General features: G+C 33.8%; 3 protein-coding genes across 13 annotated transcripts; 2 read left to right on the top strand and 1 right to left on the bottom strand.

Moving 5' to 3' along the window:
• Positions 1 to 15,239: 15,239 nt before the first annotated feature.
• On the top strand, positions 15,240 to 16,088 carry LOC145956303 (uncharacterized). Its single transcript, XM_083071884.1, has one exon. It carries the CDS (start codon positions 15,240 to 15,242, stop codon positions 16,086 to 16,088), a length of 849 nt encoding a protein of 282 aa, XP_082928010.1.
• Positions 16,089 to 17,015: 927 nt separating this feature from the next.
• Positions 17,016 to 52,423, top strand: LOC109792211 (uncharacterized). Of its 8 annotated transcripts, none has more exons than XM_029270099.2 (5): positions 17,016 to 17,141; positions 17,438 to 17,658; positions 47,411 to 47,454; positions 49,799 to 51,146; positions 51,706 to 52,423. In XM_029270099.2, exons 2-5 carry the CDS (start codon positions 17,496 to 17,498, stop codon positions 52,350 to 52,352), a joined length of 2,202 nt encoding a protein of 733 aa, XP_029125932.1. In that variant the 5' UTR covers positions 17,016 to 17,141; positions 17,438 to 17,495; the 3' UTR covers positions 52,353 to 52,423. The 8 variants fall into 8 exon arrangements, with proteins under 8 accessions (XP_029125932.1, XP_029125931.1, XP_082927060.1 ...); XM_029270098.2 differs by having other exon boundaries at positions 17,029 to 17,318; XM_083070934.1 differs by lacking the exon at positions 17,016 to 17,141 and having other exon boundaries at positions 17,616 to 17,658; positions 49,791 to 51,146.
• Positions 52,424 to 56,346: 3,923 nt separating this feature from the next.
• LOC109792212 (transcription factor MYB3R-3) lies at positions 56,347 to 62,742 on the bottom strand. Of its 4 annotated transcripts, none has more exons than XM_020351603.3 (9): positions 62,590 to 62,742; positions 61,954 to 62,111; positions 61,797 to 61,848; positions 61,467 to 61,524; positions 60,838 to 60,932; positions 60,648 to 60,751; positions 60,093 to 60,221; positions 57,063 to 58,165; positions 56,347 to 56,575 (listed from the first exon to the last, which is right to left on the bottom strand). In XM_020351603.3, the coding sequence occupies exons 2-8, from the start codon at positions 62,103 to 62,105 to the stop codon at positions 57,115 to 57,117; spliced, it is 1,641 nt and encodes a 546-aa protein (XP_020207192.1). In that variant the 5' UTR covers positions 62,106 to 62,111; positions 62,590 to 62,742; the 3' UTR covers positions 56,347 to 56,575; positions 57,063 to 57,114. The 4 variants fall into 4 exon arrangements, with proteins under 4 accessions (XP_020207192.1, XP_020207193.1, XP_082927058.1 ...); XM_020351604.3 differs by having other exon boundaries at positions 61,954 to 62,108; positions 62,590 to 62,710; XM_083070932.1 differs by lacking the exon at positions 62,590 to 62,742 and adding an exon at positions 62,496 to 62,582.
• Positions 62,743 to 72,089: the final 9,347 nt, after the last annotated feature.

Raw genomic sequence — 72,089 nt, 5'->3', positions numbered from 1 at the left:
ACTTTCCTACAAGACAAACTTAGATTATATGAGTTTCCTAGACTCCTCTTAACACCTTTTTCTCATATGTATCTAACAAATTATGCAATACAAAGTTGTTTAGGTAATTTTTTAGTTAAGTTTTCTTTATTTTCCAATACATACCTAGGTCATTACATTGGGCACTTCCAACAAGATATTTTAGTTTTTAGGACTAATACATTAGTGTGCTATAGTTTTAGTCTTTTTACCTTTTTAGGTTTTAGTTATACACCTAGACTTCACCGTGGGGAGGATCCTATCCTTAACATTAGAAAGTCTAGTCCTTTTAATTTAGACAATCTTTTTAGCATTTTTAGTAGAACTCCTCTTAGGATACACTTTCCATTTCTATCATATACTATTACCTCTAATGCTTATTTTTATGTTTTTGTTGGTCATGATGCCCACCATGAGGAACCTCTTGATTTGAGGTCAAATCATTTTCAAGAGGGAGGGAATGATGGAATAACACTAAGGGCGAGAAGACCAAGAGGTGATATATTAAAGGAGGCAAGAGGAATGGGTTAGTGAGGCCACTTTTGGACCTTAGCTCCTAAGTTCTTTTTAATCATAGAATTTATTTTACTTGTATTTCCAATTTTACCCTTGTATTTTGGGGTGTTTAGGACTTAGAATTTATTTTCCCTTGTATTTCTCTTTTTACCCTTGTATTATGGGGTGCTCTAGATGATTAGGGTTTTTAATTTTGGGCTAGGGTGTTAACTAGAAGGGTGACGAATTTTTTTTGTGTTCATTGGATCTATTTTTGTTGTTAGAAAGGCTTAGGCCCAAGTGGAGGGCAAAGGTTGCATGGTCTTATCATGCACCTAGATATAGCCAATCTAAACCCAAAGATTCCATCCTTGGCCACCAAGTTGCATCTAGGGTTCATTTGCATTTCATTTGGAATGCATTTTCCTAGTCCAAATGCAACCCTAGATGCCTCCCCTCCTATAAATACCCAACACCCCACACCTTGTAAATACTTTGGATTATATGAATTTGAGTGAGCCTTTTGTGCCTCAAATCTTCTTCCTTAGTCACTAGGTTAGTTTCGGCTAGCCACCTTCATTCTCCACCCTTGGAGAGTGAAACCCTAGATTGGCCTCCATCTACACTTGGAGTGAGCCAACCTTGTGAGCACCAATCACCATATGCTTCCGCCTTCCATAAACACTTCCGCCCAACACCTCCTTTTCACGCCCATCTCCCTTTTGTCCCACAAAAGCCTTCCTTTGTCTACCCCTTGGTGAACCTAGATCAAGGGCAAGAAGTCTCCTTTCAACCACTATCATCATCCATGGAAGGAACTACTCCATCAAGTAGCATCTAGGGTTCATTTGGCATTTCATTTGGAGTGCATTTGCCTTGTGAATTTCGGCCATGCATTGCTCCAAATGCAACCCTAGATGCCTCCCCTCCTATAAATACCCAACACCCCACCACTTGTAAATACTTTGGATTATATGATATTGAGTGAGCCTTTTGTGCCTCAAAATCCATCCTTAGTCACTAGTTAGTTTCGGCTAACCTCCTCCTATCTCCACCCTTGGAGAATAGGAAACCTAGAGTGGCCTTCACCTACACTTGGAGTGAGCCAACTTGTGAGCACCAAACACCTTAACCCTAAACACTTCCGCCAACCATCTATTCCTCACGCCTATCTTCCTTTTTCCTAACATAAGTCACCTTTTTCTCTACCCTTTGGTGAGCCTAGATCAAGGGCAAGGTCTTCCCCTTCATACTCTACATCAACCATGGAAGGAGGACTGCTTCAGAGCTTAGTGGGTCCAATGGGCTTGGTGGGCCTAGGGTGCTTCTCACTTGGGCTTTGATTGATTTAACACCATGTTTAATTGTATTTTCTTAGTATAGGAATTTACTTTGTTGTTGGTCTTGTATTTTGACCATAGATTAGGGTTTAGGTGTCTTGGGCTTAATTTTGGGCTTCTTGAGCTTTGGGCTTTTGATACCCAATATTGGGCTCATTCTTTTTCTTATATTTTTTCCTATTCATTGTATTCATTAGACCAATGTATTTCGGTCATTAGATTAGGATTATATGCAGAATACATTAATAGGAAAATTAGGCTTCATTTATGCATCATTTAGAAGTAATTTGAGTTGAATTTGAGTCACATGGATGGCATGGAGTGGTTCCGGCCATGTGAGCTTCAAATGCAACCCAAATCACTTCTAAATGACTCCTAAATGAGGGTAGCATCTGAATTAGTCACGTTGGAAGCCAAAGTTTGAATTTCAAATTCAAATTTGAAATTCAAACTAGGCGCCAATTTGGTTGGTTTGAAATTGCCGCCCAAAGTTAACCTAGTTTCTTCCTATAAGTGTATCTTTTCCCACCTATTGTAAACACTTTTGAATATATGATAATCTGAATTTACTTCATCCAATTCTTAAGTCACCGAATTCCCCAAGAGAGAGCTATAGAGAGTGCCTTCATAGTTTCTTAGGAAAACCCTAGTTTCCTTCACTTTGAAGTGTGCAATCCCTTGAGGCTTGAGCTTGGATACTTCCTTCAAGGTTTTGACCTTGTCTTCAGCTGGAGAACTTCGTCCAAGGAGTTCAACATCTTAGTTCCATCTCCATTGAAGAGGATCCGTGCCTAGGAGGAGCTTAGGAGGAGCTCGTTCTTCACTTCTCCTACTCTTTCTATCAACTTATCTCCTTGAAGAACCTTGCTCTTCATACCAAAAATGATGGCAAAGGAAGGAGGAGTGAATGTAGTTCTTCTCCTAAGCTTCACCAATGCATGGATCTTCTTCAATGGAGACTTGATGACCGAATGTTTGAACTCTAGAATGGAGAGGATTCTCGGATGGATTTAGGCTAAGCCTAGGATGGAAGCATCCAAGCTTAAAGATCAAGGGAAAGCTCACTTCAAAGAGGAGGAAAACCTAGTTAGGGTTCCTAAAAGTGAAAGCTCTCTCTCACGGTGACTCTTGAAGAAATTTGGCAGAAAATGTGCTCTCAAATCTCATATATCAAAAGTGTCTACAATGAGTGAAGGAGGGGGTTTAAATTGAATCTGGAATGGGTCACACTTGGCGCCAATGTGAAGGCTTCACATGTGGCGCCAAGTTTTGAATTCAAAACTTAACTCACATGCTTAAGTCCGGTCACACTTGGTGCTAGGTGCATTTAGGTTGGATTTAGTATGCATTTAGGGTTGAATTTTGAGTCACACATGTTCAGCCAAGGTGGCGCCAACAATGTGACTCAAAATGCAACTTAAATGCATCCTAAATTAAACCTAGTTTACCCTAATTCAATTAAACTAATAAACCTCCTTAAATCCCAATCTAATGACCTAAATACATTGGTCAAGAAAATACAATGAATAGGAAAAATTACAAGAAAGAGAATGAGCCCAATATTGGGTATCAAAAAGCCCAAAGCCCAAGAAGCCCAAATACAAGCCCAAAATTCATAAACCCTAATCTATGGTCAAAATACAAGACCAAAACAAAGTAACTTCCTATTCTAAGAATGTGCTATAAAACATGGTGTCTAAATGGCATACTAATTACATGCAAATGAACATGCACATGCTAGCCTAGATTAACCCTAAATTCACATTGCCATGAAATGAAAATCCTAACCTAGGTGGCCGAAATACAAGGCCCAAAAATACAATACAAGCCCAAAGGCCCAAACCTATTCTACAACCTAATCTACTTGGGCTTGAGTCAAAGCCCAACTGAAGAGTACTATGGGCTTCTCTTGAGCGTGGGCCCATTCTTCATGTATCCTCTTGGCCATAGCCCTATTAGTTGGGCCTTTGGCCCATGGGCCTCCTCCAACAAGCTAGGTGGCGCCAACTTCACTAGTCACAATTAGAGCCAAAAATTCAAATTTCAAATGGAAATTTGAATTCAAATTCAAAGCTCCATGTGCTTAGTCCGTGAATTTGGTGCTGCCATGCATCTAAATGTCATTTAGGGGACATTTGAAGTGTATTTGGAGGTGCACATGTTCAGCCATGCTTGGCAAGAAACATGTGATCCAAATGCATCTCAAATGACTACTAAATGAAACCTAGATTTTAGCTTCTTGGTCTATTTTAGTATTCCTTCAATATTCCTATGCTAATGGCCTAACTACAATGGCCAACCAAATACAAACATTAGGAAATAATAAAAGAAACAAAATGAGCCCAATATAGGCTACCAAAAGCCCAAAGGCCCATGAAACCCAAAACTAGGCCCATTAAGCCTATGGCCCAAAAATGCTACTCTATGTGGTCCAAAATACAAGACCAAGATATATGAAACCTATACTAATATGATATATAAATAATATCTATCTCAAGTTATGGCCCCATGTGAAGAGAAAATTGGGCCTTCTAGGCCCATTAGGCCCATTGGGCCTTCACTAGCCCAAATCTTCATGTCTAGCTCATTCCTCTTGGTTCCTTCAAGATGTCACCTCTTGGCCTCCTTGGCTTAATTCCATGACTATAAATACAAGACTTAGATAATGTCAAACAAAATTTTTGGACTTGTACCATGATTCTAAACCCTAAACCCTAAATCCTATAAGACTTTGAGAAATGGCCTGCAATTGCGATGTACTTTTAAATCACCATAAATTTTGCTACATAACTGCAACATAATCGTAATAGATTCACAACACCATTTTATTCAACTTTTTTTGTCAAAAAAACACACATAAATTCAAGTTTTAATATTCTAATCTAATTTGTTTGGTATAGAGAATGTTAAGAGAGGGAGAAAGGTAACTAACGATGGTTGGTTGCACTACAAGAAAAAGTTAAATTTCCCATCGATAATTTCCCACGGACAAAAATTCGTCAGAAATTTCCCACGGATTTAGATCTGTGGGAAATTTCTGACGGATTTTTAAATGATGGAATTTCTGACGGAATTTCCGACGGATTTAAATCCGTCTGAAATTTTTGACGAAATTTCCTATAGATTTAAATCCGTCTGAATTTTCTGAACAGAATTTCCCACGGATTTAAATCCGTCTGAAATTCCTGAACAGAATTTCCCACGGATTTAAATTCGTCTGAAATTTCTGAACAGAGTTTCCCACGAATTTAAATCCGTCTGAAATTTCTGAACAGAGTTTCCCACGGATTTAAATCTGTCTGAAATTTTTGAATAGAATTTCCCATGGATTTAAATCCGTCTGAAATTTCTGAACAGAGTTTCCCACGGATTTAAATCCGTCTAAAATTTCTAAACAGAATTTCCCACGGATTTAAATCCGTCTGAAATTATTAAATAAAATTTAAGCCAATTATTTTTCAAATGCAACCAATCCTAATCGCATCGATACACACAATAATGCATTATATAATATTTTCATTATTATATGGGTGTTTTCAAAATATAAATAAGATAAATATAAATCAAAGTGTGTGAGGTATGACTTATATTATATTACCTATATATAATTATATGTTTAGGTTATTATAAATTATAAACTAATTAGCATAAATGTGTTTTTTTTTTACTTAAAATACCAACACATGACGTCCAAATTTAAGAATATCATATCTTTTCTCTAATTATTAAAAATCACTCATCTCTTTGAAAATAACGTTATTAATTAAATAAGGGGAAAAAAGTTAAATTATGTTTTGCAAATATCATATATATGTATCTATCATTTATTTCTAAATTACATCCAATACTATGCATGTCATTTTCATGAAAACTTTCATTGATCTTCAATTTTGAAAATAAGATTTTTTTCAATTCATTTTCAAAATTATTACTTAAATTTAATATATTTTTTAAATCACAGTGTGCATGATATTTAAAATAAATTTCAAAAAAGTTGAAATAATGAAATAAGAGATCAAATCTCATTTAATTAATGATATTTGTATTAATAAATTATTTTCACTTATTAATATATAAATAGTATTATCTTTATGTGCCACTTAAATAAATAAATAAGAAAATTAATACTCACTTAAAAATTTGAGAAGAGATATACGTATGATGTTATTGAGAGAAACTTCAAGTAGGGGTTAATGGAATTTTTTCTAGATTAAATCTTCTTTATTTAAAACTTAAAACATTAAAGTTAAAATAATTACACTAAATAATTATTTTTGTTCCTAATAACTGATTAATTTAAAAATCTCTCTTTAAGTTATAGTAATTTCTTAAATTTACATTTTATTGATTTCTGAATTTTATATTTAAGTAAATCAGTAAAATACAAAGTAACGAGTATAAATATGAGTATTTAAAACTTCAATGAATCAATATATAAAAAGTAGAGATAAAGACAGAGAAAATGAATGGAAGAAAAATAGTTAAATATAGGGGTGTTCAAATTGCTAAATTGAACTAAACTAGAAGAAAACTAAACTAAACTATAATAAATAGTTCATCAAACTAAATTGAACTAAAATAAATATTGACTAAACTAAACTAAATTATTATCTACTTTAGTGCACTATAGTTCTAGGAGTTTGAACTAAACTATAATATCAACTAAATAAAACTATTATTAACTATAAACTAAATTGAACTACATTAAAAAAAAATTAAAATCAACATTTTTAAATTGAGCTACCAAATCATTGATATTAATTATGAATTAACACTACTATAATTTTTTTTATTACATGCGATTTTTCCTACGAATTTTTCATAAAAAATTGCAAGAAACGTTGTTCCTACAAATTTTTTTGTGAAATTTTATCTATAGGTAATAACTTCGTGGATAATATGTTTTTGCGAATTTTAAAATTTGTAAGAAATTTTCCAGCAAAATTTCTTGCAAAAAAAATCGCAGGAAGGTTTCCTGCAAAAAAAAATCGCAAAAAAGTTTCTTGCAAAAAAAAATCGCAAGAAAGTTTCGTGCGATTTTTTTTTTGCAACAAAATTCTGCAAGAATATTTTTTACGAAAAAAATTAAAGAAATCACTAATGATCACAATGAATTTATCTGAAGCATTTGTTTTCACGCCCCAACATGTGATATATAATCTTTTAAATTCTAAGATTGTAGATTATAAGTGTAACACTTAACCATACAAATCAACTTATAAGATAAGTGTTGCCCCAACTTATATATTCTTTAATTATTTTATTTTCAATTGATGTGAGACTTGAAGTTTTTTTAAAATATTAAACTTATAAATTTAAATATTTTTTTTTTATTTTTCTTGCAGATTAAAATTGATAGGAAAATCTGCAGGAAAAGTTACCTGCAAAATTTTTCTACCATTTAGTAAACATTACTTGCAAATTTATTTTTGCAAGAAAATTTGCAAGAAACAAAATAAAATTCTTACAAAATTTTTTTTAATTTTGACCATGGAAAATTTTTTCTATGATCATTAAAATTGTAGCAAAATTTACAAAAATTTCTTGTAGATTATTTTTCATAAAAAGATTTATAGGAAATATCTGTAAATTATTTTTATTAAAATAATAATATTTTTTAGCATCAAAAATAAAATTATTTGGATAATAAAGAGATAAGTTTGTATATATATATATATATAATACATTTTTTTAATTTTTATAATATTTATATTAAAAATATTGAAAGAGTAATAATTACGAAAGGTATATAAATTTTTATAATGTAAACTCATAAAAAATTTAAAAAAAATTAATTTAATTATAAAATGAAAAATCCAAATTATATTTATAAAATAAAAAGTAAGATAAAATTAGAGAGATTAAAATTATAAAATTTTAATAATGTTATAAAACATTAAAAAAGAAAAGAATTAATAAATAATAGAAATAAAAATTTATTAAAATTACAATATAGAAATTCAAAAATTTAAGACAAAAAGACAAAAATATACTTAAAAAATAATTTAAATTAAAATATAGAAATTCAAATATTTTAAGTGAAAAGAAAAAAATATACTTAAAAAATTATTAAAATTAAACTATTTAAATATATAACCATATTATTACAAATAAAATTAGAATATATAAAAGAAAAATCAGTTAAGGGTATGATTATCTATTATTTTTTAGACAAAATCATTTACAAGATGACGTATAACTTTATATTAAATGTGAATGTTATAAATTCAACCGTTAAATTAAAAATATTTTACTCTTAAATCATATATACAAAATGTTATATTAATCGAAGATGATTTCTTATAAACCAAAATTAAATCTGTTGGAAAATTTGTATTTTCGATGAGAAATTTTTTGTAGGAAAAGCTATATTATTGATGAAATATTTCAGACAAATTTATATTTGTCGAAAAATGTAAGAACTAGTTTTAAATTTGATATGAAAATATTATGATATTATTAGATAAGATTTTAAGTTAGTATTTTATTAGTGGTTGATAATTAAAAAATAAAACAAGGATAAATACATTTTTTGAATTTTATATGTTTGATTTAAGATAACTTACAAAATAACTCTTGGTAAAGTTATTCCGCTCAATAACTCATGGTGTGTGTTGAATTTTATCGATCCAATTAATTGTTAAATTAAAAGTTATTAAATTTTACTAATAATTAATTAGTTTTGAAATAAATTATTTTCTAATTAACAATATAATTGAAACATTAATTATTTTAAATTATTTAACTAGAATCTTATTGACAATTTACTATATGATCTTAATATTTTTGTATAACTAATATCTGGTTTTAAATTTGATATGAGAATATTATATATAATTAGATAAGATTTTAAGTTAGTATTTTATTAATAGTTGATAATTAGAAGAAAAAAAACAAGGATAAATACATTTTTTGAATTTTATATGTTGATTTAAGGTAAATAAATATATTAAATTAATTAATAATTTATTTAAAATATTAAAATTTAATTTATAAGTATGTAATAAATAAATCTTTATAATTTTATAAATTATATTATCATTATAAATTATAAAATTAAATAATTTAAATTATAATTTTAAATAAAAATAAGTAGATATTACTTATAAAAGTAAGTAGATATAAATAAATAATAATTAAATATATTATTATTATTATTAATTATTATTATTTGTAATATAAAATTATTATATATTATTATTATAGTACAAATATGAGATTGTATATTTGAGGATGACTTAAATGAATTAATTTGTGTGACACTCTTACTACCCCAACATATATATAATATAATTTAATTAAGAAGAATAAACTTTCAAAGGGTTCGTAAAAGGGTTCACATAAAACTTCAAAACTGTTCTTTCTTCAATATAAGAAAATGACTGAAAAATAAAAATTGAAAGGTAAAATTTAAGAGTTTATAATTTTAAAATCATTTATTACAATACCAAATCCATATAAATATTCTGTCCTAGAAATCATCTGCCCCGATGTCACATTATCAGAGCATTCTCATAATTTAACTGTTGACATTCTAGATGCCACTCGTAGCCGGATCTCCTTCACCTAAAATATCCACAGTTTATACGGTGAGAAAAGAAAATATTTATATGCAAAGTACATACAAACACATCAAAATATAATCTCATCATAATTTATTATTTAATAATATATATATATATATATATATATATATATATATATCAATCATTCATCATCTTCACATCTCAATTCACATTTAACATATCTCATTTCACATACATATCTCAATCCATCATAATCCACACCAATTATACAATTTACAACATTTCCATATTCATAATTCATGTCAATCTTACAATTAACAATATCATTTCCACATCCATAATTCACACCAATCTTACAATTAACACTATGCCAAGACCTCGCCACATCTGACACAAGTGATACAGGTTAATTGCCTCCCACACCAAACCAGGGTCACGCCCTCCCTGTAGCATCACTTATCCAGGGGCCGTGTCATCCCTAGTCATTAAGGAGTACGCTCGTCCCTGAAGCATCACCTACCCAGGGTTCGTATCATCCCTGATCATCCGGGAGTACGCTCGTCCCTAAAACATCAACTACTAGGGTTCGTATCATCCTTAATCCTTAGTGTGAGGAACCACAATCAAATTACAATCCATACAGTCTCTTGCAATTAACCCTATGTCAGGGCTGCCATAATCGACATAAGTGGTGTGTGTTAACTGTCTTACTCATCCCACACCATGTTAGGGTCACGCCCTCCCTGTAGCACCACTTACCCAGGGGCCATGCCATCCCTAGTCACTGATGTGAGGCACCACAATCACAATCATAATCACATTCATACAACATCTCATTTCATAATTCAAATTCACATCAAGTACACAATTCCACCTCACATACACAACAGATAAGCCCAACAAAATAAGGGTTTACACACCCCTCAAGTAATTCACATCAAGATCATTCATTCTTATCAATCAATACAATAATAACATTCATAAATTAATATTATAAACAATGGAATTATCAATTTCATATAACTTTAACATAAACAATAAAACCCCCAATTCTTTCAAAACCTAACTCACAAGCACTTTTCTACAGTTTCGTTCTCCCTCTCAGATCATCATTCTTACAAATTAAATATATATTTCTAATCCTCAACACATACAGAATCTAATGGTATCATTAATTCCTCAAACAGAAATATTTCAATTTTTCCAAAACCTAGCCTACAGGCACTTTTCTATAATTTCGTTCTCTCTCCCCGAGTATCATTTTTACAAATAAATCATATATTCATAATCCTAAATGCATACAGAATCAAATAATGCCAATAATTTTTCAAACAGAAATAATTATAAAATTACTCATAATCCTAAGGGCTCTTATTCTACCCAATTCCCTCATGTAACTCCACATATAAATAATCTCCTTTTCTCCCGTACCTGGATAAACAGCAGTTGAAACTACAACAGGGATCTCTTGGTCCCCTCCTCTAAGTGCCCCATGGTCTTCAGAGAGAAGAAGAGGGGAAGAAAAAAGAACAGAAGAGAATAGGAAGAGAGAATGAGAGATGTGAGAAAATGAGAGGTAAGGCCTCCTATTTATAGGAATCTGCCTCAGCTAATCCGGAACGGCCCGTTCCAAAAGTGGAACGGCCGTTCTGGACCCTCCAGAACCAAGAAAAAATCTCAACTGGAACGGCCCGTTCCAAAACCGGAACGGCCCGTTCCAAAATCCAGCAGAACGACCCGTTCTACCTTCAGAACGGCCCGTTCTCCAAACCAAAACGGCCCGTTCTCCAACCGGAACGGCCCGTTTTCAACTACATTTTTTAGGCAAATTCTTTATTCCGGAACGGCCCGTTTCACTTTCGAAACGGCCCGTTCCAGGCAACGAATTGGGCCCACGGCCTAGTAAAAATTTGGGCTGTTACAATTTGTACAAGTTATACTGACAACATACATATACATTTCGGTAGCTTACTCATCAAAACTTCACAATTAAGCGTGCTTGAGCTGGAGTAGTACTGGGATGGGTGACCTTCTGGGAAGTTTCCCAGAAATTGCACAAGTAAGGATAAAACACGCTAAACAATGAAATATCGTGAAATAGAACCCTTGAGAGGCCAAATATGATAGTTGTTACGTTAATAAATTTATTAAAATTAAAAAAAATTATAATTTTCGACGAAAAATTCCTTCAGGGTAATTTTCCACAGATAAATCCGTGGGAATTTTCCACGGATATATCCGTGGGTAAATCCGTGGTAATTACCCACGGATAAATCCGTGGGAAAATCCGTCGGAAAGTTACCCACTATAACATCCTAAATTTTAAATTAATTAAATTTTAATTAATTACTATTTTTATGAAAATAATTTATATCATTTTATTTAGTAATTTTATAAAATTGCAGTAGATTCTAAATAATAATAATTATACTTACGAGAGAAACTTGAGTCTAGTAGTTATTTATATTTATATTCTAGAGAGCAGAAAATAAATTAGTATTTTAAATAATTATAGAAGTTGAAACTGTTTTATTTTTTTTTTAATTATTTATTTACCATTTTAATTAAATAGAGGGGGATGGGCGGGTGAGTATGGGCCTGGCCCAGTCGGAATTATTAGAGGGGTTTTGGGGGTAGTCAGTTACTTAATATTCATTTTAACGTCAGACGCTTGAAGGAAGAGGGGAGAGGAGAAAATTCTTGAAGGAAGGCGTAAAGTGTTCAGATTGCTCCGTCGTTCTTCTGTTGGCCTTCGTTCATTATCCTTAAGGTACGGGGGGATGGGTTTCTTCATATGTGAATATAGGGGTGTTCGGGTAGTGAGGGCAATCCCTAAGTCCCTCTAGGAACTCTATTTAAAATTCTGAACGATTATCTGTGCAATCGATGTTCTAAATTCTTAATTCATTTGGAAGAACTTATTTCTTGAATTGTCTTTGAATTCCATTGGGGCTTTCTTGTTAATTCTTTATCCTTAAATTTGATGACCTGAATTTTATGTGTTAAGAAGAGTTTAGATTTTTTTTTTGTAAAACCAATGGAAACCAATTTTTGAGGCTTGAGATGTGTATGGATTGATTTGGAACGTATGAAGAATATAAATGGAGTTAAACTGAACCAACGGGGTGTAGAAGTAGTGAAAATTGGTAAAAACCTTGTTGGAACTCGTAAAACGCAGGTTTAATCGCACAGAGGGGTGTCTGGGCAGAGATTTGGGCGCTCAGCGCCAGTTTTGGGCGTCGGGCGTCGGGACCCCGACATACGTTTGTAATTTTGCGATATCTTTCTGTGTAGTTATCCAAATCGAGTGCCGTTTGTTTTGTTAGAAACTAGACATCTGGGGCTACCATTTAGACACAAGAATCGTGTAAAAATATTAATATTTGATCAAGTTATGTGAGTTGCAATTTGAGCCTTCCAATCTGTGTGCGAACCACAACATCAATTTTTGTGAGCCCTGAATGGTAACCTAAACGACTTTATTAGGATTTGTGTTCTTCATGAAAGTTGTAGATATTGATGTTAGGATTCTAATGGAGTTGGGATCACTTAGAAAGGATATGTATATCTCGAGTTATGGTTAAATTATTAACTGAATGTCATAGATATTGTGATGTGTGTGAAGAATTATGTGAAATTTGTGATCTACGATGTTGATAACTTAATGATAGGTACCTAGAATGTGAGGATGATATTGCATGGATTGTTATTGACATGTGATGATGTTATATAATGGAGATGCATTAATTATGAGTTACGTGGGATGCATGAGTTGCATGAGACTTATGAGTTGCATGTGGTGCTTGAGAAGCCAGACGTGGCTATATTGCATTGGACCCTGGGCCCAGAGAGGGGTTGAGACATGATGGAAATGGTAAGGAGGAGTGATGAATGTTCTTCTCCTTAGCTCTCCTAATGCACGGATCAACTTCAATGGAGATAAACCGAATGTAGAACACCTCTAGAAGATGTAGAACCTGCGGATTAGGATTCCTAATCCATAGAAGGAAGCATCCAAGCTCAAGCCTCAAGGGATTGCACACTTCAAAGAGAAGGAAAATAGGTTTTCCTAGGGTATTTTGAAGGCACTCTCTAAGACTTTCTCTCTTGGAATTTCGGTGACTTTGAGGGAGAAACTTGGCTCAATGGCTCTCAAATTTCTGAATATTCAAAGTGAATACAAAATGGTGAAGGAAACACTTAAGTAAGCATGGTTTTGCACACTTTGGGCGCCTAAATCAAAAGATGACATGTGGCGCCCAAAATTTGAATTCAAATTTGAAATTTGAATTCAAATTTTGGCTCCCATGTGCTACTCCGAAAATTCAGGTACCTAAGGTGCATCTAAGTGTAATTTGGAGTGTCATTTAGGGTTAATTTGAGGTCACATGTTCAGCCACCAAAGGTGCAAAACATGTGACTCAAATGTAACTTAAATGGCTTCCAAATTAAACATAATTTAACCTAATTAGCCTACTTTAGTATTCCTTGTATTTTCCTAATTTAATGACCTAAATACAATGGTCAAGCAAATACAATGGAAAGGAAAAATTACAAGAATGAAAATGAGCCCAATATTGGGTACCAAAAGCCCAAAGGCCCATGAAGCCCAAAACTAGGCCCAACAAGCCTAAAACCTAAAATGCTACTCTATGTGGTCCAAAATACAAGACCAAAATATATGATACCTATACTAACATGATGTATACAAAGCATATGAAAATAGCTATAACAAAATATGGCCCATGAAAAGTTCAACTTGGGCCTTCCCAGGCCCATCAAGCCCATTGGGCCCTGACTGGCCCAAACCTTCATGTCTAGCCAACTCCTCTTGGCTCCTTCAATATGTCACCTCTTGCCTTCCTAGGCATGATTCCATCAAGACAGGGGGGACCATGACGGGAGGCATTCCATGCGTGGGCCGTTGGGTGTTTAACTGCACAGCTCACTGGCCACAGAGGGTTTAACGGTGGGTGGATTGCCTTTGCACGGGCCGCTGGGTGTTTAACCGTGCAACATACCGGCCCTGGGAGGGTGTGAGAACGGTATGCCCGCATTGGCAACAACTAAGGGAATTGACGAGGTACGCCCATTGTGCGGAGTGCCAAGTTGAGACTCTTAGGAGAAGAGATGTGTATGAGCATATAGTGAGCATGTGTATGAAAGCTTGTATGATTGAAAAAAAAATGATGTTTGGTAATTATATGAGATGTATTTGTTGTTTATATTTAATGATGATATTTTGGTGCACGGTGTGGGGTGGGAATTGGGTAGCTCTATGTTCATATATGATGTTATCTATCTCTCACCGTCCTGTTTTTATGTGGTTTTCTTTTAGGTGAAGATGAAGGCACTCATAATGTTGAGTTCTAAAGGGAAAGGGTTCTGCTCTGATAGGATGTGACATTGGGGCATGAATTTAGGATGCTTTAGTTATGAATTGTTATTTGTCGTTTGAGGAGACTTATTTTTAAGAGTTTTATATTCACCTTATATTTGTAAATTCTGGATTCCTTTCATTTTCTTTAGAGACCTTGATAATTTTCTTTTAAGAGTAAAACTTTATTATTATTATTATTATTTCTATTTATTTCAAGACTTGTGAACCTATGAGTTTTTATTAAAATATGTGGACCCTTCTTGATGTTATATTTATTGAATTATTCTTATTGTTGTTACTTATTTATTATGGGGTAGAAGGGTGTCATTAGTGGTATCAGAGCAGGTCGATTCAGTCGGCCTTGAGTTATGAGCTTGCTATGTTTCTGTGGGTTGTGCTGTGATGTTGTTTAACTGAGATGATTGTTTCAATTGGTTTGTTTTGTTTTGACTCTCTACTTTTCTGTGAATCAGAAAAGTGATGTCTGGGGGAGGTAGGAATGATCGTGCTATCGCTGAGGCCTTGATGGCTATGGCTCAGGCTGTAGGCAACCTGAACCAACATCAAGAAGTGGACTGGCTTGCTCGGTTCCAGAGGAACCATCCACCTACCTTCCGTGGTGGCTATGACCCGGATGGTGCTGCTGACTGGATGTTTGAGGTGGAGAAGATATTCCAAGCTATTGAATGTCCACAGGTACAGAGGGTATCTTTGGCTGCCTTCATGTTGTCTGGAGATGCTGGAATCTGGTGGCAGAGTACCTACCAGAGGATGATTGCTGAGGGTACTCCGATGACGTGGGATAATTTTAAGAGGTTGTTTTTGGAGAAGTATTTCCCACAAGATATTCGCAACAAAAAGCAGGTGGAGTTCCTTGAGCAGAAGCAAGGGGATGATACTGTGGCAGATTATGTGGCCAAGTTTGAGGCACTGGTACGATTCTGTCCCGCTTATGAGGGTGTTGCAAATGAGGAAGCGAAATGTGTGAAATTTATTAGTGGTCTTCGACCGGAAATCAAGCAAGCTTTCAACTACCAGGGCATTGCTAGATTCCACGAGCTGGTGAACAAGTGCAGAGTTTATGATGAAGATAATCGGGCTAGAGTTGCTCACTACAAAAGTGGAGGGCCTGTAAGGAATCAGAGCAGGCATGGGTCTTCTAGCAGGAGTAAGCCTTACTCTCGTCCTGCTGGAAATTCAAACAGTAACGGGGGTAGTGAGGGTTCAGTGCATAGGAGGAGTCAAGCTCCATCCACGAGCCAGACATCTAGAGCTGGGAGTACTGGTGTAGAAGGTAAACAGGCCATAAAGAATACTTGGGTTGAGTGATTTTTGGGATAAGATCATGTTTTCTGTAGTCTAAAGAGACAGAAAATACTTTGTTATAACAAAGTTTGTTATAGACTAACTTTTTCGTTTTAAAGGAATAAATGTAGATCTTGTTGAAGAGTGAATCAATATAAATATCTTTATGAGCAAAGCTTTCTCTTCCATATCCTTTTTACATATGCTTATTGCAAAAAAATCTTTTTACAGACACTATATCTAAAACTTTTTTTTTTGTGAAAAGTTTTTCAATATCTCATACACAATTCAACCTCCCCCACACTCTTTTCTTGTGTGTCTTTGTTTTACTTCAAGTGAAAGAACTACCTTAAAGGTTTCTCTCAACTTTTTCATGTATTTCATTGTGAAGGGATTGTACTCAATTGCAATGCGAATTTATTTTTTAAGGGGTTGTGCAAACCCTCCTCATTCGTTATATCTTCCAAACCTTCATTATTACAAGCCTTGATGTTTATATATTACATGCAAAGAAAAATCGATATTGAAATTAGCACAAGAAAATAAATGTATGGGACAATGTTGTTTCCTGTCTTTAATATGCAAACATTCGAGTCCTCATATTGTAGGCACTTTGATCCTTGAAAGTATAAAAATTCATAAAATGTTTTTGAAAACTTAAAATGTTAATCACTTTAGTCTAAAAAAAATATAAGACTTAAAATGATAATATTAATGTATCTTTATAGACTAAAATGATAATAAGTGATTATTTTTAATATTTAAATGAAATAACTAGAACTTTCAAGAAATTATTCAAAATTTTCTTACTTTTAGTGACTAAAATGTCAATGACATGTTTCAGGAATCGAATGGTGTTTTACCCCTTTTAAAACTATTGTTAGAATGTAGCTTTTTTATCAGCCACAAAGAATCCTATAGAAGTGGAAAAGAAATATCCTTTTTTTGCCACATCCTTTTTTGACGAAATTTGAGAATTAGCTTCTTTGTATCTTGATCTTTTCTGGGTGCTAAATAGAATTAGCTTCTTTGTATCTTGATCTTTTCTGGGTGCTAAATTATTCTGATTAGATAAATGTATTTACATCCATCCTTAATTTTTTTTATCTTCTTTTGTTAACAAAGAATATTTAAATTTTGAAGCCTTGAGTAATTTTCTTGACATATTTTATCATTTAACCATCTTTTGATTTTGAATAATCATCCTAGTTTTTTATGATTTGTGCAAAGGTTACAGATCATTTTTATATTGAGGTCAGAATCTAATTAGAAAAATTTGTGTTGATTGGCTGATTTTTGATGCCTAATTACTTGAATTCATCATTCATCGGTTCTTGATATTTGTTTTGCATCTTGATTTCCTCATTTGGCAGCTGAATGGTGACCACCATTTCTCAATCAAGCTGGTTCAAAAGGTGAAATTTGTCAGCCATGCGAAGGAAGATGAAAGACAAACATTCTGACTCATATAGGGTCAATCATCATCAAGAGTGCAGCAGGAACCTTTTTCACATTATTAAGTACCACCCCCTATTGTATCATTTCTTTGAAAGATTTGAATACAATAGGGGTGGTGATGAAACAAATGTTGCAGGTTAGTGCATTTTCCTTACCAATTTCGTCAATCCCTTAATTTTTGCAACAACATCTAGCATTAGTTTGTGCTTTAGGTCAGTTGTTAGGAAAAGAATGGTTAGGAATTTAAGGCCTAAAACAAAAATTTTATTTAAAATTTACTCTTAAATAATTGATAATTTTTTATTTAATTTTTTTACAAAAATTGTTAATTAAATATAATATTTTAAAATTTTGAACATCTCACTTAATGATAAATCTTTCAATAACTATTTTGCAACATAGTCTCAAATTAATCTAAAAAAATTAATTTTGAAAAATAATTATAAAAATATTTATAAATATGATTTAGAAAAACAATTATAAATATTATTTATAATATTTTATAAATTAAAAAATGTAACACATTTTAAAAATAAAATTTTAATATAGTTTAATATTTATAATGAAACACTAATTTTCTTGTTATTATTTTTTTTAGTAATTTTAAGTTAGAGAAAAAAAAAGTCATAATCTCTAATAATACAATATTACTTTTTTAAAATCTTATTTATTGAGATTCAAATAAGAATTTCAAAGTAATTTCATATTTTAAAATTTTTAAATAAGTTTTGAAAAAGTTAAAATAAAATAAAATATTTTTTAAGTATTTTTTATAAAAATTAAAAGAATTACTCTTTAACAAAATGTTCTTATCTTTATCATTATATTCACTATAATTTTCTTATAAATTATAATATTTTTATGAAATTTAGCCTTTATATTTATTTTAATAATATTTTTTATTCAATTCAAACAAATATAATATAATTTTTTAATTATAATAAAATTTCTTAAACTAATAACTCTACAATAATATATGTATAAGCACATTTTCAAATAATTGTATAATTTTATGTATTAACAAATTGATTATAAATAATATAATTAAATATATTTTTAATTATATATATATATATATATATATATATATATATATATATATATATATATATATATATATAAATGGGTCGTGGCCCTAATGCCTTATTGACCTTACCTTAGCCACAACGTTGAGAATGGTTTAGATCTGACTAATTCGCAAACGGAAGCTGATTAAACATAATAACGTTTCCTCAAGTTTTGATCAAGGCCTTACCAAATAACAAAGAAATTCTTACATTATCTCAAATTCTCAATCAGATTTAGTTGAAATCAATTACTTATCTAGAAACTATGATTAACAATTTGCTTAAGTCCTCTTTTAGGCATCTTAAGCCCATCCATATACATAAACTGTTTATAGGATATATATTTGTGGAAATATTTGTAGAAAATATTTGTCTTTTATTTTAATTTGATAATAACAGTTGAGTAATAGAACTTAAATAGCGAAAACAAAGGGAGAAAAATCCCTTAAACAAAAGGAATTAGAATGCCATAAAACAGGAAAGAAATTAAAAAAAAAAAAAGATGAATCCATAATTCAGAATTTTATATGTATGATATATTTAGAATAATAAAATCCAAATATTCTTAATTTATTTTCCTAAATTATTTAGAATAATAAAATTCGAACATTTTTAATTTATCCACACTCCCCCTCAAGTTGGTGCATATTTATCATTCCCAACTTGATAACTTGATGTTCAAATGGTTGTCTTCGTAAACCCTTGGTTAAGACATCTGCAATCTGTTGAGTGGTTGGAACAAATGGAATGCATATTACTCCTTCTTCAAGCTTCTTGATAAAATGTTTGTCAATCTCAACATGTTTTGTTCGGTCATGTAAGACTGGATTATGAGCTATGTTTGTTGTTGCCTTTCTATCACAAAACAATTGAATAGGAAAAGTTAGTGATTTTTCAAGGTCTACTTTTACTACCTTTTTCAGCCAAAGAACCTTAAATATCCCCTGACCCATTGATCTAGACTCAATTTTAGTATTGCTCCTAGCAACAATGTTTTGTTTTTTACTCCTCCAAGTGACAAGATTACCCCATAGGAAGGTGCAATATCTTGATGTTGACTTTCTATCTGTAATAGATCCAACCCAATCAACATCAGTATATACCTCAATTTCTCTTTTATATTTTTGGAAGAAAAAACCTTTTCTCAAGGTTCCCTTTATTTATCGAAGAATTCTATAAATAGCCTCAATATGTTTTTCATATGGAGAATGCATAAATTGAGTCACCGTGCTTATAGCAAAAGCAATGTCAGAACGAGTATGTGACAAATAAATAAGTTTCCACACTAACCTTTGGTACCTGCCGGAGTCTACTGGAACACCATCTTGGACATCTCTAATGTTGGCTTTGACTTCTATTGGTGTGTTTGAGGGTTTGCAACCACTCATTCCTATTTCTTTCAAGAGATCTAAGATGTACTTCCATTGTGAGACTATAATTCCCTTCTTTGATCTTGCTACCTCTATTCCGAGAAAATATCGAAGCTGACCAAGATCTTTAACTTCAAATTCCTTGGCTAAACTTTGCTTCAATATGCTCATTTCTGTTGTATCGCCACCTGTCAATATTATGTCATCTACATAGACAATTAATATCGAGACTTTACCTTCAGTAGACCTCTTTGTAAATAGCATATGATTTGATTGACCTTAACTATATCTCAGATCCTTTACAAACCTTGTGAACCTTTCAAACTAGGCTCTAAGGGATTGTATTAGACCATATAATGATTTCTTCAACCTACATACGTATTCCTTAAATGTCTTAACAAACCTGGGTGGAGGTTCCATGTAGACTTCTTCCTCAAGTCTCCATTCAAGAATGCATTTTTTGCATCTAGTTGAGTTAATGGCCAGTCAAGGTTGGCTGCAATTGAAAGGAGAACTCGAATCATGTTTGGCTTCACCACTAGTGAAAACGTTTCAGAGTAATCCACTCTATATGTTTATATGAAGCCTTTAGCTACAAGGCAAGCTTTGTATCTTTCCAAGGAACCATCCGAGTTATATTTCAATTGAACACCCACTTACAACCAACTATTTTTTTTTTCCATTTTGTAGATCCACTTTCTCTCAAGTAACATTCTTCTTAAGGGCTTTCATCACTTCAAAAACAACTTCCCTCCATTGAGATTTAGAGCCTCTTGAACACTGTTTGGAATTGTGACACTAGATATACTTGTGAGATAAAACACAATATGAGGGTGAAATATTTTTGTAAGACACAATTTGACAAGGGGAGTTTTGTGCACAGTCTAACACCTTTCCTAAGAGAAATTGGAAGATCATCATGAACATGAGTATTTGTTTAAAAATTACTTGAGGGATCATTGTTAGGTTCTTTTTGAGAATTATCATGAATTTCATGATTCATCCTTTAATTAGATTCTTAGAGGTGCTTTGGACAATGTCTCTCTTCCTTTTTTTGCCTAGTGTTCTTTTGTATAAACTAGACCTTTGTGCCATTTCACACACTTCTCTATTGGATCAATAGGATCATTTTGAGATGGCATTACCATGGTTTGCATATTGGCATAATCAATAGGATCATTTAATTCATTTGTTTATGCAAAGTTTTCATTTTCTGCCTCATCATTTTGCAAAGAAATGTTAAGAAATTCAAAGCATAAATCAGATGTGTCTAAAAAATCATCTTCATTGTTGTGCTCCCCTGAAGATGAGACCATTATAATATGAAGTTCCTTCAAAAAAGGTAACATCCATAGACACAAAATAATTTTTTAAAACTAGATCAAAACATTTATATCCTTTTTGTTTAGAGGGATAACCAACAAAATTGCACTTATGTGCTTTGGGGTCCAATTTTGAACTCTTGGGATCATGGTTATGAATGAAAGCTACACTTCCAAAAAAATTTAAGGGTATGTTTGTTATGAGACGTGAATTTGGAAAATAATTAGTGAAAATTTGTAAAGGTGTTCTAAAATTCAAAATTCTACTAGATAATTGATTTATCAAATAGGTAGCAGTTAAAATAGCATCTTCTTAAAGGTACTTGGGGACATTTGTTTGAAAACTTAGAGCCCGAGCAACTTCTGGGAGATGTTTGTTTTTCCTTTCAGAAATCCCATTTTGTTGAGGAGTGTTTGTGCAAGAACTTTGGTGCACAATGCCCTTTGCAATGAAAAAATTGCCCAAAATTTTGTTAAACAATTCCTTGCCATTATCACTATGAAAATTTTTTTATTTGAGTTTGAAATTGTGTTAGGATCATATGATAAAAATATTTAAACACAAGTGAAACATCAAATTTTTCTTGTAAAAGAAACACCCAAGTGGCCCAAGTGTGGTCATCAATAGAAGTAATGAAGTAGTGTTTTCCAGACATAGTTATTATCCTATAGGGACCCCAAATGTCATTATGAATCATTATAAAAGATTCAAAAGTTTTATATGGTTGGGGAGGAAAAATAGCATGATGATGTTTTGTCGATTCAAACGACTCACATTTAAAGGACAACTAATTTTTATTCAAGAATAACTTCGGATACAAATGTCTTAAATGTTGGACATTAGGATGTCCTAACCGATAATTCTATAACAAAATATCTTTATAAAAATAGACATAGAATTAAAACAGGTTTGTTGTTCTAGCCTTCAAAAAAAGGCAATTATTGAGAAGATAGAGACCATTGACTTGCCTAGCACCTCAATCATCTTCCCCGAGGATAAATCCTGAAATTCACAATGAGAAGAACAAATATTAATTCAGCAATTATGATCAAGGGTTAATTTACTAATAGGCACAAGATTATATGACAAATTAGGAACATGTAGGGCATTTTTTAGGGTTAATGAGGGAGAAAAGGTTACACTTCCTTTACCAGCTACGATAGCTAAGGAATTATCTGCAAGTTTAATCTTTTGATTCCCTGCACAGGGTGTATAAGAGGAGAAATATTGGGACAAGAAATTCATATGATCAGTGGCACTCGAATCTAGTATCTAAAGGCCATTAGAACCTGTACATGCAACTGTAGCAATGAAAGGATTACCTGACTAGGCTACAAAAAAAGATGGATTAGATGACCCTATAAAGTGGGATTGGGCTACAAATGAGATTGGGATAGTTTTTGCAAATGCTTTATTTTTTCCTTTGTGAAGGGAAGAGAGTCTAAGGAGGATTATTGCCCTTGATCTGTAATGCTTACTTGTAAAGCACGACTGTCTCCTCCAAACTTGTATCACTACCCTGTTTTTCCTTTGAGGGTGGTTTCCCATGCAATTTCTAGCAGGTTTCCTTTGTGTGCCATGGTCATTTGCAATGGTCACACCAAGGTTTTTGCCTTCCTCCTCATCTATCTCCTTCTAAGTCTTCACCTCAGGCTACAAAGACCCTTCATGAGTACTTTTCAGCATCACTTGCCTCCTTGCCTCTTCTCTTTGTACTTCAGAAAACACTTCACCAAGTGTTTTGTTCAACTCTGCTAGGAAGAAAAATATCTGCCCTCTTTCCAACTTTTTTTTTTGTATCAAACATTGTCACTATTGTTTTCCCAATCTTCTTCTTCAAACATATCCAATTCCTGCCATATTGTCATCATCTTATTATAGTAGACTGTGACTTCATGTTTCCTTTACTGTATTTTTCACATTTAAGTGGTCAATCCAAACACTTGAGGGTGATTATCAAGGTCTGAATATCTCTTTCACAACTTCCCATACGTTATGAGTTGCTGGTAAAAACATGAATGGCTTACCAATTATAGGGTCCATAGAGTTGATTAACCAGGTAGTAACCATTGAGTTTGCGAAACACCACTACTTGTATTTCAAATCAGTGGTGGTAGGAGCTACCACTTCCCCATTCAAATACCCAAGCTTCCCCTTTCCGTCAATCACCAACTACACAGACTTGGCCCACTCAAGATAATTTTTTCCATTCAATTTATGAATGGTGCAAAGTTAGCGAAAAAACACATAGAAGGGGGGGTTGAATATGTGTGTGTGAACAAAGGTATTTTAAAATCATTTTTGCAAGAGTAGTTCTCTTCGTCCACTGAACTTTTGAATATTAGACGATTATGCAAAGCTTGCTTATCATACAGTCAGTGCGTCTGAAAGTTTTATCGTCCACTAGGAAAAATGTCTTACAAAAACATTAATTAAAGTTCTTACATTTTCCTTTTCAAGATAGTTTCGTTTAAGGATAAGTAGCAGATGAACTTTCAGTGTAATAAGTTTGTCAAGCAGACTTAGCATCTTCTTCTAATAGTAGTTTTGAAGAGATGTAGACTTTGGACGAAGTTTTTCACAAAGGTTTAAACAGTAAGGAAGATTTGCGTCTAAGTAAATAAAAAGTGCAATCAATTTATACTGATTCTCTCAACTGAGCTACATCCAGTCTCCTTCAACTTGAAGGGTTCCACTAGATATGAAATAAAGTACATTGAGTATTATCATCCACTCCTGGACTTGAGTATTCTCGACCACTCCTAGCCTTGAGTATTCTCGACCACTCCTGGCCCGTTGGCTTCACTTACCAATGCTAGTATTTTCTTCTCAGCCACTTCTGGCTAGCAGTGAGTATTCTTTGACAAGACCCTCCGGGCTTTACAAGTATTCTTTTCCTAGCCTCTTCAGGCTTTACGATGTTGACAAATGTGGAGTCGGGTTAGAGTGTTTTGGGTTACTCTCACAGAGAGAATACATATATGATCTACACTCACTAAAGTTTGCTACCTTAGTTTTACAGAGACTTAAGCTTGAGTGTTTGGGTTACTCTCATGGAGAGGATACATAGGTTTATAACACTCACTAAGGTTTTCTTCATAACATTTTGAACACCTTAGTTTACAGAGATAAAAATACAATATTACATTGTACATTGTCTATGAGTGTCATCTCTGATCTCTCTATTTTGTGGGCTTGATATCACTCTTCTTCTTCTAATCAAATAGCCCTTGGGCAAAGCTTATGATTATTCTTTCATTGCTTCTTGCCAGCCTCTTCAGGTTTGATGACATTGCATATTTATAGGCCTGTAGAATTTTCCATTTGCATTTGTTCGTTGAAGCATATATATTTGTTCACGACTAGTTTGATCTCTTCATTTAATGCATTTTTCTTTGCATTAAATGTTGCTTCCCATTTATAGACAATGCGTGTATTTTTCTCTGTACTGTTGCAGCAGTGTTTGACTTTATCTGAAACCAAGAAATTATTTGTCTTTTTCTGGTTTTGCAGAAATATAACCGTTGTTCTCTTCTGAAAAAGTAATGTACTTTTTATGACACATGCATGCTCTGTTTTTGCGTACTTCTCTTTGCTTCTTCGTATGCATTTTACGTTGAGCGCTCTGGGATTTTTATAGATGATACCTTCGCTTGTTTCTTCAGACGTGGTTCCATGTTTGTTTGCGTCCCAATCTTCGTCTTCGTTTGATGGTCCTATGCACTTCAAGGTTGACTTGTACTTCAACGTCTGAGTTTAGTGCTTTCATTTTTCTTTGATCTGATTCACAATGTTAATAAGAAAATATTGTTTCCGTCTGGAGTGTCTCTCAGTCTGTGTTTACTTTCGTCTGATGTATGATTGACTTCCTTCTAGCCTTAGACACATCCCTCGTCTAATTTGTACTTTAGAATAGTTCCACTTGACATAGCTTTGTCTGAATATTTTGTGATCATCTGGTACATGTTTGTGTTCCGACTATTCATCTATTGACGCTTGATTTCCTATGTTATTTGCTTCATCTGTCTCAACTTTTGCTGGTTCGTGTCTTGCCTTGGCTATTCCTTGTAGTCTTTGTCTGATACCTTGATGTCTCATTTTGGTAATGATAGACTTCGTCCTTATGCTTGATTGCTTATCATCTGATTCTCTCATCTGGTTTGTACAGTCTTCATGAAATGTGGCATATAATGCCTCTAACTTAGCATTTAATGTTTGCTTGTTGAATCTGCACTTCTCGAGATTTCTTGTACTTTCTTAGTACTATTGTTGTAGAGGTGTTGTCTTTTCCTGGCTGGTAAGTGTACTCGCTCTGACACACGCTGTTTTGATTTGTGCATAAACTCTCGTCCATTTGTCTTATCTTCTTTTTCATACTTGATGACTTCTTGTATTCTTCTGAGAGTGTATATGTTAGATGGCTTGTCTCGTTGTGTCTTCAGACGCATTCTAGCTTTATTAACCTTCTTCTGATCCTTCATCTGTGTATCTGAGTCTTCGTCTATTTAGCTATTGTAGCTAGTTGTAGGTACTTGACTCAGTCTAGGGTGCTCTAGTCAGGATTTGTCCGTCGTCCATGGTCTTGTATCATCTGAATCTCCATTATCTCCCTTCTTATGCTGGACTTGATTCTATTTGAATGTTTGTTTTTCTTGTCTAACATCTTGTCAGCTTTTGTCCTTCATCTTGATTGCTTGTGTCCTGTTCTTTACTCCTTTGTATAGGTGTCTTCGTCTGATGCATTTTCTTGATGCTTGACTCATATCTCTTGATTCTGGTGTTGATGTATATTTTCCATTCTTTGGTTTACCTGTACTTATATCTGAAACACTAACACACTTGTTAGTAATAACAATATGTATTATATTTGTCTCATTCAAAACCTTGCTAGGAATTATTTCCGTCTTCGTCTGACTTAACATGGTGATCTAAAGAGCGTGGTCACTCATAGAACTGGTTGTTGGTGCAGGTTGGGAGTTGCCTCCTCCTGAGGACAACATGCCATTATTCATATCATAGGTGACTGAACTAGAACTTGTGATGGCAGCCTTGGTATTTGATGGAAGAAACTTGGAGAAGTGATTGGCGTTCTCCTCCTAACTTTATCTTCTTGGTCCAATCTTCTCTTGAGGCTTTAATCTTCATGGAACAAGGTTTCAAACTCCAAGAATTTAAAGGATGTAAGAAGAATAGGGTGGCAATCTTCTTGAAGAAGAAGAAGAAATTTGGAACCAAGGCACAAAGGAAGGAATCCTTTGTGAAGGATCTTAAGGAGAAGGTTTTCTCCAAGGTTTGGACCTTTGAAAGTAGAGAGAATTTCTGAAAATTATGATCTCATAAACATAAAAAGTGATTACAAAGCCAAGGAAAAGACTTATATAGTGGGGGGAAGCTTGTGGTGCAAGCTAGACTAACTATGGATCAAGAAAACCATGGTTAGTCCTCTTACACTCAAGCTTGACCGACCTAGTTAGTTTAGGAGGCTTGTAGAGCAAACTTCTAACTTAGAAGCTTGGGAAGCAAGCTAATTTAGAAGCTTGTAGCACAAGCTTCCCAAGTGTGTGGAAGAAGCTATGCGATTCGGCCAAAGGAAGTGAGCTAGGTGGCCCTTGGTGCTTTCCTTCACTTTTCTAATCCAAAAATCTTGGAATTGGTTTAGTTAGGTTCACCAAATGATGGTGAGACCTAGCTAAATCAATTCCTTGGAAAAAAATGAAGGAAAACAAGCCCAATATGTAAAATTTAGCCTAGGCCCACTTCTGGCCCAATTACTAGTTACACCTACAAAACTTACTATTTGTCACTCCACTTTTACTACTAAAAATATGAAAATAAATTACCCTTAACACAAGGTCAAATGGAGCAAAAGTCTCCAAGTAACATACGCTAAATACTCAAAGGAATATCCTACAATAAAAGAAAGAAAGTGCCTCATAAATACAAAGGCTAAAAGAAACCTATACAAGAAACTACTATGTACAAAAGAGTTAGGCCACTTCTCAAGATGTGATGGCCTATATGAAAAGTAGCTTGGGCTTAGAAAACCCACTAACCTCCAAGCCAGTCAATCCTTCATGTATGCTCCTAGCCATAGCTCGAGTAATTGGGCCCTTAGCCCATGGTCTTCCATCATCCCCTCCCTCTTGAAGTGGATTTGTCCTCAAATCTGTAGACTCAACCTCCTCCTCATCAAATCCTGCAAAAGGAATAATATCACTAACATTAAAAGTAGTACTTACTCCATAATCATCTGGAAGGTCTAGCCTATATGCATTATCATTAATTCTTTGGAGGACTTGGAAATGCCCATCTCCTCTAGGATTCAGTTTAGACTTTCTTTGAGAGGGAAATCTTTCCTTTCTCAAATGAAGCCACACTCAATCACCCTCCTAAAAAATGAGGGCTTTCTTGTCTTTGCCTTTATCTAAGGCATATCTCTCATTTTGTTGTTGAATATGGTCGCTAACCCTCTAATGCAATTTTTTTACAAAATCAGCCTTAGATACCCCTTCTTTATGAAAATAGTGATGAGAATTGGGTAGGGGTACTAGGTCTAAAGGTGTAAGAGGGTTAAAACCATACACAACCTCAAAAGGCGAGATCTTGGTAGTTTTATGAACTACCCTATTGTAGGAAAATTCAATGCGGGGCAAATACTCATCTCAAGACTTGTGGTTTCCTTTAAGGACTGCCCTCAACATGGTAGATAGGGATCTATTGACTACTTTAGTATGCCCATCAGTTTGTGGGTGACAGGTAGTTGATAAAAGAAGTTAAGTTCCTAGTTTACTCCAAAGAGTTCTCTAAAAATGACTAAGAAACTTTGTATCCCTATTTGACACAATAGTTTTGGGTAGACCATGCAGTCTAACCACTTTCTTAAAGAAGAGTCTTGCTATGTTTCTAGCATCATCTATCTTGTGGCAAGGAATAAAATGAGCCATTTTACTAAACCTGTCCACTATCACAAAGGTGCCTCTCTAGGTTCTAGGCAAGCCTAATATAAAATCCATACTTATATCCACCCATGGAGAGTTAGTAACAGGTAAGGGTGTGTAGGATCCATGAGACATTACTTTAGACTTTTACTTCTAAACAAGCTATACATCTAGAGAACAACCTCTCAACATCCTTTCTCATATAGGGCCAAAAGAATTTTTCTTTTAACAAGCTTATAGTCTTTTCACTCTAAAATGCCTCATGAGACCATCCTCATGACTTTCTTTAACTAGGAGTTTTCTAGTGGATCCTTGGGGTATACAAATTCTTCCTTCTCTATATAAATACTCCTCAGAAACATAGAAACCTCCTTGAGACTTATGCAAACATTTGTTGAATGTTTCTTTAAATTCAGATTCATTGGTATACAACTCCTTAATGTGATCAAAGCCCAAGATTTGGGACCCAAGAGAGACAAGTAAAGTGTGTCTCCTTGATAAAGCATCAACAACAATATTAGTTTTCCCTTTCTTGTACTTAATCACATATGGGAATTGTTCCAAAAACTCTACCAATTTTGCATGTCTCTTATTCAATTTGCCTTGACCCTCAAATACTTTAGTGACTCATGGTCACTATGAATGACAAACTCCTTAGGAACAAGATAATGTTCCCAAGTATGAAGGGCCCTAACCAAAGCATAGAGTTCTTTGTCATAGGTAGGGTAGTTAAGTGAAGCCCCTTTTAATTTTTCACTGAAATAAGAAATTGGGTGCTCACCTTGCAACATAACCGCTCCTATGCCAACCCCAGAAGCATAACATTCTAGCTCAAAAGTTTTAGAAAAATCAGGTAAAGCTAGACGTGGAGCATGGGTCAGCTTATCCTTTAAAGTTAGGAAGGCTTTTTCTTGTTTCTCTCCCGATTGGAATTCAACATTTTTCTTAACTAAGTCATTTAATGGGGAGGCAAGTGTAGAGAAGTTACGCGCAAATCTTCTATAGAAATTTTCCAACCCATGGAAGCTCCTAACATCTCCTACATTTTGAGGTGTGGGCCATTCTTGGATGGCCTTGATTTTCTCGGGGTCCACATGAACCCTATTTTTGCTAACTATAAAACCTAGAAAAACTACATTATCTACACAAAAGTACATTTCTCTAAATTTCCAAAAAGATGATTTTTCCTAAGAATTAAAGAGACTTGCCTTAAGTGTCCTATGTGATCACTTAGGCAACTACTATATATTAAAATATCATCAAAATAAACTACAACAAACCTACCTATACAATCCCTTAGGACACGATTTATGAGACACATAAAAGTACTAGGAGCATTGGTAAGCCCAAATGGCATAACCAACCAGTCATATAATCCAAACTTGGTCTTGAAAGCAGTTTTCCATTCATCTCCTTCTTTGATTCTAATTTGATTGTATCCGCTTTTAAGATCAACTTTAGAAAATATAATGGCTCCATGAAGCTCATCTAGCATGTCATCAAGCATGGGGATGGGATGCCTATATTTCACAGTGATGTTGTTGATGGCTCTACTATCACAACACATTCTCCATTTTCCATCTTTCTTTGGGACCAACAACATTGGAACTACACATGGACTTAGACTCTTACGAACCCAGCCTTTCTCCAAAAATTCTTGGACTTGAGACTCTATTTCCTTAGTTTCTTTAGGGTTAGTCCTATAAATAGGCCTATTGGGTAGGCTAACTCCAAGGACTAAATCAATTTGATGTTTTATCCCTCTAATAGGAGTAAGGCCCATAGGTCCTTCAAGAGGAAATATATCATCAAATTCTTTCAAAAGATTTTTAACCTCTCTAGGAAGAGTCTCACTTCCAACAATTGTGGCATTACATGTGAGAGTCTTTCTACAAAGAAGAATAAAAGAGGGTTGTTCTATCAAGAGATTTTGCTTAGAAATTATTTTTGAATTCTCTTGATGAACAACTTCTAGGGAGGGGACTTCATTCTCCCTAGTCAACTCTTTATTCTTATGTTTTAAGAACTTTTTTCTTCTCTCTTTTCTTCCTTCTTTTGTTGTTTTTTCTCACCATTTCTTTTGAGTTTCATTTGTCCTGGATCCTCTACCACTTGTTGAGGTGAAAGAGGGTGAAGCACAAATTTCTTTTCCCTGAAGTTGATTTCATTAGTAAGACCATTATGCATGATTTTCTTATCAAATTACCATGGTCTTCCTAACAAAATATGACAAGCTTCCATTGGTGCTACATCACATAAAACTTGATCCTCATAATTCCCAATGGAAAACTTGACCTTCACTTGATAGTCAACTACTATATTTCCATCCTCATTAAGCCAGTGAAATTGATAAGGTTTAGGATGTGGCATAGTAGTCAAACACAACTTCTCAACCAACCTAGTGATACAATAATTGCACCATGAGCCACTATCTACAATGAGAGAACATGTTTTGTTAGAAATATTGCATCTAGTATGAAAAGTGTTCTCTCTTTGAGATAGGGTACCACTAGGTTGGTTGTTAAGGAGTCTCCTAATCATTAGAAGCTCTCCTTCATAAGGATAAGTCAACTCCACATTATCCTCTTGCTCACTTGTTTCATCCTCACATTCATTTGAAGAGGAGGTCATAGTCTCTTCTTAACTACTATAAGTGTCATGCCCCCTTAAGATCATTACTTTCTTTGTGGGGCATTGAGAGGCAATTTAGCCTCTCCCTAGAAACTTGAAACATTTTATATCACTAGTCCTTGTGCTAGTGTGTGGAGTGATATTTCCCTTACCCTTATCCTTAGCTAGTTCCTTGTAGGGTTCTATAACTTTTTTCTTTTCAAGGGATTTTCCTTCCCTCTTGTAGTCTTTCTTATAAGATGTAGAGTGGGAACTTTCTCTTTTAAAAGAAGATTTTCTCAAACGTTGTTGTTTTACTCTTACACAAAGTTGGACCAAGTCATTTAGGTCCCTGTAAGGTAGTAGCTCCACTTTATCTCTAATATCTAACTTAATACCACTAAGGAACCTAGCTACTATAGTGGCCTCTTCCTCTCTTATACACTCCCTCATCATATAAAGCTCCATTTTTTGCCTATACTGTTCCATAGTCATATCCCTTTGTTGGAATCTTTGGAGCTTATTCATAAGCTCCCTTCCATAATAAGAGGGAATGTGTCTCCTCCTCAATGCACTCCTTAAATCATTCCAATATTGGATAGGAGGGTCATTGTGGAGGCGCTTCTCTCTTTCCAAAGAGGTCCACCAATACATTACATGCCCTTGAAAGCTAAGGCTTGCAAGTGGCACCTTCCTTTCTTCACTCGCCCTATGGTAAGCAAAGAGTTGCTCTACCTTCATCTCCCAATCAAGGTAGGTTTCCACATCATCCTTCCCAAAAAATTGTGGGAGATCCACCTTGGATTCCCTAGGTTTAATAGTCCTCATAGGGGTAGGTTCATAATGGTCACCTATATTAAGGCTTTCATTAGGAGAAGAGTATTGCGAGTGAGTGCTTCTACTCCTTCTTTTTCTTTTGATTTCATCTCTCAATTTTTCTTCCTCTTGTCTAAGGAATCTCATTTATTCTTCTAGGATAGCAAGTTGAGTCTCTCTTTCAATTTTCTCTTTTTCTTTTAAAATGGCTTCTTGCTTCCTCCATAGTTTAAGTGATTTAAGCTCTTTAGCAAGGTGATAAATACTCTTTGGAGAGCTATCACTTCCACTATAGTCAGAGTTATGAGACATCTTAAACAAAAGAATTTTCACACAAAAAGATTTTTAAAAACAAATATTTTTTATGCTAGACTTAGCACTTGGAGGTCTAAGTATACAAATTGAACTATGGAGGGAGGTGAGCTACAAAGAGCCACTTAATAACCAAGTCTCTTCAAGTAAAAATTACTAAACCCCCTTATACCTTGTCTTGCACAAAACAATTTTCACAAAAGTTTTCAAAAGAGAAAATAACACACAAGTTTCTAAGTGTCCTAGCTAAACGTCCCTAGGTGTTACTTTGGCCTTTGGAACCTTGGCAACACAACTAAACACATATAGAAGGTACAATCAAAACTTAAAATGCAAAACCATTAAATGATTGAAAACTTAAACTAGACGTGTAAAACAATAAGCCTATATGGAAGCTTAAGAAGCACTAAGAGCTTTCAAGGACTACTCCCACCAAGCACTAAAATGGATTTACCCTAATTGAAAACACTAGGGAGAGATGAAGATGTACCAAAGACACCTTCAAGACACTCCCAATGGCCGTGTACAAAAATGGATCTAGAATTGCAATGAAATTAAATGAAGTGGCTGCACCAAATTTTTCAAAACAAAATCAGCTACACAATTAAAAATCGAATTAGAGACAAATTTAGTGAGAAAAATTTGTGACAGAAAATTTTCGTCTCTAATTTCCGTTTCTAACTCTTGCTTTCAAAATTTTTCTTCAAAATCTTAATTCCTTCAATCCAAGTTCAGCCTCCACTCCTTGCAGCAACTCCTCACAAGTGTTTCACTCCTTCTTTGAAGCAATCTTGATGGTGATTGGCTTCAAGGTGTTTTTCTACCTCAAAAGTCTTCCACACCAAGAGAAATCAATCTCCTAGGCCTCCACAAACAACCTAAGATGCTACCTTTGTATCTTGGCCTTCCAATCCTTCAAAGAAGCATTCAACACACCAAGTAGTTGCTGCAATACAAGAATAAAAACTGAAACAGCACAATTATGAAAGGTGAAACCGAATTGAAGCAAGATGAGACAAGACTAGAAAGATCGTCAACAAAATAAGACAAGCTAGAATTAAGGCACAAAAAGAAAGAAAGCACTTCAAAAGGAGTCCTATCAATGGATCTAGAGTAGATTACAAAAAAAAAATATGATTAGAAAATGAAAACACAATTTAAATCAAAGAGTTAAAATGTTGGACAGTTTTGAAAACCGAGAGTAATTGATTTCTGGTTTTCACTCCTTTATGGCTTTTCCTCTTGTTTCTTCTTTTATTTTTCTTTTGTAATATCTTTTTCTCAATTTTTTTTATACAAATAGGAGTTTAATGTCTTTTATAAGATGTATAAGTCTCGGTTTCAAAGTAAAAATATTTACAAGAGAATTTCACAAACAAAGAGGTTCACTATTATTTGTGTACTACTAGTTTTTCCACAATTTTTAACACATGTTCTTTGATTTTCTTAAACCTTTTGAAAGCTTGAATTGGTTGTTGTCCTTTCCTATTCTCGATCTTCAAGTCCAATCTAGCTCTTGAGGTCTTCAATGGAGGTTTTGGATGAAACAAGCACAAGCTCCAAAGCTTGTTGAAGCAACTAGGTGCATTCGGTTTCTTCCTTGAGAAGGAGGAAGAAAGTTGAACCAAGGCACAAAGGAGGAACTCCTTTGTGAAGGTTCCTAGGGGAGAAATGTTCTCCATGGATTCTAAGACTCTTGGGAAGAGAGAATTTGAGAAAATTTTGATTTCATATATTTCACAAGTGATTACAAATGAGAGGTTTAGACTTACATAGAAATAGGTAGCTTGTGGAGCAAGCTAAGCTTAACCATGGTTCAAGTGAACCATGGTTGGCTTAGCTTGACCATCCACCTTAGTTTAGGAGGCTTGTGGAGCAAGCTTCTATCTTAGCTTGCTTGGGAAGCAAGCTAAGTTAGAATCTTGTAGCACAAGCTTCCCAAGGCACCAAACTAAGAAGCCCAAGGCACCAAAGCTTGTAAGTGGCCTTGGGATTGTTTCCTCAATTTATCCAATCCAAATATTTTGGAATTGGTTTAGTTAGGTCCACCCAATGATGGTGAGACCTAGCTAAATCAATTCCTTGAAAAATATGGAGCTAAATAAGTCTAATATGTAAAATTTGGCCTAGGCCCAACTCTGGCCCAATTGCTAGTCACACCCTCATGCCTTGTTATTTGCCACCCCACTTCTACTACTGAAAAATGTAAAATGGGTGACCTTTAATACAAGGTCAAATGGAGTAAAAGTCTCCAAGAACCTACTCTAAATTCACAATACAATGGTCTATAAAAAGGAAACAAAGTGTCTCACAAATATAAAGGAAAATAAACCTATACAAGTAACTACTATGTACACAATCATATGAAAGGTCTTCAAAATCATCTCATTCCTCTTGGTTCTTTTAATGTATCACCTCTTGGTCTTCTTAGCCTTGGCATGTTTGCATCATCCCCTCCCTCTTGAAAAGGATTTGTCTTCAAATCTCGATAGTCTTCGTGATGGACATCAATACCTACAAATATATAATACCATTCATGAGAGGTGATATTGTCAATTAATAAATGTGAAAGGCATATCCTAAGAGGAATCCTTTCATAGAACCTAATAAATAAATTAATGACACTAGACCTTCTAAAATAATGAATAGGATCTTCTCCTAAACAAAGTCTAGGTATGTTACTAAACCCTAAGAATGTGCTTAAACAAAGACTATAACATCCTAAAGAATTAATCTTAACAACTAGAACATCTTGCCTAAAGTACCCAATGTGGTAACCTAGGCATTCCCTAGAAAATAAGGAAAATACTACTAGAAAATTTCCTAAGCAATTTTGGAGTATATTATTTGTTGGATAGTTATAAAAAGAAAGTGTCAAAAGGAGCCTTGAAGGCTCAAATGTTGTATCCATCAAATAATATAATCCAAAAATTTGGTGTTTTATTAGAATAACTAAGATAGAAGGAGTCTTAAAGAAAGGGAGGCTATCTACCTTGGGCACCACCAAGAAAGTAGCACAAGAAGTGGAACTAAGTGAAGTCCACTTCTTCTTCACTAAATCTTGAAGTTGGGATTCTTTTTCTTTAAAAATAACTGACTTGTGAATCTCCACTTCAAGACTAGTGGCAGCATGAGGGCAAGAGTTACGGTCTTTATGAATGAAAAGAATATTTTTCATAGGATTTTTAGTGATAAAACAATTCTCTTTAATCACAAATCCCTTAGAGGATACATCTTCCTCTTTTCTCTTCCCTAAACAAAATGATTTCTTTTTTTCTTTTCTTTTGATTTTCATTTGTGTTTGATCCTCAGCCACTTGTTAAGGTAAGAGAGGATAAAGCACAAATTTCTTTTCCTTATGTGTGAAGGTGATTTCATTAGTAAGACCATTGTGCATAGTTTTGTTTTCAAATTTCCAAGGTCTTCCTAACAAAATATGACAAGCTTCCATTGGTACTATATCACATAAAACTTGGTCTTCATACTTCTTAATGGAAAACTTGACCTTCATTTATTGGCTAACTACTATGTCTCCATCCTTATTGAGCCATTGTAAATGATAAGGTTGAAGATGTAGCATAGTAATTAAACTCAACTTTTTAACCAACCTAGTGCTACAACAGTTGCACCATGAACCACTATCTACAATGAGAGAACATGCTTTATTTAAAACAATACATCTAGTATGAAAAATTTTCTCTCTTTGAGATAGAGTACCACTAGGCTAACTATTAAGGAGTCTCCTAAGCATTAGGAGTTCTCCTTCATATGGATAAATTGACTCCACATTGGACACTTGTGGTCTTGTTTCCTCCTCACTCTCACTTGAAGAAGAGGTAGTAGTCTCTTCTTGATTAGTATAAGTGTCATGCCCCCATAAAATCGTAACTTTCTTTGTAGGGCATTGAGAAGCAATGTGGCCTCTCCCTAGACACTTGAAACATTTGATATCACTAGTCTTTGTGCTAGTGTGTGGAGTGATGGTACCTTTACCCTTATCTTTATTCTTATCTTTATTCTTAGCTAGTTCCTTGGAGGGTTCTAAAATGTTTTTCTTTTCAAAAGAACTTTCCTCCTCCATGTAGTCTTTCTTATTAGATTTAGAGTGGGAGCTTTCTTTTTTTAAAGAAGGCTTTCTCAACATTTGTTGATCTACCCTTACACAAATTTGGACCAAGTCATTTAAGTCCCTGTAGGGTAGTAGCTCCACTTGGTCTCTAATCTCTAAGTCAAGACCACTTAAGAATCTAGCTACAGTGGTGGCTTCCTCTTCTCTAATACATGCCCTCATCATGTATAGCTCCATTTGTTGCCTATATTGCTCAATAGTCATATCTTTTTGTTGGAGCCTTTGGAGCTTATTCAAAAGCTCTATACCATAATAAGAGGGAATGTGTCTCCTCCTCAATGCACTCCTTAAGTCATTCCAATATTGGATAGGAGGATCATTATGGAGGCGTGATGGCAAAGGAAGGAGGAGTGATTGAAGTTCTTCTCCTAAGCTTCACCAATGCACGGATCTTTTTCAAAAGAGATTGAGTCCGAAGCTCGGAACACTTGAATGAAGGAAGATTTTTGGAACTAAAGTTTCCTAAGCTATGGAGGGAAGTATCCAAGCTTAAGAAGCAATGGATTGCTCACTTCAAAAGGAAGGAAGAAGATGAACTTTCCTAGGATTTTGAGGTGAGAACTCTTGGTGACTTTGAAGGGGAAACTCAACAATAATGCTCTCAAATTTCATTAATCTCAAAGTGATTACAATGAGTGAAGGAGGAAGCTTAAATGGATCTGGAATTAGGGACACTTGGCGCCAATGTGGAGGCTTCACATGTGGCGCCAAGTTTTGAATTCAAATTTTGAATTTGAATTCAAAACTTAACTCACATGTGCAAGTCCGGTTCACATTGATGCTAGGTGTATTTAGGTTTGATTTAGTGTGCATTTAGGGTTGAATTTGAGTCACACATGTTCAGCCAAGGTGGCACCATCCATGTGACTCAAAATGCAACTTAAATGCATGCTAAATTAAACCTAGTTTTGCCTAATTCAATTAAAATAATAATCCTCCTTAAATCCTAATCTAATGACCTAAATACAATGGTCAATGAAATACAAACATTAGGAAATAATAAAAGAAACAAAATGAGCCCAATATTGGGTACCAAAAGCCCAAAGGCCCTAAAGCCCAAAACTAGGCCCAATAGGCCTATGGCCCAAAAATGATACTCTATGTGGTCCAAAATACAAGACCAAAATATGTGAAACCTATACTAATATAATATGTACAAAATATAAGAAAAATGGATATATCAAGATAGGCCCATGTGAAATTTGATTTAGGCCCTCCAAGCCCATAGGGCCCATTGGGCCTTGACTGGCCCAATCTTCTATGTCTAGCCCACTCCTCTTGGATCTTTGAGTGTGTCACCTCTTGCCTCCCTAAGTATGATTCCGTCATCCCCTCCCTCTTGAAAAGGATTTGTCCTCAAATCTCGAGGATGTATGGAATAAGAATTATCACCTACATACACAACATGCCAAGTATAAGAAGTAAAATTTTCATGATAAGAAAATGGATGATGGATCCTAAGAGGAATCCTTATATCTAACCTAAGAAAGAAAAATAAACTATCAAAATTAGACTCCCTAAAAGTAGAAATAGGATCCTCTTCTAAGTATAACCTAGAATGAAATCCTAAAAATGTAATGACACTATGGTTAAAACAATGAAAAGAATGATTCTTAAAAACTACAACATATTGCCTAAAGTACCCTAAATGGTAACCTAGGCATTTCCTAAAAAATAAAGAAAATACTACTAAGAAATTTCCTAAACAATTTTGAAGAATATTGTTTGGTAGATAAAAAGATAATGTCTCATGGAATCTTGAAAACTTGTATAAACTATTTTTGTCTTGTAGGGAAAGAGGCAAATTAAGTTCAAATAAATATGAACTTCCTATAAGATCAAAAATAGAATATGAAAGATGGCAAGATGTATCTATCAAACAATATTTTCCAAAATTTGGGTGCATTATTAGAACAACTAAGGTAGAAGGAGTCCTAAAGAGAGGGAGGCTATCTTCCTTGGGCACCTCCAAGGAAGTAGCATAAGAAGTAGAACTAAGTGTAGTCCACTCCCTCTTCACAACATCTTGAAGTTGAGATTTATTTTTCTTTAAAATATTTTGTTCTAGAATCTCTACTTCATGACTAGCGGTAGCATAAGGGTAAGAGTTAAGGTCTTGATGTATGAAGAGAGTATTTTGCAAATGGTTTATAGAACAACTCTCTTCACTCACAAGTCCTTTAGAGGAGATATTTTCCTCCTTACTCTTCCCTAAAAGAAATGCCTTTTTTCTTTCTTTTTCTCTTGTTTTTCTCAATTTTTCTTTTGCTAAAAGTTTTTCTTCCTTTTGTTTAAGAATGTGAAGTTCTTCCTCTAAAATTGCAAGTTGTGCTTCTCTTTCAAGTTTTTCTTTTTCTCTTTTTAACACTTCTTGCTTTGTCCAAGGTGTTAGTGGCTTAAGCTCTTGAGTAGGTTGTGAAAAATATTTTAAAGAGCTTGAGTCACTAATACCTAAGGAATGTTTTCTCATGATTAAACAAAAAGAGTTTTATATGCTATGCAAAAGAAACAAAATATTTTTTTGGTCTTTTCTAGGAACAAAAATAACACTTGGAAGTCTAAGTGTACAAGTTGCACTATCAAGGGAGGTGAGCTACTAAGAGCCACTTAATAACCAAGCCTTTTCAAGTGGAAATCACTAAACTCCCTTGTGGTATTTTCAATTCCACAAAACTTTTCACAAAGATTTTTATGTTGAATGTTTTTCTCAATTATTTTTGAATGCTTACTAAACGTGAAAAATAAACTCTACACAATGCTAGTCGAATTAAGGCAGCAAAGTAAACAATGTAAAGAACAAACAACTCAAAGGAAGCAAGATTAAGCAACTAGTCGTTTTGCCCTAAGTGGAAGCTTGAAACATATGAAATTTCCAAGTCACTTCCACTAGTACTACACGTGAGTGAGCTACAAAGGGATTAGATATACCTGACCAGCTTCTTAATACTCCGTCCAAGCTTTACAAATTGATTTAAAATAAAAGAGAAATAGAAAAAATTTAAACTACACTAGGAAACAATTAATGGCGGCTTTAATGACTAAATTAGTGACGGATTTGTTGTCCAAATTTCTAACACTTGTTTAAGTGTTCCAATCCGCCACTAATCTTTGTTTTTGCTTGCTCCTGGACCCTGCACAAATAACACAACAATGTGATTAATGTAGGCTGCTCACAAGGTTAAGGGAATGATCACTCTTGTGAAGGTAGTTTAGGAAAGTTTTGGTCACTAAATTAGGTCAAATTTCAAAGTCTTTTGTAACCAATTCTTTCCTACTTTTTGTTGAGTCGATGTTTGATCCTTAAGCAAGGATTTGAAGCCACTTCCAGCACAGAATTTTGAATCAAAGAAAACAAGACAAGCAACAAAAGCACAATTTATAAAGCTTATACCAAAAATTGAAGAGTAAGGTGTTTAAGACAAGACTCAAAGATTAGTCAAAAATAAAAAGAAGCTAGCACACAAAGGATCACCTATCAAAGGCACTAGAGTAGATTACAAAAACAAATCTAAGATTAAAACAAAAAATAAGACACAAATATGTGGCTGGAATGAAAAAAAATAGACAAGGACACACCAAAACCGAGAGCTAGGTATACAAGATTTTTCACTCCTTTTGGCTTTTTCTTTTGCTATTTTCTTTCTTTTCGTTTTGTAAAATATTTTTCACTTCTTTTTCTTTGATTAATCAGGAGTTTAAATTCCTTTTTAACACTTATAGGTCTCAGCCTTAGGCTAGAAAAACTGCAGCAAAAATTTTCACACAAAACAAGAGGTGTTCACTTGCATTTTGTAACTAGTGCTTCACAATTTTATAGTGTTTTTAGGTCAAATTTTTAAGCACTCATTCTTTTGTTTTTCTCATGCATTTAGAACACAAACACCTCTGTTTTGCCTTTGTTTTAAGTGTATAAGATTTGTTAAAAGTTTCAGCCACACAATAAGACTCAAGGAAACCTAATAGGAATTAGTGTTTAGTAATTTTTTTGACAAAACTTTTAACAAGACATAAAGGAAACCTAACTCTAAGAAATTTGCTAGAACTAATAGCAAATCATGAACTCAAATATGTAAAACAAAAGCACATATAGGTAAGGTTCAGATTCAATAAGAAAATATGCAAAAAATTTCGGACACAAACAACACACAAACAATTAGGCTAAACAAGCTATTCTAGGAATTATCAACATATAAAGAACTACACATAACTTTCTAAGACAAAACAAGGATTCAAAAACAAAAATCTAATGCAATGGATGAAGTCCAATCACGGACACATGCTATGAAATAATAGACTCAAACAAAAACAAAAAGAAGCACAAGCAAATAGGTCCTAAACATATTGATTGTGAAAGAAAATCAAATTACAATCAATCAATGGATCTATGGATAGAAATTTTTTTCAAAAACAAATAGATCCGAAATGAAACTCAAACAAGACACACAAGAACACAAAGACAACAATACAAACGGACCAAAAAAATTAAGGAAACTTATCTCCAAGAAGAACCTTGCTTTGATACCAAAAATGATGGCAAAGGAAGGAGGAGTGATTGAAGTTCTTCTCCTAAGCTTCACCAATGCACGGATCTTCTTCAAAGGAGATTGAGTCCGAAGCTAGGAACACTTGAATGAAGGAAGATTTTCGGAACTAAAGTTTCCTAAGCTATGGAGGGAAGTATCCAAGCTTAAGAAGCAATGGATTGCTCACTTCAAAAGGAAGGAAGAAGATGAACTTTCCTAGGGTTTTGAGGTGAGAAATCTTGGTGACTTTGAAGGGGAAACTCGGCAATAATGCTCTCAAATTTCATTAATCTCAAAGTGATTACAATGAGTGAAGGAGGAAGTTTAAATGGATCCGGAATTAGGGACACTTGGCGCCAATGTGGAGGCTTCACATGTGGCGCCAAGTTTTGAATTCAAATTTTGAATTTGAATTCAAAACTTAACTCACATGTGCAAGTACGGTTCACATTGATGCTAGGTGTATTTAGGTTTGATTTAGTGTGCATTTAGGGTTGAATTTGAGTCACACATGTTCAGCCAAGGTGGCACCATCCATGTGACTCAAAATGCAACTTAAATGCATGCTAAATTAAACCTAGTTTTGCCTAATTCAATTAAACTAATAATCCTCCTTAAATCCTAATCTAATGACCTAAATACAATGGTCAATGAAATACAAACATTAGGAAATAATAAAAGAAACAAAATGAGCCCAATATTGGGTACCAAAAGTCCAAAGGCCCATGAAGCCCAAAACTAGGCCCAATAGGCCTATGGCCCAAAAATGCTACTCTATGTAGTCCAAAATACAAGACCAAAATATGTGAAACCTATACTAATATAATATGTACAAAATATAAGAAAAATGGATATATCAAGATAGGCCCATGTGAAATTTGATTTGGGCCCTCCAAGCCCATAGGGCCCATTGGGCCTTGACTGGCCCAATCTTCTATGTCTAGCCCACTCCTCTTGGATCTTTGAGTGTGTAACCTCTTGCCTTCCTAAGTATGATTCCATCAAGGCGCCTCTCTCTTTCCAAAGAGGTCCACTGATGGAATCATGCTTTGGAGTGCAAGAGGTGACATACTCAAAGATCCAAGAGGAGTTGGCTAGACATGAAGGTTTGGGCCAGTCAGGGCCCAATGGGCCCGATGGGCCTGGGAAGGCCCAAGTTGAACTTTTCATGGGCCATATTTTGTTATAGCTATTTTCATATGTTTTGTATACATCATGTTAGTATAGATATCAAATATTTTGGTCTTGTATTTTGGACCACATAGAGTAGCATTTTAGGTTTTAGGCTTGTTGGGCCTAGTTTTGGGCTTCATGGGCCTTTGGGCTTTTGGTACCCAATATTGGGCTCATTTTCATTCTTGTAATTTTTCCTTTCCAATATATTTGTTTGACCATTGTATTTAGGTCATTAGATTAGGAAAATACAAGAAATACTAAAGTAGGCTAACTAGGTTAAATTAGGTTTAATTTGGAAGCTATTTAAGTTACATTTGAGTCACATGTTTTGCACCAATTGGTGGCTGAACATGTGACCCTCAAATTAACCCTAAATGACTCTCAAATCAGACCTAGATGCACATTAGGTACCTAAAATTTCGGAGTAGCACATGGGAGCCAAAATTTGAATTCAAATTTCAAATTTGAATTCAAATTTTGGGCGCCACTTGTGAGCTTTGACTTAGGCGCCCAAATGTTTGCAAAACTGGATGCTACTTAAGTGTTTCTTCTAATCTTTGTATTCACTTTTGAACATAATAGAAATTTGTGAGCCATTGGCCGAGTTTCCTCTCTCAAAAGTCTCCAACCTCTCACCTTCAAAAACCCTAGGCTAGTTGTCTACTTTCCTACTTTTTGAAGTGAGAATCCATTGATGCTTGAGCTTGGATGCTTCCCTCCTAAACTTTGGAAGAGTGTATCCGTGAGTTCATAGTCTTCAAGTGCTCTTAGTTGTGGAATCAAGTCTCCTTTGAAGAAGATCCGGCCTAAGCAAATCCGTGGAGAAGATCATCCTTCACTTCTCCTAGTTTTGCTATCATCCACCAATACATTGCATGCCTTTGAAAGCTAAGGGTTGCAAGTGGGACTTTTCTCTCTTCACTCACCCTTTGGCAAGCAAAGAGTTGATCTACCTTCATCTCCCAATCAAGGTAGGCTTCCACATCATCCTTTCCAAAAATTTGTGGGAGATCCACTTTGGATTCCCTAGGCTTAACAATTCTCCAGGGGTAGATTGATAGTGATCGTCTACATTAAGGCTTTCATTAGGAGAAGAATAATGTGAGTGTGAGCTCCTACTTCTCCTTCTTTGTTTTATGATTTCCTCTGTTAGTTTTTCTTATTCTTGTCTAAGAAGTCTCATTTCCTCTTCAAGGATAGCAAGTTGAGCCTCTCTTTCAATCTTTTCCTTCTCTTTAAAAATGGCTTCTTGCTTCCTCCATAGTTTAAGTGATTTAAGCTCTTTTGTAAGATAAGAAATACTTTTTCAAGAGATATCACTTCCACTATATTCAAAATGTTGAGACATTTTGGACAAAAATTATTTTCACACAAAAATAGTTTTTATGAAAATAAAATTTTTAAGTGCTTAGACTTGGCACCTAGAGGTCTAAGAATACAAATTGAACTTTGGAGGGAGGTGAGCTACAAAGAGCCACTTAATAATCAAGCCTCTTCAAGTAAGAATTTCTAAACCCCCTTATACCACGTCTTGCAGAAAAGGTTTTCACAAAGTACTTTTTAAAAAGAAAATAACAATCAAGTGCCTATGTGTATGCAATCAAAACATAAAAGGCTTGAAAACATAAATTTCATGAAAACATAAATTGCTTAAAACATAAATTGCATGAAAACTTAAATGACATGAAAACCTAAATGGCTGAAAACATAAACTAGGTGTGAAGTACTATAAACCTATGTGAGAGCTTAGAAAGTACCAAAGACTTCCAAGGACCACTCTCACCAAGTATACTAAACGAAATTACCTAATGAAAACACTAAGGAGAGATGGAAAAACACCAAAGGCACTCTCAAGACACTCCTAAAGGCCTTTGTACAAAAATGAAATGCAAATTCACAAGAAATGAAATGAAGTGGTTGCACTAAAGTTTGAAAACAAAATCAGCCACATATTAGTGACAGAATTTAGAGACGAATTTTGTGAGAAAATTTTGTGACAGCAAAATTTCCGTCTCTAAATTTGGTCACTAATTCCTTTTTACAAAATTTTTCTTCTAAAAATCTTTTGGTTCCTTCACTCCTTGTCCAGCTTCCAAACTCTTGCAGCAACTTCACAAGTGTGTCTCTCCTAAGCAACCTTGATGTTGATTGCTCCTAGGTGTTTAGTCTTCACCAAGAACTTTCCTCCAATTGAGAAGAAAAGTCTCCTAGGCCACCACAAACATTCCAATAGGCTACCTTTGTAACTTGGCCTTCCACACCTTCAAAGAAGCACTCAACACAACTTAAGTTGCTGGAATGATTTAGTAAAAACTGAAAATGAACAATTAAGGAGAGCTACACCAAGTGGTAGAGTTAGATGAAACAAAACAAGAAGGAATTCCAATGAAAAACAAGCAAAAATTAAGGCACCAAAAAAGGCTAGCACATCAAAGTGAATCCTATCAATTGCTTTAACGTGGATTACAAAAACAAAATCTAAGATTAGAAAAGTAAAACAAGAAGAAATTAGCTAGTGTTCATGGCTGGACAGATTTATAACATACACAAAAACACAAAACCGAGAGCAATTTTTCACTATTTTATAATCCTTTTGGTTTTTTCTTTTGTTCTTTCTTTTGTAATTTTTTTTCTCACTTTCTTTTTCTTTTACTCAGGAGTTTTAATGCCTTTTTAAACCAACATAAGTCCCGGATTTAATGTAGAAAATGTTGCCAAACAATAAGCAAAAACAAGAGGTATTAAAGTGTGTGTGTTTCAAGTGCTCACAACTATGCACGATTTTTTTGAGAAATTTTTAGGCACACTTTTTCTTTGTTTTTCTTACACTTTTTACTACACTTATACATCTATTTTTCCTCTTTTTTAATTGACTAAAAACATTCACACAGTTCAGCCACAACACAAGACATAAGAAATCCTAGGAAGCAAAATTATTTTAGACAAATTTTTGACAAACTTTTTAGAAGACATCATGGAAACCTAACTCTAAGAATTTGCTAGGACTAATAGCAAATATAAACACAGAGATGCAAAATAAAAGCACATATAGGTCAGCCACAAAGAGTATATAGTGTCACAAATTAATTCAACCAAAGTAAGACCGAATCATACACTTGACACAAACAATTAGTACAACAAGTTATTCTAAGAATTTTAGACATGTTAAAGGACTACACATGACTCTAGACAAAACATATGATTCAAAACCAAAACACATGCTATTCAACATTATTATCCAATCACAGATTCAATTAGGAATTGGGCCAGACTCCAGCAAACAAAAAATGCAGAAGCACAATGAACCTAGTTGCACAACCGGATTGATTCAAGAACAAGAAACAAGCAAAACTATTGAATCAATCAATTTATGTGACATGTGAATCCATCAAAAATATGTAGAAAAACTAGATCCATACAATAAATACAACAAAGACAAGAAAGTAGACAACACAAGACAGATTTGAAATAGACAAAGAACAAGAACACATAACCTCAAGAGCACCAAGGCTCTAGATACCAAAAATGATGGAAGGAAGTAGAAGAAGTGGTTGTTGTCCTCTCCTATTCTCCATCTTCAAGTCCAATCTAGCTCTTGAGGTCTTCAATGGAGGTTTTGGACGAAACAAGCACAAGCTCCAAAGCTTGTTGAAGCAACTAGGTGCATTCGATTTCTTCCTTGAGAAAGAGGAAGAAAGTTGAACCAAGGCACAAAGGAGGAACTCCTTTGTGAAGGTTCCTAGGAGAGAAATGTTCTCCACGGATTCTAAGACTCTTGGGAAGAGAGAATTTGAGAAAATTCTGATTTCATATATTCCAAAAGTGATTACAAATGAGAGGTTTAGACTTATATAGAAGTAGGTAGCTTGTGGAGCAAGCTAAGGTTAACCATGGTTCAAGTGAACCATGGTTGGCTTAGCTTGACCCTCCACCTTAGTTTAGGAGGCTTGTGGAGCAAGCTTCTATCTTACCTTGCTTGGGAAGCAAGCTAAGTTAGAAGCTTGTAGCACAAGCTTCCCAAGGTACCAAAGCTAATAAGCTAATTCTGCCAAAGGAAGGAGTAGGCGGCCTTGGGCTTGTTTCCTCCATTTTTCCAATCCAAATATTTTGGAATTGTTTTAGTTAGGTTCACCCAATGATGATGAGACCTAGCTAAATCAATTCCTTGAAAAATATGGAGCAAAACAAGTCCAATATGTAAAATTTAGCCTCAGCCCAACTCTGGCCCAATTGCTAGTTACACCCTCATGCCTTGCTATTTGCCACCCCACTTCTACTACTGAAAATTGTAAATTGACTGACCTTTAATACAAGGTCAAATGGAGTAAAAGTCTCCAAAGAACCTACTCTAAATTTACAATACAGTGGTCTATAAAAAGGAAACAAAGTGTCTCACAAATACAAAGGCAAAATAAGCCTATACAAATAACTACTATGCACACAACCATATGAAAGGTCTTCAAAATCATCTCATTCCTCTTGGTTCTTTTAATGTATCACCTCTTGGTCTTCTTAGCCTTGGCATGTTTCCATCAAGAAGTGAGCTAGGCAGCCCTTGGTGCTTTCCTTCACTTTTCCAATCCAGAAATCTTGGAATTGGTTTAGTTAGGTTCACCAAATGATGGTGAGACCTAGCTAAATCAATTCCTTTTGGAAAAAAAATGGAGGAAAATAAGTCCAATATGTAAAATTTAGCCTAGACCCACTTTTGGTCCAATTACTAGTTACACCTACACACCTTACTATTTTTCACCCCACTTCTACTACTGAAAATATGAAAATAAATGACCCTTAATACAAGGTCAAATGAAACAAAAGTCTGCAAGTAACATACCCTAAATACTCAAAGGAATATCCTATAATAAAAGAAAGAAAGTGCCTCACAAATACAAAGGCAAAAAGAAACCTATACAAGAAACTACTATGTACAAAAAAGTTAGGCCATTTCTCAAGATGTGATGGCCCACATGAAGAGTAACTTGGGCATAGAAAGCCCACTAACCTCCAAGCTAGCCAATCCTTCTTGTATGCTCCTAGCCATAGCTCGAGTAATTGGGCCCTTGACCCATGGTCTTCCATCACTATTCCTGATCCAACCATAAGAATCTTGATACCATGTAGAAATATTTGTCACTTTATTTTATTCTGATAATAACAATTGAGTAATACAATTTAAACAGGGAAAACAAAAGGAGACAAATCCCTTAAAGAATGGAAATTAAAACCCCAAAAAAAATAGGAAAGAAATAAAAAATTAAAATAAAAAAATAAAAAATAAAATACAATAAAAAGAGAAGGTGAATTCATAATTCAGAAATTTATATGCCTGATTTATTTAGAATAATAAAATCTAAATATTCTTAATTTATTTCCCTAAATTATTCAGAATAATAAAATCTAAACATTCCTAATTTATCCACAATATTAAATCATAATTCTTTCTACACTAGAAGGACCATTTTTTCTATTTTTGTGGAACATATTAGATGGACCAGAGTGTTAGAATTGTTCAGCAAATTTTCTGCATCATTTAAGGATTCAATATGACACAAAGACATCATTTCCTTCTAAACTTTGAACATTTAGCACCTAATCTTATATGCAAGAATTGTACGTGTTTTCAGCTGACAGAAAGAAGGAACCCAACCTTGTGGCAAGAAACTCAAATGTAAGTTCTCATCTTCTAATTTAACTTATTTCTTTTCTTCACATTCCATGTCACCCTTTATATTGAGAAATTATTAAATAGTCCTTAACCACATGATCTCTAATTAGTCTCTATATAACATGTAATTAGGGATAATAATGGGACCTCATGGGACAGGTAATAATAAATCTATCCCCGTCCCGCAAGCTGAAAATTGGCCCCATACTCACCCCATATCCATGCGGGTATCCATTAAGCGGATATCCATGAATTTCTTGAATACCCATGGATATCCATAGATATTTATAAATTTTTTAAGAAATTAAAAAATTTATATTACAAATAATTTTAAGTTTATATTTAATGTCATTGAAATATTAAAAATAAAAATTTAATGTTAATTTGAACTTGTATTTAACGTTAATTTTGTTAAAATAATAATAAAAATGCAAAATAATCAATAACTTAAAATACATCAATCTCATAAGTAAGTGAAAGTCTCATATCACAAAAAATGTGAGAGTGTAGTTTTAGGGTTATGTGATACAAGGATAATTAGGATATTTAAGAAATATTATTAAACGGGTACCAGGGGTATGAATATCATCATACCCGCCCCCCCTCTCATTTATAAACAGGTAAAAAATCATCCGTCTCCATTATCTACGGGTACCCAATTAGTCTATCCATTTATTATCCATAGCGAATTTTACTCGCAGATACCTGCGAGTGAGGGTATTTTTGTCATCAACTAAAATATATTTAAACTACTTTAAATTAGGTCAGTTTTCAGATTACTACTTATTAATTTTTTTTTGTTTAAATTACTTGACTAATATTTTTTTTCAATTTAGTACTTGACGTTAATCTCCGTCTGTTAAATGATTATGTGGCTAACAGACTGTCACGTCATCACCCAACTGTGTATACTATGTCAGCACACATGTCCACCTCATTCTTCACGTAATTTGTCACATCCAACTTGAAATTTAAAAAAAAAAAAATTGTTTCGCGTTGGAAACCCTCCCCTCGCCGCCGCCCTGCCTAGTGCAATCCATTGAGTCAATGGGCTTTAGGACCATCATCTTCTTCCACCTCCATCCTGGGTGGCATGATGAAATTATTGGACCCCCAACATAGAACTATTCTGTCATACCCAAGGGCACAGCTTCGGTTCTCTCCCAACGCCAAAGAAAAGAATCTCCCTTGTGGTATTTCACCCTCCATGTCTCCCCAACAATGCAAGCTACCATCAAAAGAGATAATGCCTAAACCCTGCTACTACAAAAGTGTAATTCCCACCATGCGCAGGCACATCAACAATAACACTACTATTGTTAACAAGACCACAAACGCGTGAATTGCCACCGTCAATTTGTTGAACAAGGGGTCCACGGTAGATTCGCTTATAGGGAACATTGGTAGCATTGGAAGAGAATCTCCAACAGCCCATGATGGAGGTGGAAGAAGATGATGGCCCTAAAGCCCATTGACCCAATGGATTGCGGCGCCACTGCGCGCCGCATCGCGCTTCAACTTCTCCAGGAAGTAGAGGATCTTTAGCTCGTTGCCACCGCAGTCGAGCACGTCGCCGACCTGGAAAACGGTGGCGCAGCCGCCTACGTAGCGGTCGACAGCATCGATGAGGTCTCTGATGGCCACCAGGCGGGGCGGCAAGGGGAGGTGGGCGGCGGCAAGGGGAGGCCGGTTCATAAATTTCCTACACGAAACAATTTTTTTTTAAATTTCAAGTCTGACGTGGCAAATTACGTGGAGAATGAGGTAGATATGTGTACTAACATGGCATACACTATTGAGTAATGACATGGTAATCTGTTAGACATGGTATACACTATTAAGTAATGACATGGTAATCTGTTAGTCACGTCTTCATTTAAAGACGAAAACTAACGTTAAGTACTAAATTAAAAAAAAATATATATTAATCAAGTAATTTAAAAAAAAAATTAATAAATAATAATCCAAAAACTGACCTAATTCAATATAGTTTAAACATATTTATGTCTTTCCTACATGTAATTAAGTATTATTAATTTCTTCTCGAAAATTGAAAAACTTAAATGCATGTCACATAATGAATGACTAAGACCACGGACATGTAGTGATCATGGACTATATAATAAAAGGTAGTCTATGGCTATATGCAAATTCATCATTTATATGTTCTCATTTAACCTGCAGATGACGAATAAAAAAATTGCCACTGTTGTTTATGAATAGGTTATCATAGTTTGAATTCAATTGATTCTGGTTTCGGATGAATTGGTTTCTTCTTAATGCAGAATGAGTTCACTGACTTACTGGGAAATGAATAAAAGTTTGTATCTAATTTGAAGCTTGCCAGGTTGAGAAAAACAAGACAGTGAAGACATCATATTCTTCATTTGCAAAAGACTCATTAAGGAGTCGAATAAAAGCAATTGTTTTCGAAGAGATATCAAAGAAGAGGAATAGACATCATAGAAGTTCAACCTGTCCTCTGGCTCCAATCAACATGAACAAGAAATTGTTAACAACATTTATGCAAGATCCAGTCTCTCCTTTGATCTATAACCTCCATAAACAACAGGTGTATGGTTCAAAAAAGAAACTATCCAGGTCAGTGTCATTTCCTCTACCTGATTCATCATCAAAAGAACAAGGTTCTTGGGCTATAGGCAATAGTTCTCTACAACAAGGGAAAGGAAAGTTATGTTTGGACAACAAAACACCAAAGTCAGTTCAATTTGAACCCTCAAAAAAATTTTATGTGAGGTCCATGTCATCAGGAGCAAAATGTTTCAATGTAAATGAAGCAACGATGGTAAGAGATGTTAATTGTTCTTCAGGGTCTGCTCAGGGTCAGAATCAGAATGAAATCAAACAATTTAAGAATCTGAAACAGAAAATAGAGCATGTTACCGGAGAAAGTAGGAAAGAAAAGCTCCGTGTTACTATGGATGCTGTCATTCACAAACTTCCCCAAGGCCATGGGATTTCAGATGATTTAAAGAAGGATTTTTTCAAGAAATTGACTGATCCTAATATTACTAGAGAAGGTGAATACTATCCTGAAAGTTGTAATGAGAGTGATCAATACACTACTCCTTCATTCACCAAGCATCACAGGCACAACATAAGAAGAATCTGGTCTCTTCAAGAACCACTAGAAATTTATTGGCAACTCTATGAGAATAGCTTTAACACACAACCAAATCACCTTCAATCCGTGAACCTAAAATTAAGAACGGAAGAGGCACGTTCACCATTGAGGATGCTTGCACCCTTACAAAGGATGATTTCATTACCTGGTGATCTCCAATCTTTTTCTTATGTTTATCAGAATTGGGAATTTCCTGATATTTCATCTGTGACTAAGCCAATCACAGCTTCCGGGGATGGAACTGTGAGTTCAGCGAATATTTCCTATCAGAAAAAGAAGCTAGACCTTAATTTATGTTCAAAAAGTCAAATTCAGTTAGATACACCTGTAGAAAATTTGATTCAAAAACACCTTGTCGGTGTAGGTGAAAATGATTTAGTGAGTAGCAATATTGTTGAACCAGGATCACATTATCGCAGTAAGATTAATGACAAGGTGGACATGATGAAAACTGATGATTTTGGACACTGCTGTTTAAAAAGTGGCGCCACTTCTAATGACCAATATATTGTGCCAATAAAAGAATACAAGACTGCAACAGCAGCATCAGGTTAATTAGCCTATCTCACTCAACTGTTGTTTCTTAATATATACTACTCTTAAATAGTTTTGGTTAAAAACATTTACATAAGTCATAAGGTAGAAAAACACAAAAGAAGATATGTTTGGATAAATTTCTTTAGAAACACTTCTAGGAGAAAAAAAATATAAAAGAAAATGAAATAAATTTTTTCATCAGCTAAAATTAATTTAAATGTAATTTAATTTGTAAAATCTCTCTCATGTTAACTTCTCCAAAAACTTATTTGCATCTTATGTATAAGCTAGTTTTAATTTATAAAGAAATTTATTTTATTTTTTCTTCTTAATTTTCTCATAAAAGTTCTTTAAGAGAAGTTTGTGTTTACACTAAAATTAAATTTTGTATGCCATGTCTCTGACATTTCATTTTACCTATATTAGCATGTGCATATCAGCATATAATATTTCGTATGAAAAATGTGGGTCGGTCTAATATATAAATGATATATTGCATTTCATTATCCCGATATTAAAATCTCTAAATATTTTCAGTTGCATTACTTACTTTCATTCTCTGAATTTGGTAGATTCAAAATCGAATCCGGAACCAGGGGGCAAACTGGATAACATGGTTGAGCAACAAGAGGGTATCGTGGATTCCCTAAAAAGTGCTCAAAAGGTGGAGATTGAAAGCAAGCAGTTAAATTATGAGATTCCTCCTTTTGATGTTGACACAAGAGACAAAGCTGAGTATAATTATGTTAAATATGTACTTGAAATATGTGGACTAACAGGTAAAGATTGCATTTCAGCGTGGCATTCTAGTGACCACCCAGTAGATCCATTACTCTACGAAGAAATGGAAGGTGACCCTGATTTTTGTAGCTATAGCTATGGTCGGTGTAACCACCATGTGTTGTTTGATTTAATTAATGAGACATTGTTGGAACTTTCTGGGAGGTGTTACTGCTGCTGTCCCATGCCATTGTCACAATCTCATCCAATGCCAAAACCAAAAGGGTGCGACACTATTCATAAAGTGTGGACTCATATGAGCAAATCCTTCTGCATGAGATCCATTGCTGGCCTTACAATAGATGATCATGTAGGTCGAGACCTATCGAGGCGTGATGGGTGGCTCAACCTTCACTTGTTTGCTCAGTGTGTGGGTTTGGAGGTTGAAGACTTAATATTTCATGATCTCCTTCAGGAACTAACATGTGACTTGGCTTGAGTTTTAGCCACTTACTGAAATAATGTGCACTTTATTAACTATACATTATTTTTCTAGCTCCAATTGTTTCATTTTCTGGTGTCATCTTTTGTTTAGAAGGAAAAATGGAAAGAAATGGGGATAAATGAATAGAAAATATAGTCATTAGAACCACTAGGTCCGATCTAGTATAGTGGAGAGTTTGAGTAAAATTATATGGTCTTAAATTCGAATTTTGGTGTTGACATTATACTTCTAATGGATAAAAATAGGCTTAAATATCATTTTCATCCTTATAATTTATCGTTTTCTCACTTTTAGTCTCTGTAAATTTTTTTGTTATTTCATCTCTAACCTTTTGTAACATTTCAAAAATAATTCTTACCATTAACTCCCATTAAAAAATGCATGACTAACAAAATATATATTATAAATGTTATATTGTCTTTCAGTAAATTGATTTTAAATTTCATTTGGGAAAAAATCCAAAATGTATTTTACTATTGTCACTTCATCATACTCTTTACGCACACCTTCTCCAATCATAAAACACTGTGTTATAATTGTCGTTAGTGTCCTGCTTGTTGCGATAGCTATTGTAGGTGGTGACAATCTTATGCCTTGAGCCAACTAACATAGTTTTCGGCCTCACGAAGGCAACATTGATGGCACTATCAACGAAGTGGTGGATGCTTTGATAGTACATGAGCTCCTGTAACATGGGGAAGTAGATGAGTGTAAGGTCGAACTTCTCCATAGTGAGGTGGCAGCTGGTGGCAGCCTCTAAAAGGTAGTAGTACTCGTTGAGAAATAATTTGGTATCATTGTCAAGATTTTGAACTGTGAGAAGTTGTCCCTCGTGAGAGCATTGGGGTTGGGATTGGGAGGTTTAGGATTTGAACATCGAATTTGGATTGGAGAGGAAAAGTACGAGCACAAGGGTGAGGGTGGAATGAAATATATTTTAAAATTTTATCTTAAAAACATTAAAATTAATTTACCACGTAACAATAGTAAAGTGAAATATAATGAATATAATATATATTTTGTTCGTCATGTAAGATTATTTTAAGAGACTTTTTTTTAGAGTAACAATAAGTCTAAAAACACCATACATTGATAAATGATGAGGGCTCATATCGATTATCATGTACTAAAAGTAAAAAAACGATAAATTACAGCAAATAATATATAATGATAAAGTTGAGGATAAAATCTATTTTTAATACTTTATAAAGGGTTAAAGATAAAATAGAAAGAAAAATAAAGTTAGGATGAAACTCAAAAGAACATTCAAAATTATTTATTTATTAAAATTTTTAATTATAATATAATATATAATGAAAAAAATTATTATTTATTAATAATTTTAGTTATATGAAATAAATAATTATTTTTTATGTCACTTTGAAATACTAATTTTATATAGATTTTGATTTATTTAATATAAGTCCGTAAAGTCTCCAGCTCAATCTATATAACAGAATGCTCTTAACCTTGAGGTGGATTCGAGTCCCACGGTGGGCGTACGTTTTTCGACTTCTCAAAATTATATTTTACATATTTTAGGAAATAGACATTTAACTTTGTTTTTCAAATTCATAAAAATTGGTGTAAATTACGAATTTAATTTCGTCGCCAGAGCACAGGACTTTTAACCTTGTCGTCATGGGCTCAAACCCCACGGTGTGTGTGTTTCATTATTATTTGTTCTCCATTCTTAAATTATTGGGAAAATTTTTATAATCTCAAGTTATTTCTATTGTTCTTATTTCATTCTTAAATTATTGGAAAAATTGCTACAACCTCGTTGAAGGTTTTTTTTTATTCACAATTTTATTGTTTTTTGTTATTCATTTTTAAATTATTGAAAAATTTGTTATAACCTCCTTGAAGCTATAATATTGTGATCGTGGGTTCGACATTTACGGTGGACCTGTTTTTTTTTTTTTTTTTTTTCCACATTATTGTTTTCTCTTATTCATTTTTAAATTAAAATGACATTTATCTCTCTTATTTTATAATTTATCTTTCACATATTTTTCATTTTATAATGTCAATTTCTTTACATGTTAAATTTCATTCTTATTTACTATTTGAACTTTTTCCTATGGCTGAGAAAATGTAAGAGGACATTAAAATGACATTTATCTCTCTTATTTTATAATTTACCTTTCACATATCATCCATTTCATAATGTCAATTTATTTACATGTTAAATTTCATTCTTATTTACTATTTGAACTTTTTTCTATGGCTGAAAAAATGTAGCAAATCATTAGTGTTGTAATTTTACTCTTGACATCATTATATTGTAACATAATACAAATATAAAAAAAAATATTTATTGGTAGGCTACACAAATATCAAGTATAGAGAAGTGTTGCTTGAAAAAAGACACTACAAAAAAAGACATTAACGAAGAGGAAGTTCATCAATGAATGGCAAAAGAATAATCATATTCATTAAATATTTTATTTTCTAACTATGCAATTTTTTTTAATTTTATTTATAATTTAACTAAATTTATATAAAATTAACATTAGAGAAGATGTTTAATTTTTTAAAAAAATAGTTTGAGTGCAAACTTGGAAAAAATCAATATAATTCTTCCTCAATTAGCCAACAAAAGTCACCAAGAAAAAAATTATTATAACCAACAAGTTTTAGAACAGTTGAGACCCAATATTGTTTGCTCTTATTTATTTTAAAATTATAACCAACAAAAGTCACCAAAAAAGAATTATTATAACCAATAAGTTTTAGCGTCCTTGTGATCCAAAAATATACTAATAGATATTCAATATAAAATAACATAGTTAGTAACTTATGTAAGTGCCTCTAATATCTTCTTAAAACATTAGAAAAATAGTCTAGTATGAGAAAAAGATGGAAGTTTTTTATTTTAAACTTTGAATTTATTCATGTGTTAATAATTTTCTTCATTCCTTAGTATACATTTATAAATAATTACATCAATAAATGAAATAAAAAATTAATTTTGTTAAAATAATTTTAATCACTTTGTGTTATTCTAGTCTTCAATATTAAGAGATATATTGAATTGAGATTTCAAAAAAATTATGTCAGCATAAATGAAATGGTAGAGATGAATTTTTAAAAATAAATAAAAGAAGAAAGAGAAGTGGTAGAGATAAAAGAGAAAGAAAGAAGATAGAGAAAAGAGCGAGAGAGACATATATATATATATATAGAGAGAGAAACAATAAAGACAAGAGAGTAGATTGTAGAGAGGATAAGGAAAAAAGAGAAAAAGAAAATAAGACCACACAATCTCAAAAGTTTTAATAAAATTGTTGAATGAAAATATTATGTATAAACTCTACTAAAAATCTTACAAAATCTATCTTTTTGAATAATCTATTGAAATTTACATAGTTTTTAATACTATAAAACTTTTTAAAGTTAAAAAAAAATGTTTCAATTGAATATAATTGAAATTTAACATACTCTTATAAATGATTATCTTTATTGAATACCACAAGAAAAATTAATAAAAAAAAAATCTTAATTAAATACTACAATACTTTTTAACCACTAAGTTTTTTTAAAATCCTAATATACCACACCCATAAGTAGGGATATGTAACCTGAAAAAAAAATGCCAAGTAGAATCCATTTAAAAAAATATATGGTTATAAGATAACCCAAGTAAAATATTTAGTATGAATAGTAAAATATTTGTATGTATTTTAATAGTTTTTTTTTACTATATTATAATATTTGAATAAATATGATGGGATGATCCCATTTTATCTAATAATAACAATAATAATAATAACTATTATTATTATTATTTATATATCATAAGGTAGAAAATATAATATTTATTGGATATCTCACGTCGATCAAATATCTCCAAAGGCAGAAATTATAGTATTAAAAGTATTAAACGAACATAATATACAATATAGATATATAGCTCTACCTTGGTGCTTCAATCAAGTAAATCCAGGGTTCCATTGCTAATTGTAAAGTAGATGCTAAATGAAAATTTATTCTGAAACTATCCAAAATTTATTTCTCAAGGAGTATATATATCTGTACAAAACTTGTGTGCGCGGTATAAATATATAAATTATATATCCACAATTAAATGGAATGTATCAAATATTTTTCTATACGTATCCGACAGCTTCTGCTTGTCACCATCAATGGAGTATAATTACTAGCAAAACTGGCAAACCGTGGTCAACCACTTATGAGAAAAATTCATGCAGTTCCTACAATTCAGAGAAGCATTTATCAAAATTCAGGTAAATATGCAAGTTAGATAATTGAAGAGGTTACAAGTAATGCAAGGGAAATGTATTATTTATTGCAGAAAGGTAACAATTTGACATGTACAATAACTTTTTAAAGTGAAACAAGGATAAGAAATCATATTCAAATATCCATTATTTCTAGTTCCAGAAAAGTTGCATTTTCATTCGGAGGGAGAAGACTGTCACTAATTGGATAAGAGAAAAACTCATTTTCTTAATCCTTTATGTGACCAATAATTCACAACTATAATATTCTGACATTGTATGAACTTTTTTATTTTAATTAAATGAAAATATTATATGGCATTATGAAACAGTAATTAATATCATCAAGACCATTTGCTCCTAGTGGATTCAGTTTTCTGGTCTGGTTGTGCTTCATTTCTACAAGAACAAAGTGTCTTCCTAACTAAATGAACAATTAAAATAAGTTAGAAAGACTTACAACTTAACGAACTGCGTTTCTGCCAATTTTGCTTTATGAAGACAATCTTCAGTCACCACAACACTCCTCTTTGCAATTTTTCCGGCTTCTCTTTGTCAACTGCAGACTCAAGTTCTTTCTCCAAAGACTTAATTGTTGTTTGCTTGGATCTTAATCGGTATGGGGGAGTTGCACTGAAAGCCGTATTATGGGGAATGTTGCTCTCATAGCTATGGCATGCTAGACTCAGAGATAAGCTCACAACTTCAGAACCAAAATTATCATTTGTTCTCTCTCGTTCAGTATAAGCATGTAATTCTTTGGCAACCTTACTAGGAGTGACTGGGTTTTGGACTCTATTCCTTCTCTTCCTCAATATGGAAGGAGTTGGGAAAGTTTTAGCTGCCTTTTTCAATATTGATTCAGGAGATTCTGGGCTTAATTCAATTCCCTTCACAGGAGGTGGAGTTAAGAAACCAACAGGTGACAGCATTGGAGAGGAAAATAAATCATTCTGTAGGCCAGGGATATTAAAATGAAGATTAGAATCTAAAGCAAGTGATTCAGCAAACTGCGGAGGCTCATTAGAAGAACCAAGTGGCGGACTTTCCTTAGAAAAAAATATTCTGGTTAACCTGTCGCTGTTTATTTCACCTTTATTCATATAATGATCAGTTGTTGGGTTGCCATTGAGTACAGGATTCTCAAATTTTGGCTCACTGTTTATTCCCAAATTATCTCCTGACACTACTTTTGCGTTACTACAGATGAGAGCTTTGTTGGATGATCCATTGCATTTTATGCAGTCAGAATCATGAGATTCATTTGCAGGAACATTTGAAGAATCACCAACCTCTCTAACTGTTCCTGAGGACTCAAGTTGATTCTTATCACTGTTATCCTGCTTACTAATGTCTGTAGTTTTAGATAATGATGCAATGCTGTCATCTAATCCTTTATTTGAACAAACATGTATTGTGTTAAATGTAGAATGGCTAACTGTGTCTTTGACAGCAACTTGTGCACTGTACTTTGGAGTGGACGGAAGTTTTCCAGTATCTAGATAGGAATCCATCTTTTTCTTCAAAGAACTATTCCAGTGGTTCTTTATTGCATTATCAGTCCTGCACAAAAATTGCATGAAAACATTGTCACAAATATAATTAATATACCAGAAAATTGAAAACAGTTCACACTAGAAAAAATATCTCAATACTGTTGCAGAGATAACTATTTTTGTCATTTTGCAGTGATCCATCATTCTACATATTTGAAGAATTATATGATTTAAATTGGTACTTAAAACAGGAGAGGGGAGGGGGGACTTTCACAATTTGAGCAGATTGATCTATCCATGTGAGGAATTAAAACAAGGACAATGGAGAAATGACATAATAAATTAGTTGACCATAAAAACTGTTAGCATACCCTGGTAACAGAATGACCAATCTTTGGATATAATAATAGCAAGATATCCAATTAGTTGTATTGGTTAGATAGGGAGTGATGATAGAGCATAAATCATAGGAAGGAAAGAATGAGAGCATCTTCAGTTTTAGAGTGGAAATCCAGCAGGAAAAGTCCAGGTCTCTTGAATACATGGGGAGTACAGAGAGGATTTATTTTACATTTGTGATGTCTGGCCTTTTTATCACCTAATAGTGGTTAGAGGGCACTCTTTCTATAATACAAATCCTAAACCAGTTTCTGTCAGAAACCATGACAAGGCAGCATACAAAAAAATTATATGTATATGCAAACTAGCGAAGGCAAAAATCACAAGCAGAAGAAACTAGTTACCACTTTATATTGGCTAAAATATGTTTTTAGTTGTTATAAAATATGGCCAAATTTGGTTTTAGTCCTCTAAAAATTATTTTGTATGTTTTGTTGCTCATAGAATTTGAAATTTTTGAAAATGGTTCTTAGTGGTGACATGGCATGTATTTAAGCATGTTATTGCTACATTATCAGTAAGTGTGGTGATAGAGATCATTTTCAAAAAAATTTAAAACTTTTATAGGGGCCAAAACCAACAAAACAATTTTAGAAGACAAACTAACCTTTACCCTTTAAATTTAATAACAATTAAAGTAAGATCCATATTGTTTCAATAGATAAATCGGGTACTGATTACTATAGCATTTTTCTTCATCACTTTACAATTTCCCTGTCTTTTTCCTTTGTACAGGGTGCAGGTGGGTGAGTTGAAAGAAAATTTCATTGCGATCCATACGGGGTTCATATCAGAAATGGAGTGTAACTAGAATACATCCTCCAATGAGTTTTATTATTTAGAAAGAGAGAGAATACCCCAAAATCATACTCCACAGTCCACAATTAGCATAATACAATAAATACAGCATTCCGTGATACTTGTTAAATGTTAATTATGACTTTAATTTCTTTTATGACGACTAAAGCAAGGTTATCAAATTGGGATTAGAATCGTGAATCATTAGGCTAATTTTTGAATCGTGAATCATAATTTATATCAAATCGTAAGATTCAGAAACAATGAGAAGTTACTACAAATATATCATGATATATAGTGTTCAATGTAAAAAACTTAAACTAGAAATAGATAAAAACAACTTAAGCAAAGTCTTGTAGAAAAAAAATAATTATAGTTATACGAGTTTGTGAAACCTTTAGTTTAGAAAAATGGAAATGATGCAAGTGAATAGTTAAATATAGTATATGCATTGAATGAGTGAGTGACAAATTGAGTAATGGAATAATCAAATAGGATAAGTTCAAAAATGTTCCTTCAATTCCTTTTCATTTAACAATTTAGGCTTATGACTTTTCAATTTTTTCATGAGAATTGGTGAAAGAAAGGTCAAAAAAGAAGGGAAAAAAAAAATGCATTGTCTATTGATTATACGAAATTACATAGATTCCTTCGTTTATTGTAAGATACAAAGTCATTTTAGATTCATCTTATGATACATATTGGTAGGTTGCCAAATTGTATCGAATCGGAAGATTCGAATAGCAAATCGTAAGATTCTGGTAATGTTAAACTAAAGAATTAATAGGAAAGTATACCTTCCATGAAGAACCTTCGCTATTTCAGCCCATTTGTTTCCATATATACGATGAGCATCCATAAGGGCCAATTCCTCCTCAAAAGTCCAGGCATCCTTCTTTATATCAGGATTAAGATGATTATGCCACCTGTAAATGTTTGAAACTAATTTCATGATATTGAACATATCTAACAAATTCAATGCTTATATATATTTGGTTTTCATGAAAGACTCAATAACGAAAAAAAAAAAAAACAAGTAATATCAGGAAAAATTAAATGCAAAAATAAAAAAGTTGGTATAATTTGATTATTTGTGCAGCACATATACGAAGCTAGGAGTTAAAGTCAAATCTTATAATGCAATCTAAAAAATGAGTTATCCTTTTAAACTTGGGAACTTGCTCATGAAATTAAGGCTTTTAAAACTTTAGATGCCAAACATTCTAATTAAGTATAGGACAAAGTTCAGTATTTATCAATACAAAGGATTGATATATATATATATATATATATATATATATATATATATATATTTGTAAATAAGAATTTCACATGAACTTTTGTTAACCTACCGTTCTCGGCACTGTTTTCCTATCCGACCGGGCAAAGATTTGGCTATCAAAGACCATTTTGTAGGTCCATGTATAGACACCAATTCAACTATTTTATCATCCTCCTGCAGGCCAACCAAGAGAAGTTAATGCTTGATTAGGATTGTAAGAAAATAACAAAAATAGAAAAGAAATGGGGCTAGGTTTAAACCTCCTGAGTCCAAGGTCCTTTAACGAGTTCTGGATTAAGAACTTTTTGCCATCTATGCAGACATTGAACTTCCGTTCTATCCGGAAAAAACTCAGCTGCATTCCAGATTTAAAATTGGTTTCACAAAAAGAGCATAATGGAAAGCACTCAGTACCCAAAATCCTATGTACATGTTGAATATACTCCCACAAACTAAATCCATTGGCTCATAGTTCAGACTTCATACACATAATAATTCTCCTTAACAGAAAAAATTGCGGCCAAACAAGGAAAGGTGCAAATAGAGATTTAGGGGATTTTATTTCTGTGGTTTCATTCTGACTTTTTTGACATCTAAAATTGACATATTAGCAAGTTTATCCTCGAACCTATTTTTTTAATTATATACTTGTCTTTTTTAAAAGCTTCTTTGAAGGCAAGGAGTTTTGAAAAACTGAGTATTAGGTTTTATGTAATTTATTATAGATATCAACAATCTTAAGTCCTTCAATTCATATATCTCAGTTAAGTTTGATCATCCATTATATCTTAACAAAGTCACTCCTGATTTTACTAGCATGCATCAACTAAATAAAGTTTTAAATCAAAATACAAAAGGTCATCACTACATAGCAAATAAATGCATATACCTATTTTCTTCCAATTCTTTGCGTTAAAAGCTGAAACAGCCTTCCTTAATGTCTCATCCTGAAGAGCAAGTTGAAGAAAGAACTTTAGTTCAATCACTAATAAAGATACAAGTAGCAATAAGGACAATATCCAGAACTCAATCTACAACAACTTAAAACCATAATTATATCAACATTTCCTTCAATATAGATAAATATTAACAGACATTAAGTCAACTAAGCTGAATTCTCTAGTTAAGCATCTTCCTAAGAAGCAAAAGGACTCATAAAAAACTAAAAAAAAAAAAAAAAATTTAACAAGTAAAGAACAAACCATCTCCATAGACTAACCTCCGCCGCAGTCCAACCACCCTTTGCACGTCTAACAGGGCCGGTGGTTCTCCTGCATAAATACAGTGCATCAAGATTTTAGAAAGATTATCCAAAGCAAAAGTAAAATCAACTGCTACAGAATGCAAAATTAAGCAAAAACAATAAACAATGTTACCGATTAGATGGCAATGCTGATCCCGGGCTACATTTCCTTGATGAAATGAGCATAACATTGTCATTGTCTTTGGCTTCTGATACAGAAGAGCCAGAGGCAACGTTAGTTTGTTCTTTGTCCATCCAACACTGCTCTGATTTCTCCTCAGCCATATCCTTCTAGAATCATATCAAAAGCCCAAAACCACAATCAACAATCAAAGCATATAACTTTCTAAAGAACACACACCCAACTACACATTCACTACATAACAAATACAAATCACCATGAAACCCACGAAAACTCTAAAAGTTTCAATCTTTAGAAGTACAAGAAGAGAAATCGAAACCCCACAAGCCGTTATTAAATCAACACCATTACCAACATGGAAAAACGGCAAAACACCCCCATCACAGGAAACATGAGAATTTTTGTGGACATTCACAACACACACCCAAATAGTAATAATTAAATAAAAAAAAAACTCCATTACCATAAAAATCGAAACCTATAGAGAAAACAAAAAAACGCAAGAAGTCGTTGGGAAAAACAAGAAACGTTACCATAATAGAGAAAGAGAGAGTGAGAGAGAAGAGAAGAGAAGAAGAAGAAAAAGAGGGAAGAAAATGATGAATTTGTTTGAAAGAGAAGAGGTACCTCTGCTACTAGCAGAAAAGTGGCGGGAATTGAGCAAGGAACGAGGTAGAAATTGCGGAGAGCAAGCGAGGAGAGTAATGGCTTTCGAAAACAGGTCGCCCGTTGAAACAACGTAACAAAAAGGAACAAAATTTAATTATGTTTCAAAATTAATAAAATAATATTAGATAACGAATTTACATTCACCACCGACAATTTCGCTATTAAGTATTTTACCGTTTCGCTTTTATTTTCTATCTTTTATTTCACAGATATATATATATATATATATATATATATATATATATATATATATATTATTTTATCTATCTTAGGTAACAAAAAAAATTAGTTATTGTTTTTAGCAATATTAAGTTACTGTGTTAAATCCTAAGCGTACATATAAGATTATATTGAGAGACAATACTGGTTTTGAAAAAATAATTAAAATTACTACTTTCACCTTGTTAATTACCGTTGATCTATAAATGAGTTTTATTTTTGTTTTAAAAGGTATTAATATTTTAGTATGTGTAATGAATAAAATAATATTTTTTATTTAACTAAAATTTATAATAAATAAATATTTGTGAATATATAAATTATATTGTTATTAAAATGAATATTTTCAACATTTAAATTATATTTCGTATTTTTATAAATAATTTCTGTTAAGATACGAAATTATTTTAATTGTTGATAATTTTTGAAAAAAAATTATTGAAATTTTTTTTTAAATCAAAAAAGATAAGCATATATATATATATATATATATATATATATATAATTAAAGAAAAACGATGAAAGGAAAGTGATCTCAAATGCTGAGAAATAACTTTTGTAAACTAGGTATTAAAATAAATTAAATTTAAAAATTAAACTTCATAAATATATTTGAAAGGTATAGCAAATTAAAAATTAATATTAAATATATTAAATTATATTTTTATTTTTTTGTCTTATTTATTAAATTTATTTTAGTCTTTTATCTTTGAAAATGTTTATTTTGGTCTTTTATTTCTTAAATTTGGATTTGACCTTTTTGAAAAAAATGATACTTTTTTAATTTTGAAACATGATTTTAACTCATTTTTTGATTTTTTTTTGGTAAAGATAGGAAAGATTACAAAGATGTTCGTAATGAGGATTAAACCTAGGTCCTCATACTTCTAACTACCCCAACCCCTCCCCACTCAACCACTAGGCTAACCCTAGTGGTCACTCATTTTTTGATTAATCCAAGACTTGAAATTTGTTTCATTATATTCACTTATACGAAAATTGTGTTTTCATTATATTCACTTATACAAAAAATTTTAAACACAATTGAAGTTAAAAAAATAAGTATTACAAATATTGTCAAAATTACATAAAAATAAGCTCAAAAAGAAATTCAAAAATTAAAAAAAAATTATAGTTTCATACTATTTTCTAATTGCTTATGAAACATATATTTTTACAAGATTTTTACTATGTTTATACCCTTTTGGTTCATTATCAATTGAATTTCATAGTTTTTATATAATTGAATTTAATGTTAAAAGTTTATGTCAAGAATCAATCAAAAATTGATTCAAAAATTTGTCGCAAAATTAAAAATTATTATTATTTTAAAATGATCAAATTAATCTATAGATAAAAGATAAAAAAACAAATAAAAATTTTAATGGATAAAAGACTAAAATGAATCTAAAAAATAAAATAAAGAATTAAAAATATAATTTAATTAATTAAATACTTAATATATGGGATTAGAAAAATAATTTTGTTTATATATAAATTAAATTTGATTATTTTTAAATAAAAATAATATTTTTAGAAATTATTTTTAAATGAAAGTGTTTTTAGTTATTTTTTTAAAGAGAGCATTATTGTTATTCTTTTCTTAATATCATTTAATCTATGATTATCCTAATTATTAATAATTAAAAATAACCTTATATCATAATATAAATTATTTTTAAAATTTTAAATATAATTTATATATTAAAAATATTTAATTGATATCAATTTTAATTATAACATATCTTATATATTTAAAATATTTATTTATTATAAATTTTAGTTACATAGGATGAAAGATATATGTCAACAATAATAATTCTTATAAATACTTTTTTTAGAATTTATACGAAGTTAGCGAAAACAAATAGAATGGGAGTTGAATATGTGTGTATGTGAATACAGGAATTTTAAAATCTTTTTGCAATAAGGCTCTCGTTTGTCCAGTAAAAATATTACTAATGAATGATTGAATAGAAACAACCCAGGGTTGGTTTACTAAAATTATTTTACGTCTGGGAGTGTCATCGTCTGTTGAGAGAAAAATACTACATGGACAAAAATTTTTCTTTTAGGATAATCAGCTGAGAAAATATAGTTTTCGTCTGAAGATAGTTTAAATAGACGATAAGCATTATACGAAGTTTTTAGTATATTAAATTACTCAAATAAATGTGCACCTGAAAATAAAAATAGTGCAAGTATTTTTATACTGGTTCACTTAAATTGAGCTACGTCTAGTCTCCTTCAATCGAAGGGTTCCACTAAATAATCAATTAAGTACAAGTACTGTTTGTTCAGCCTCTTCAAGCTCATAGTGAGTATTATAGACCACCCAGGTCACGACCACTCCTGGTCCCAAGTATTTTCAACCAATTCTGGCTCATCTTCTTCACTCATAGACGCTAGTATTCTTAAACCACTTCTGGTTGCCTGAGTATTCTCAACTACTCCTGGTTCTTCTGCTTCACTTGTTGACGCTAGTATTCTTTGTTTAGCCACTTCTGGCTCTCAATGAGTATTATCGACCAACTCCTGGCTCGTCAGTTTCACTCACTAGCGCTAGTATTCTTTGATCATCCACTTCTGGCACTCAGTGAGTATTCTCGACCAACTCCTGGCCTGCCAATTTCACTCACTAATGCTAGTATTCTTTGATCAGCCACTTCTGGCTCTTAGTGAGTATTCTCGGCCAACTCCTGACCCGTTGACTTCACTCATCAACGCTAGTATTCTTTACTCAACCACTTCTGGCTCGTAGTGAGTATTCTTTGACAAGCCTCTCCAAGCTTTACAAGTATTTTTTTCCTAGCCTCTTCAGGTTTTATAATATTAACTAGGCAGATTTGGTTTGAGTGTGTGGGTTACTCTCATAGAGAGGATACATAGGTTTCTACACTCACTAAGGTACATAACCTTAGTCTTTATAACGATTGAGTGTTTGGTTTACTCTCATGTAGAGGATACATAAGTTGGTACACTCACTAAGGTTTGTTCCTAAGATGTACATGTTTGGAATCCCTTAGTTTACAAAGATGAATACATTATGGTACATTTGATTCTATATGCTCTATCTCTAGTTTTGTTATTTCGTGGACTTGATATCACTTTGTTAAGAATGCATGGCAAAAGGCCAGCCAAAAAGCCAACCTTCCAAGGTTGGAGATAGTGATATATATTGTCTTGTAGAATCTGCCCGTTGCAAGTGTCCGTTGAAGCAAATATAGTCGTTCATGACTAGTTCAATCTTCTCATTTAATGCTTGAGTTCTTGCATTAAATTTTGCTTCTTGTGATAGACCTTGCGTGAAGTATTCTTTGCCTTGGTAACAACACTGTCTAAATTTAGCAGAGACCTAGGAACTTTTTTGTCCTTTTCTGGTCACACAGCTGTGGAGTGTTGTCCTTATCTGAAAAAGAAATGGATTTTTTCTAACACATGCATGCTCTTGCTTTTGTGTGCTTTTCTTCTTCTTCTTCTTTTTGATCACGTGTTTATGTTGAGAGCTTTTATATGATCGTAGACGATGCCTGAGTTAGCCTTGGAGACATGATTCTTTAAATGTTTTCATGGTTGTCTTCATCGGCATTTGTTAGTCTTATGTGTCTATTTGTCTGAGCATTTGACGTCAGTGTTTTGACTCTCTTTGGTCTGGTCAATATTACAAATGGACAGACTTTATTTCTGTCTGAAATATCTTTCAGTTTGTGTTGTCCTTCGTCTTATGCGTAGTTTCCTTTCTTTTGATCTTTGACTCATGCTTCGTCTAATTTCTTGTGTTGCACCTAAGGTTGTCCTTGACAGTTCTTTCTATCAGAGTTGGTCTTGAATTTTAACCCATCTTTTCTTTTGTTCTAGATATAACCTTGATTTGGCTTTTCTTCTGATACTTCAATGTCCCGACTTGTAATAGGTCTCATCTAGTGTTTGTTGAATGTTCTTCCGTCTATTGTCGCAACCCAAATTTTTCCGATCTCGCGACCTATGATTTAGACATCCTTTTAAAAGTCTCATTAATCAAGGAATGTCCGGACACCAGACTAATCCTTAATTAATGGTCTTGAAAATAGGTTCATGGAGTCACCACCAATATTTTACTCAAAATATTGCAAAAAGAAAAGGTTTTTAAAAAATCCAATAATGGCCTTGATAACTAGAATTAGGTTCGGGAGTCGGTTATGTGTAGGGAAGGTGTTAAGCACCTCTACAGCGCCCTCAATCGGTACCCTATGATGAAGTTAATGTGATAAGAAATAATAAATTAAATATTAGATCCCCTTTATGAATTATTATTTACATGCTTGAAATTTAAATTAAACAATTGACTTTGAAATATCTACATGATTGCGTTTATTATAACAATATTTATCAAAAATAAGAAGAAGAAGATTTGATTGAAATACCTCGTATCAAGCTTTGTTAAATCTTTGGATATGGAGATTCTAGGTACTTTGTGGCAACCTTTCACACTACAATGCCTCACAAAATCTCAAGAAATACAAGAGAGAGAAAAAGAGAGAAATTTCGAGCTCTAAGGAGTCTGGACGAAATTTGGAGTCTTGAGAAATCAGCCCAAGCAGTCTATTTATAGACTTCAGAAAGGGTCCAAAACGGCCTGTTCCAAAATCAGAACGGCCCGTTTTGGATATGGTCGTTACGTGTAAATTTTGTAACTGGAACGGCCCGTTCTGAAACTGGAACGACCCATTTCAGAGATAAGATTAACACGTCATTTGGTATACTGGAACGGGCGTTCCAAACAAGGATCTTTAGGCTCTTTTTATAACTTGGAACAGCCGTTCAGTTTTGGAACCGCCCGTTCCAGTTAAAGTTTTAGTCCTCTTTTGAAGAGTTTGGAACAACCTGTTCTAATCTTGGAACAGTCTGTTCTAATCTTGGAATGGCCCGTTCCAATCTTGGAACGACCCGTTCCAATTTAGGAACAGCCCTTTCCAAATTAGGGTTATTGGTCCTTTTAGGAACTTGGAACAGCCCTTTCCAGTTTTGGAACAGCCCGTTCCAATCTTCTAAAATTAGCTTATTTGGGCTTTTGGGCCTTCTAAAGTCCTATCTTGTTGTTTGCATGCTTCGGGAGCTCCTTCCCTTCATAACAGAGGTCCATTCCCTTGTCTGTATGCCCCCGGACGAAATTGGGTGTCTACATCTATAATTGGACCTGATCTTGTTGCTTGACCAACCATTATCTAATTTTCCTGTTTAGTTTGTCCAGGCTTCGTAGATCTTGTATTTAATGCATTTGATCTTGCATTAAATATTTGCTTGCCGAATTTGCATTTCACGAAGTCTTTGTACCATTTGTTTACTTTTATGTTAAGCATTAATCATGACCTAGCCATCTCTGTACTTCTTGGCATTGTGGTTGTAGAGGCGTTGTCTTTTACTAACTAGTAGGTGTACTTGCTCGGACACATGCAGTTTTGACTTATGGATAAGCGCTAGTCCATTTTACTTCCCTCTTCTCCTATTTTAATGACTTCATGTATTCTTCTGAGATTGTGGATGATAAGTAGTACTTCTCGTTGTGATTTAGACTTTAGACGCAGTCCCACATTCTTCATTATCGTTTGCCTATTTGAGTCTCTGTCTAAAAGATAGACTTTGACTTTTTCTTTCGTCTGCTCGGCTGTGCGGCCTTTTAACTCTGTCTAGGATGCTATCATCCATCGTCTGTAGTTTTGTATCATATGAGGCTTCATTATTTTCTTTCTTGTGCTAGACTTGATTTCGTTTGATCTCCTCATATGACATCTTGTTAGCTTTTACCCTTCATTTTGGTTGCTCGTGCTCTGTTCTTTATTTGCATTGTGTCTGTGTTTGTGGGTATTTTTGTCTGATGTATTTCCTTCTTTTGATCAAGAAGTGAAAGATTAATGATTTCTACATGATTGTTTTATTATAATAATATTTAAAATAAAAGAAGTGAAAGATGAAGCAAGAAATTAATGAGCAATACCTCGTAGCAAGCTTTATTAGATCATCAACTATGGAGACTTTTAGGCACTTTTTGGCTACCTTTCACACTACAATATGCCTCATAGAACTCAAGAAATACAATAGGAGGGAGAGAAAGAGAAATTTTGAGCTCTAAGGAGTCTTGGATGAAATTTTTGTGCCCTGAGAACTGTGCCCAAGTCTGCTATTTATAGACATCAAAAAGTTGCCAGAACGGCCCATTCCAAAATTGGAATGGCCCGTTCTGGATCCGATTGTTCTGTGTTAATATTTTAACTAGAACGCCCGTTCTTAAACTAGAACAGCCCGTTCCAGAGATGAGTTTAACACATGACTGACTAGGCTGGAACAGCCGTTCCAAACAGGGGTTTTTAGGCCTTTTTAATAACTTTGAATGGCCCGTTCCAGTTTAGGAACGGCCCGTTCCAGACTTAGGTTTTTGCCTTTTTTAGGATCTTGGAACGGAGCGTTCCAATTTAGGAATGACCCGTTCCAAACTAGGGTTTTAGGCCCTTTTTGTAAATCAGAACGACCCATTCCATTTTGGGAATGACCCGTTCTGGTTTTGGAACAGCCCGTTTTAGGCTACTAAAACCAGCTTATTTGGGCTTTAGGCTTTCTGATGTCATGTCCTGTTGTTTCCATGCTTCGGGAGCTTCTTTCCTTCGATAATGGAAGTCTATTTCCTTGTTTGTATTCCCCTGGATGAAATTGGGTCTCTACAGCTGCCCCTCTTTACTTGTCCTTTGGAATAGCTATGTGTTGCTTTTCCGAAGGCAAGTAAAGACGTAGACATTTCGTCCGGGTCTTCTCCTCATCTCTTCGATGTTGGTGCTTCTATGTTTGTTTCCATTGGATAGGTGCACTTGCTCGTATCCTTTCCCTTTAGAGCATTTGAGTGTTGGTTGCGTACTCTATTTGGCAACAAGGCTAACAAACTGTACACCTAATCTTCAGTCTTCAAGTAGATGCTCCATTGTTTCTTGTGATAGTGCGTTCTTTTATTTGTAGCTTGTTAAAAAGGGAGTATTATTATACCTGGCCTCTCCAGGCTGCCTGCTGAATGTTGAGTATTATTATGCCTGGCCTCTCCAAGCTGCCTGCTTCCTGCTGAGTATTATTATGCCTGGCCTCTCCAGGCTGCCTACTGATTATTGAGTAGTATTATGCCTAGCCTCTCCAAGCTGCCTGCTAATGCTGAGTATTATTATGCCTGACCTCTCAAGGATGCCTGCTAATGTTGAGTATTATTATGCCTGGCCTCTCTAGGCTGTCTGCTAAATGCTGAGTATTATTATGCCCGGCCTCTCTAGGCTGCCTACTAAATGTTGAGTAATATTATGTCTGGCCTCTCCAGACTGCCTGATGATGCTGATGATGTGATTGCCCCTTTTCTTTGGGGAGGATGTCTGATGAAGACCAGGATTGCTGGTAGGTGGTGCCCTTGTGTTGGTGGGCAAAGTAATAGACAGGTGACAGGGATTCTGGTATTGCCCCTGCCATGTGAGTATTGTGATTCCTCTCCGGGCATTTGCTTGTGGTAGGTGTTTTTTTTTAAATTTCATTTTTGTTTAGCTTCGGCTCTTTCATGTTTGAAGCTTGCCTTTTTCTGCTATTTTTCTAAATTCTTCGGCTTTTTCAACATTTACGAAGCTTGCCCTTTTTTTCATGTTGTTGCTTTTGCTCTTTATTGTCATCATTGGTGGAGGGATCTACTCCCATGGTGTTATTTGCTGAATCTTTATTGATGAGTATTATTTTGGAAGCTACTCCTGGCTTTGGTGAGGAAACCATTCCTAGTCTTGGCATTCTCTTGAATCATCCTTCATTTAATTGAGGAGTAGGGTGCGATGGCCTCTTCATGCTTATGGGCTTGCTTATTCAGTCAATTCCATTCTATTCCACTATTAATATGTCTTTGCTTAGTGGGCACATAAAATAACTTGGGGTTGTCGTTTGACACCGCTTTGGCTCATGCTCAACTATTTAGCTTTTACGAGTGCTTTGTCCTAATGACTCTTTCTGACTCATAGCAAGTAGAATGCATGGATGCATGAAATGAAAATGCAAGACAAGAATGATTTTATTTTTTATTTTTGTCTAACGCCCTTCCATATGCCCCTATCTCCTATGCATGGGATGTAGTTGTAGACCCCTAAAATTGTCCGGGTCGGAAATAAAGCTCAAAGACTCTCGAAGACCGAAGGAAAGTCAGCCGGAAGGACTCCTGGAAGACCCTAGGATGATTCTTTGTAGGTCTAGAAGTCTTAGAGTAGCTTAGAATAAGGGTGTGCGAGGATTGGAGCTCAATACACCCTCCCAGAGGTTCAGTACGGCCGTACTGAGCCATTTGAACTGCAATACGGCCGTAGTGAACTCAATACGGCCGTACTGTAGTTCAAAAAACTTCAGTACGGGCCGTAGTGAAATCAATACGGCCGTACTGAAGTTTTTGAACTTCAGTACGGCCGTACCAAATTCAATACGGCCGTACTGTAGTTCAAAAACCCAGTACGGGCCGTATTGACCTCCCAGGCCGTATTGCGCCTCAATCCTATAAATAGGACGTCATTTGCACGTCCTCCCACACTTTTTCCATACTTTTGGACCCTCTGGCTGAGTATTCTGGGGTTTTTGAGCAGTGTTCTGCCCTAGAAATCTCTCCGAGAGCCGATCCGACGAAGTTCTTGAGTTCTGAGCATTTAGCTTGAGGATTCGAACTAGTCGAAGGGAAATCTCTTTGATTTCCGGAGTAAAAATTATTTTTAGGGAAGGAACGAGCGAGCGTGTAGTGGGAAGGAGCGCCAAAAAGCCTCCTAACATCTGTTTAAATATATAAAAGCACGCTTCAAAGGTTTCTTTTCCAAATCCCTTCTTTTACCGCTTTCTGATTGTTGCATTGCATATTTAGAATTTTCATCATGTAAATATTCCGCTTATAATCGTTTCTAATAAATAGGGGTAATTTAGTAATTTTACACTGTTATTTATGAAATAATCCGTCATAGGGAACCCGAAAGGGGCGTTGTGGGGTGCTAACACCTTCCCCGCACGTAACCGACTCCCTTACCCAACTCTGGTTGTAATGGCCAAGGTTGATTTGCGAAAATCAATTGCCTTATCCCTTTTTCCAATGTTTTGAGTAAAACATTGGTGGCGACTCCAAGAACCCTTCTTTTTGCGAAAACCACTAATCCATGGAGGGTCCCGCTTGGGATTAACATGGATTGGTGAATCATTTAATAAAAGTGTTAGTTCGATGAGGT

The sequence above is a fragment of the Cajanus cajan genome, chromosome 3, assembly GCF_000230855.2.
Source record: "Cajanus cajan strain Asha chromosome 3, NIPB_CcT2T_4, whole genome shotgun sequence".
NCBI lineage: Eukaryota > Viridiplantae > Streptophyta > Magnoliopsida > Fabales > Fabaceae > Cajanus > Cajanus cajan.
The sequence above is the reverse complement of the archived record's forward strand: the minus strand, read 5'-3'. Positions and strand labels throughout refer to the sequence as shown.

What these genes read in the sequence shown, in the direction of transcription:
- LOC145956303 (XM_083071884.1), top strand. Translation starts at nt 15,240, where the DNA reads ATGTCTGGGGGAGGTAGGAATGATCGTGCTATCGCTGAGGCCTTGATG.
- LOC109792211 (XM_029270099.2), top strand. Translation starts at nt 17,496, where the DNA reads ATGCGAAGGAAGATGAAAGACAAACATTCTGACTCATATAGGGTCAAT. An exon ending in TGATGAAACAAATGTTGCAG is followed by an intron (nt 17,659 to 47,410) that starts GTTAGTGCATTT and finishes ACGTGTTTTCAG; the next exon opens with CTGACAGAAAGAAGGAACCC. An exon ending in GACTGCAACAGCAGCATCAG is followed by an intron (nt 51,147 to 51,705) that starts GTTAATTAGCCT and finishes TGAATTTGGTAG; the next exon opens with ATTCAAAATCGAATCCGGAA.
- LOC109792212 (XM_083070932.1), bottom strand. An exon ending in TCAGCATTGCCATCTAATCG is followed by an intron (nt 61,849 to 61,953) that starts GTAACATTGTTT and finishes GTATTTATGCAG; the next exon opens with GAGAACCACCGGCCCTGTTA. An exon ending in AAGGACCTTGGACTCAGGAG is followed by an intron (nt 60,752 to 60,837) that starts GTTTAAACCTAG and finishes GTTGGCCTGCAG; the next exon opens with GAGGATGATAAAATAGTTGA.